Source organism: Neoarius graeffei, chromosome 20, assembly GCF_027579695.1.
Source record: "Neoarius graeffei isolate fNeoGra1 chromosome 20, fNeoGra1.pri, whole genome shotgun sequence".
NCBI lineage: Eukaryota > Metazoa > Chordata > Actinopteri > Siluriformes > Ariidae > Neoarius > Neoarius graeffei.
The window spans coordinates 67,704,875-67,776,963 of record NC_083588.1 but is presented as its reverse complement, the minus strand read 5'-3'; the positions used below and the strand labels follow the sequence as shown (position 1 = coordinate 67,776,963).

At 42.9% G+C, this 72,089-nt stretch overlaps 1 protein-coding gene across 2 annotated transcripts; it reads right to left on the bottom strand.

Moving 5' to 3' along the window:
• Nucleotides 1-41,346: 41,346 nt before the first annotated feature.
• aldh16a1 (aldehyde dehydrogenase 16 family, member A1) lies at nucleotides 41,347-69,539 on the bottom strand. 2 transcript variants are annotated; one of them, XM_060902375.1, is made up of 18 exons: nucleotides 69,118-69,539; nucleotides 63,753-63,852; nucleotides 63,450-63,576; nucleotides 63,176-63,333; nucleotides 63,011-63,088; nucleotides 62,730-62,914; nucleotides 61,884-62,042; nucleotides 61,450-61,608; nucleotides 60,981-61,137; nucleotides 60,704-60,779; nucleotides 56,399-56,504; nucleotides 53,813-53,937; nucleotides 48,753-48,920; nucleotides 48,448-48,652; nucleotides 48,183-48,368; nucleotides 42,420-42,545; nucleotides 41,743-41,945; nucleotides 41,347-41,453 (listed from the first exon to the last, which is right to left on the bottom strand). In XM_060902375.1, the coding sequence occupies exons 1-17, from the start codon at nucleotides 69,211-69,213 to the stop codon at nucleotides 41,778-41,780; spliced, it is 2,379 nt and encodes a 792-aa protein (XP_060758358.1). In that variant the 5' UTR covers nucleotides 69,214-69,539; the 3' UTR covers nucleotides 41,347-41,453; nucleotides 41,743-41,777. The 2 variants fall into 2 exon arrangements, with proteins under 2 accessions (XP_060758358.1, XP_060758360.1); XM_060902377.1 differs by lacking the exon at nucleotides 62,730-62,914 and having other exon boundaries at nucleotides 63,015-63,088.
• Nucleotides 69,540-72,089: the final 2,550 nt, after the last annotated feature.

Genomic DNA, 72,089 nt, shown 5'->3' with positions numbered 1-72,089 from the left:
TTGGCTCAAGATTTTCTATGAAGCTTTGCTAATGAGTGCACCCGGAATGCTCTGATATGTGCAGGCAGATGCGTAGTTAGGGAGTACTCAGGTGTCCTGCTTATCACCACCAAGGCCACAGAAAGGCGATTACAACACAGGAAAAACAACTTTCTCAGTACACTAGGCCACTTGAGCTCAACATACAGAAACACAAAGAATAGGAATGTTCATCCACTAAATTTCCCTCACATTTCCCCCCTTTTTATCCTACAGGATAATAATTGCTAAATAAAGACATGTACACAATTTCAGTGGTAAGAGTTCCCAGAAAGATTCGACTTAACACGTCATTGAGTGTACAGGGATAATGCTGTTTTTGTAAGACATAGACGTCTTAAGTTAATGCTAGCAAGCTATATACATATTTTTTTATTTTAAGATATTTTTGGGGGCTTTTTTCACCTTTATTGGATAGGACAGTGTAGGACAGGAAATGAGCAGGAGAGAGAGAGAGACGGGGAGGGATCGGGAAATGACCTCGGGTCGGAATCAAACCCGGGTCCCTGGATTTATGGTATAGCACCTTATCCACCTGAGCCATGACGCCCCGAAGCTATATACATAGATCAGGAAACAATAGAACAGGAAACAACCACAAATGAAAGTATTTTAAGTTAGGGCTAATTTCATGTCAACTGTGCTGATGTCATCGAACGGTGGGTTATAGTCTTCGCGTGGGTTTGGAGGCTAGTCAGGCAAGTCGTCTGGGTCTATTTTCACCATCTGGTAACCAATATTTGTCAGCTGCCTCTGAAACACAGACATACAACATTGACAGAAAACAGGGAGCAACCATAGCATCACAATCACTAAACCCAGGACCAGTATAGTGGATGGAATCAGAGTCTTCCATCCACTGAACCAACGCCATCAGCTGTCTTTGACTCCTCCATGTTCATCTGCTCGTAATTGTTCAGCAACCTTGTGCATCTTGTTCAGTGCCTCAGTAATGTTACCGAGTTAACCCTTGTCCTTCTTGACGTTTGTTGGTGCTCAGAGGGCGGGCACGCCCTATCAGCCCTCGTCCCACCTCACCGGGACTTGGAGGAAACTCGAAACCCTAAGACTTATCTTTTGGCTAAACACTGAAATACTCTTCCCTATTGAAGGTGCGTGCGTGATTGATGCGATACTCACACTGTTCCATGCAGTGATGCCTTTCTTCCTCACGAGCTTTAGTCAGTGTCTGGGTCACTTAGGCCTTCCTCTTCCTCCTGCTCAGCTGGTTCAGGAACCCTCCTGCAGTGGCTAGCATGGATCCACATCATTCTGCCTGTGACCTTCACTACCGTTGGAGTCGTGAGCAGGACCTGGAATGGGCCATTCCACCATGGCTTGTTCCACTTGATTCGTCAGAAATCCTTCACCACTATCCAATCCCCTGGTTGTAGATCCCTCAGCGGGTCTGGGAAGTGCTTCTTTTACCTGTTTGTGAATAGATTTCAAAGCAGAGGACAACGTTGCACAGTAATTCAACATTGCATCATCACACAGTGTGGTGTCCGGTGGTGTTCCTTGAGCTGGCCCGTCCCCTGTGTTGGGTACTCGTCCAAACAGAATTTCAAATGGGCTTAACCCATGTTTAGGCCTAGTTTGCATCCTCATTTGTGCGAGTACTACAGGGAGGACCTTTGTCCATCCTAGCCCTGTTTCTGCACAAGCTTTGCTTAGTTTATTTTTTAAGGGACCCATTTTCCCTCTCTACTGCTCCCACACTGGCAGGATGGTAGGCACAATGTTGTTTCAGGTCTATCCCTAGGAATGCTCCTATTTTCTTTCGGGCTGCATTAACAAAGGGTGTTCCATTGTCACTTGAGATTTTGCTAGGTATACCCCATCTAGGAATTATATTTCTCAGGAGTGCTTTGACTACCACCTCTGAGTCTTGTTTAGCTGTGGGGAATACTTTAACTACTGTAGAGGTCTGCGCGGGACAGAATTTTCAGTCCCGCTCCCACCCGCTCCCGCATTGTGCAGTCCCGCTCCCGCCCGCTCCCACAAAGAATTATGATTTTCAGTCCCGCTCCCGCCCGCGCCTGCCATATTTTGTACCGCTCCCGCCTGCAAATCCCACATGATGCAGACGTTCGCGTTATTTCTCACGAAAGTTCTTGTCATTGGCTTGGGGAATTAAACATGCTGAGCTTAGCTGAGCTCTCCACTGACCGATCCTTCATTTATTGTAAGTTTATTGTTAAGAATCTGACATTCTGCTGACACATTCCAAGTTGAGCGCTGCATGCGCTCATGATTGACAGCTCTCACTTTGATTGACAGCTCTCGCTCTGATTGACAGCTCTCGCTTTGCGCACTCGCACTCCCACTTCCGAGTCTGTGGCGTTATGATTCCAACCGCGATTTCATTCTCCTCTCATATGAAGTGCTGCGCAACCACAACCAGCTCCTCAGATTATACACTGTCTATTTCTAGCTTTAAATTGAACAATCTGTGCGATACACAATCCTTTTTAATACTAGTTAATATTTTTTAATACTTTTTTAAAATACTTTTTAATACTTGGGACTAATACTCTTGACTTTTTAACGGTAAATGTACCTCTTTTTAAAGCAGCACTTACTTCTGAAACACTGTGAGCTTCACTAGAGGAGCTCTGCTCTTCTGCCATGATCGGAGATCTCAAACACGGAAAAGCGGAAAGGAATCGGAAACGTACATGAGATTAGACCACATCCGCAAATTTAGGCATCTTAAAATGTTTTTATTAATGCCAAATAAAATATCCAGCACAAATTATATATGATAGACATAAATTAATAATTTATAAATTTTATTTTAAACACGTTTTTAGTTAGCAGGACTGCAGGTTATCACCTCTCCCACCCGCGCCCGCATTGTGCACTCCCCCTCCCGCCTGCGCCCACAATGAGCTTTCAAAATTTGTCCCGCGCCGCACTGCTTTGCGTCGGGTCCAGTGGGTCCCGCGGGACTCCCGCGGGAGTGCAGGGCTCTAACTTCAACCCATTTTGAAAACATGTCAACTATTACCAGGCAATACCTTTTCCCTTCACTAGGTGTCAGTTCAGTGAAGTCCATTTGGAGATGATCAAATGGTTTGTCTGGTATTGGGTGTGCTGCTTGAGTTAGTTTGATACCTTGACCTGCATTATGTTGTGCACATATCAAGCATTGCTTGCAAAATTTCACAGCGTGATTTGAAAACCCCTTTGTGAACCATCTCTTTGTTACTTCTGCTACCATCCCCGCTTTTGACACATGGATGAGCCCATGTGCCAATTTTGCATAGAAAGGGAACATGTGTTTGGTAGACAGGGACGGCCTGAGGGACAAACCCAGACCAAGTTTGCAAAGATACAGCCGGTCTGTTTCTAGACTTGTCTCTCATCCTGGGTGGCAGTGCTCTGAAGGTCCGCTAGCTGTAAACAGGAGGTAGAAACCTGAGGAAAAGCAAGGTTAGAGGGTGAACTGGAAGCTGAGGCTGCACACTTAGCTGCCGCGTCCGCCCTGTCATTTCCTTAAGACACAAGATCAGTATGGAGCACTTGCATGTGACGTCACAGCCAATCCAGATTGTGACAGACGCCATCTTGTCGGGCAAATGCCATATTTTCGCCTTCTACTTCATTCTGGTTCTACTTCTACCTTTTCTTCTGGAAAACCCTACTATATACAATTCTATTACAATGGCTGCGGCTACAAGCTCTCCCTACCTGTGCATGTTTTTTATGTGTATTTTTGCATGTTGTTCGTCTGTACCGGACTTCAGTATCCACTACAACCGTATGGACTTACTGGACATTGGTTTCCAGCAGAAAATGACGGTTTGTAGTGATTTCCATCGCATGCACAACATTCCGGATGAGATAGCGAGACCAGCAGGGTCTCCGTGGATTGTTATCAGAAGCAAAGCGAAGGAGGCGGCACCGGGAGCGGAAGCAAAAGCGAGGCTGTAGAGCTGGCCTGTTGACTAAGCTCAGAAAACAGCTACTCAAACCTCCACTGCTAAGCCTCTACCTCTCCAACGCCAAATCCATGCCAAACAAGATGGACGATTTGGAATTACAGCTGGAATTACCTTATTCTATTCTATAATCGGCTGGTCAGTGCTATACTCAATACTTAAGTGACTTACCCATCCAATGAGGATTGTTATTTTCTTGTTTACAAGATGCCACATCTGAGTCGCTGACAAATCCTGAATTTCTGTAAAGATAACTGTCCAGAGATTTATAAGCACGCAGTGCTTCACCACTGAACAGCGAGGGAAAGTTAATGAGGTAATTATACACGTCTGGGTATTCCGCTGGCAGTTCAATATCCACTGACACGGTCATGAAAACTGCGTCCGGTAATCGATAAGGGTCACTAATCTGTAGGTCATTTATTTTAGACATATATCTAGTTATCTGTTCATTAGAAAAATGAGCCATGTAATCCGTCGGTTGAAATTGATCCATTCTGTACACGAGTGCAGCAGTATTCAGCTGTGTTTTTTACCGACAAGATGGCGGCTGTGTACTTTCCAGTCACGTGACTGCAAGAGCTCTATTGTTAGTATAGGCAGCACACTTACACACAGCAATGGCTCTAGGGAATAGAATAGCATCCAACAACTCAGAGACCAGTTTATGATGTGCAATGGGAGATCCTGTGCTAGTGAGAAAATTTATATGTTTCCAAATGGTGCCAAAATCATGCACAACGTCAAATGCGTACCTGCTGTCCATAAAAATATTGACAGATCACCCTGCAGCCAATTTGCATGCCTCAATAAGGGCACAGAGCTCTGCGGCCTGCGCCGACAGGTTTGAGGGCAGACATGACACCTTGAGGACCTCGTGATCTGAGACTATGGCAAAACCTACTTTGTTCTTTCCCATCTCTGAGTCTCTGGAGGCTGAACCATCCACATAGAGGACCATGTCTGGATTTCCTAAAGGGTCACTCTTTAAGTCTGCCCTGGGGGAACAAAAATCGTTACTGAGAGCAACACAGTCATGTGGCTCTCCATCATCCTCTGTAAGGAGAAGAGAGGCAGGATTCAGAACAGTATAACGTTTCACAGTGATGTGAGGCATATCAAGTATGACAGTGTTATACTTCAACCATCTCTGTGCTGACAAATGTGACATCTTTTTCTCCAAAAGAAGCAGGGAGACAGCATGTGGGACCAAAAGGGTGAGGTTAGAATACCCCACAATATTTATGGAGGCAGTTATCACCTTTTCAGCTGCAGCAACTGCACGCAGGCAAACAGGAAGTCCAGCCGCCACTGGATCCAGCCTGCTGGAGAAGTAGGCTACAGGTCTCAATTTATCCCCGTGCTTCTGCAAAAGAACAGAGGTCATAAAACCCTTCTTTCCATCTACAGTTTGAACAAATGGTTTATTGGGGTCAGGCAGTCCCAGCGTGGGTGTGGTCTGCAGAGCTCTCTTTAGGTACGTCAGGTGCGCGTGGGACAACTGCAGCATTGACTGCTTGCAAATCTTGGACAAACCTCCACTCATCGGGCTGGGATGGTTTTCTTGCCTTCTTAACTGGGAAAATAGGAGTGCGCACTGGAGAGTCCTGGCAAGGGACAATTACATCTGCTTTCAGCAATGAATCAAAGACCAGTCTTATACCTGCGATTGCTTCTGATTTGAGTGGGTACTGGGTCTGTTTAGGCCTGAAATCTGATTTGGGGGTGATCACCACTGGTTCAGCATTCTTTATTAGGCCTACATCATGTTTACCCTTCGCCCAAACGGAATTTGGAACTCCCGCCAATTTGGGGTGCACCTCTGCTGGAGTTATGCCTGTGGAAACAGAGACAAACAGGCCACTATGGCCAGGGTCCCCAGGATCCCAGTCATCAGTGGCTAATATTATGCTGCGCTTAACATGCACACACATTGCATGACTTTGTTTGTAGACCCCAAGCTTTTGGCAAAACAACACACTAGGGTCCTCTGTTTGGGACCATTCATTGCCATTGGCTGCACACTTCTTGACCCATTTCCCCACGTCTTTCCAATGAGCGGCTCGTGGCTTTGCTAATGAGACATGGGGTAAAGAATTAACGATGTCAAAGAAATCATACTGGTAGCAGTCAACCTCAGAGTCCTCTGACATGAGGCCGCGTATAACATGTTTGAGAACACTGCGATGAACATTGATGCAGTTGTTCGGACGAGTAAAATGGACCTGCACAGCGCAATAATGTTTAGACCAATATGTAGTTTTCAGGGTCAATCTTTCACGTGCATGGGGGTCTGTAAACCAAGTCTTTTCAAACTCTACATCTTGCCCATGGTGAATATGTGCTGTGCAATGCAAATCTTCCTCTTTCATATAATCTGTGTCAACTGATGAGGTGTTCAAGTGTGCGAGCTGTACAAGGTGTTTTGGAGTTTGTGTGAGTTGATCTGAGCAGAGCCGCCAGACATACACATACAGGGGGCTTCCAAACCCATACTGTTTTTAGTTACTTCAATAGTTAGTCCATCTGGAGTGGACGTGAGATTTACTCCTAATTTGCACATTAAATCGCATGCTAACAAATTTACTGGACATGTATGTGAGATGAGGAATGAGTGGGACGTAACTATTCCTCCCTTGCTTTTACACGGGAGGTTGACTGAGAAAGTTTCGGTTACAGGTCGTCCTGAGATGCCCATCGTCTGAATTTAATTTGAGCTGAGCGGTGGGTCTACTGGAAGTACCCCATGTTGTATGACTGAGTGTCCTGCTCCAGAATCTACTAAAAAAAAAAAATCAAACACATGCCCACATACAGTGAGGGGCATACAAGAGAGTTTAGAGAAGGAAGTAGTTGTGTATTTTAACAAACTTAATGCAACTTCAGGTGTATCTATCTGGACTGGTGTATCGGGCGTTTCTGTGTAGTCTTGCTGTTGCATGCAGGTGCTGCTACTAATGTGTTTAATGTTATGTGAATGCTCCTGTCTATGTGTATGTGTATCATCAGGTGTGTGTGTGTTACCTCCCCTGTTCTCTGTGCGGGGCCCATTCCCGGAGTCCGCCCGTCAGTCTGCTTTGGTGTACTCCTCACGGGGCCTCTGTTTGCTACTGTGGAGACAATCTCGACCAATGTGTCCTTTCTGATTGCATTTGTAGCAGGTTGTGCCTTTTATCCAGGACGGGTCATCCCAGGTCATCCTGCCTCGGCCCCTACCTCAACCTCTTCCTCTTTGTCCAGGCTGAACAGTCTGGAGAAGTGTGAGAGTGGCGGTGTGTAGGTCTTGGTCTCTTTGTGCTGACTTTGTCTTCTCCTTCTCTTTCAGCAGCCTTTCTGCATGCACAGCGTACTGCTCGATCTTGGTGAGGCTGGCGGTTTCCCACAGGAGACAGAGCTGCTTTACTGACCTGGCCACTGCTGGATTCATACCGTTCATGAAACTATTCCACAGGTGCGCTTCCCAGACCTCAGGAGTGCCTTCCACTCCAGCCAGGGTCACGGGTCTGGTCAGGCCACTGTGTTTCTCATGCGTGGCGGTGAAACAAGTGAGAAACGCTGACACCACTTCACCATCTTCTTGCTTACACATACTGATCTTAGTCATGTCTATGTTCAAGGGAAAAGCTTCGATCAGACGAGCACAGAGAGCAGTGAGGGTATTTCTGTACTCACTATTGCCATCCGCTGGTCGGCTTCTGGCTGCTCTCTGGAAACCTTGCTCCAATCTATACCTATCTTGGTCATGAGTAGGTGGCGAAGTTCATGGGTGGTCAGTCGGAATTTTCTGCAAAATATCAACAGTTCATTACCAAATCTCTTTCCTCCTACCTCTCTCATGTTGGGAAGAGAAGCCATGCTTTCCTTGATATCAGCTGTCATCCAGGGTCTGTGGACTAGAAGCACGCTGTCAGCTCCAGCCACTTCCACCATTGGAAGATGAAGGACTTCAGACTTTAGGTCACGGCCTTGTGGACCCACTGGTGAGCATGTGGTCAGGTCCAGGAGGGTGTCTCTTCCGTCACCATATGCAAGACCGGATCTCGTGTGTGATGGAGAAGCGAGGAGAAGCACTGACGCTGGAGGCGGCTGGTAGGCTGGGAGAGATTCCAGAGGCTCTTTTTTTTTTTTGCTTTGTCTCGACTTCTCCCCCTTTCTGTGGGTGAAGTGCTTGTGGGAGTGATGCTCCGCCTTGCTGAGGAGGCAGTGTGTGTCGGGGTGGTGGGGCAGACTCCAGGTCAGGGTCCATCTGAAATTTCAAACACCGAGAAGAGGGTGAGAGCCCTGCCTGTCATTTCTCTCTTTTGTACTCTCTCAAGTGTTTCTTCTTTCCATGCAGAAAATGCCCTCCAGTCCCCTAAGAACTTAACATTATCTGCAGATTCTTCTTTTTCCTTCCGTTTCAACTCTCCTTCTAACTGTTCTATCTGCCTGGGACTAAAACTGCCCTTCTCAGGTAATCCTAAGTCCTTTACCCATATGTCAAACTGTGCCAAACAATCCTCGCCATACAAGGTTTTCATAAACTGGATGTTTGGGCTGTCATAGGAACATCCAATTCTTATTATAGCACATGCAGCCTCAGGCTTACTTGCTTTTTCTTTTCTCTCCCTAACTTACCGTTTCTGTTCCCCATTGTACACTGTTATATCAATAGGTTATGACAACAATGGCTGAGTTTTTATCAGGATCACAAGAAGAACAGGTTGGACTATGTCCAAAAATGTGACACAATAATCCTTTAGGTGTGTTCTTATTAGTAACAATTTATCTGACATTTGCCTTAAACTAAAGTAGGTATCATTTAGCACAACAACCTCAAAGACAACTCATGCATGTGTACAAAATCTATTTCTCTGTTTCAGAATTTGGAGGAGGACAGTACTCTGTTAATTCATCAATATTTTGCGTGCACACCGGTGTGTCTTGGCGATTTCGTGATCGAACCTCTTTATCCCATTCCTAGGACAGGCCAGTTGTTCACACAGAACAAAGGGAGCAAGATTAAATTCTTTCCCAGTTATGAATCGCTGAACGTGAGTCCGTTGAGACACGCACCCGTACTCCCCCCCTCCTCAAGTAGGTGAGCCATTACCCAGTCATCACTTAGGCAGATAATTCTCTTAAACAACCCAATAAACTACTCATGGTTTATTGTCTTAAAATTGTGTTTTATCCATTTCTGCAAACATACTGATGGTACCACAGCTTAGTGGTCCTCCTGGGCTCGGACAAACTTCTATCCATCTCTTATATCAGTCTTCATTGACTAGGACAAATCTCTGTCCGTCCCTTGTATCAGTCTTTAAATACTGTTTCCACTAATTTCTTTACACAAGAATGCAAAATAATCACTTACTGGTTCGGTGAGCCCTGACGGTCTGGTCTCTCGTCCGAGTTCTCAGCTCCGCACTGTAGCCTTGTGAGTGTCCTGTCATCTGAGGATCAGACACGTAGGGCACACCCAGGGATGCCAAATTGTAATGGAAACTTCTAATAAACACTTCAGAACGCTTGGCAGTTGTCTTTTCAGTTATTTATTATAGTAGATCATATAAAACAGACATATAAAATAGGAAAGGAAAGAGGAAGAAGAGAGAAGAAGACACCACTTCAATGATGCCGAGAGTACGCGCACTCTGAGTTCTGATTTAGTGGCTGTTATCTATTATACTCTAAAGGCATTCACTTACTGCTTGTGTCTGTACATGATTGGCTCAAGATTTTCTATGAAGCTTTGCTAATGAGTGCACCCGGAATGCTCGGATATGTGCAGGCAGATGTGTAGTTAGGGAGTACTCAGGCACCCTGCTTATCACCACCAAGGCCACAGAAAGGCGATTACAACATGGGAAAAACAACTTTCTCAGTACACTAGGCCACTTGAGCTCAACATACAGAAACACAGAGAATAAGAATGTTCATCCACTAAATTTCCCTCACAGACCTTGAGAGCTATGCCACAGATTCAATCATATGGGACAGGTTGAGGGGTAGAGATCAGACTAAGATGATCCCTGGTCCTCCAGGTTGGGGGTTGGGCATAGGGCTAACAACCCCATCCCATAAAAACCCAAACGTTACAGAAACAGCAACAAATATTCCTACTACTACTACTACTACTACTGGGTGCGATGGGCTTCCAGAGTCACAAGAGGCTCATATGATTGCTAGTGGTGAAAGCTATGATGAAACCACTAGCAGGGAGATGGGAGTTCTGAGCGCCAAAATGAAGACCAAGATTGTTTTTTGGAATGTAAGGACAATGTACAGTACTGGGAAGTTAGCACAAGTAACATCTGAGATGAGATGTTATAGCTTGGATATCCTCGGCATAAGTGAGAGCAGATGGACAGGGTCAGGAAAAATGAGAACCACCACAGGTGAAACAGTATTGTATTCAGGAAAGGACAGTCAATGTTGTGAGGGAGTAGCCATCATACTGAGGAAAGGCATAGAGAAGAGCCTTATTGAATGGAAACCAGTCAATAGCAGACTCATCAAGATCAGAATGAAAGGTAAACAGATTAACACGACTATCATCCAGTGTTATGGCCCAACAAACAACAATGACGAAGATGTCAAAGATTAATTTTATGAGCAGCTGCAGGCAGAATTGGAAAGCATATCAAGACATGATCTGAAAATTGTAATGGGACACTTGAATGCAAAAGTTGGGAACAACAATACCACCTTGTAGACATCAGAGCAGGTGGGTGGAGCACAGAAGTACGGCAGGCCAGAACTGAGTTCCAAAACTCTTTTTATTTGCACTTTACAGTTGCAAACGTACACTCTCCCAGCCACATACACACATATCAGTCATCTGGTTCGGGAGAGAGCTCACTTCCTCTGCTCTCTCTCTCTGCTTATATAGGGCATGGTTGCTGGGAAGACACACAAACACAGGTTAATTCACAACAGGTGTAGTGATTCTGCCACTTACCTTCCCTGACTCCGCCCTCCGGTCACAGACAGATGCTTGACCACGCCCCCACTGCCACACACCTATGAAAGAGCCATGGAAAAAGAGGGTTGTGGTGATAGGAATGAAAATGGTGAAAGGCTATTGGAACTTTGTACCACCTATGATTTTGTTGTTGGAGGGACTCTCTTTCCACACAAAGATATTCACAAGTTGACATGGTATTCACCGAATGGAAGAGACTGAAATCAGATTGACCACCTACTGATCAATGAGACCTGGAAACAATCTCTACTTGAGGTGAGGGTAAAACGAGGAGCTGATGTTGGTAGTGATCATCATCTTGTAGTAACCACAGGCGATTGCTCTAAGACAACGAGGGAGGCTCAGCCTCCTCTAAAAATGATGAACATTGTGTAGGATGAATTGCGCTAGGCTTATGTTATAGCCGACCTTATAACATTGCTATTTCAGATCCAGAATCATAGAAATATATGTGCTCAACCCAACTACAGTGCAAAATCATTCCGTTATAACTTTCCCCAGTTCACCTAATGTGTGCGTGAGTTTTCCCCCCTCGTGACAACGCGATGCAGCCCAGCCTCAGTGGACTTCAATGGCATTTGGGAGCTATGCGCTTTTCAATCTCAAAATGCAAGACGATTATTGGACAAATACTGCGAAAACGCCTGCCCACGGAGTCTCACGGACTCCCAGCCTCAGTGGACTTCAATGGCATTTGGGAGCTATGCGCTTTTCAATCTCAAAATGCAAGACGATTATTGGACAAATACTGCGAAAACACCTGCCCACGGAGTCTCACGGACTCCCAGCCTCAGTGGACTTCAATGGCATTTGGGAGCTATGCACTTTTCAATCTCAAAATGCAAGACGGTTATTGGACAAATACTGCGAAAATGCCCACCCACGGACTCCGAGCCTCACAGTGGGAGGGACATGGCAGTTTCCACAAGGACACTGGTGATTGGTGAAAGTGGCCGGATATTTTCTTTGATTGACAGCTCGTTTCAAATATAGACAGGCAGCGGTGAATTTCAGTTCAGTCCCATGCGGAGTCGCGAGTGCTGTGGTGTATTGTAAGAGATCGGCTTACATTTCGATTTCATTCATTACATACGGTTTCTACCAGCTTTTTTAGTTTGTATATATTTTCATTGTAAATAAAGTGTAAATATAGTGTTGTCAAGTTTGCTATCTTAGTTCCAGAAATTTCGTTTATTTGAGTGACCGAACTTGAACTTGAGGGGGCTAGTCAGCTAGCAAGAAAGCTGCGCACGGATGCCAAGCATTGCTGATTTAATTTTGGCGACGCCATTTGCCAGTCTTCCTTTCGAGGAAAAAATTAAAATTAAAGAGCAGGGTAGACCAACGCCTCAAATTGACTTGGTGAAAAAGGTAGGGAATAATACTCGTTCCTTTCAGCTCTCCTGGTACGAGAAAGTGAATTGGCTAACAGCAAGTGACCCACATCAACAACAGTAAATAGGCTACTTTAGTAATATGTCATGGATGGATCAAAAATATAGAATTTATTTAAAATGTTTATGCTGAGTATATTATATTGGAATATATATTTCTCTGGATATGAATTAAACACAACTACAATTTGGAAAACATTTTTAAACAAAAACACAGCCGAGAACATTTCACACTACAGACCTGGATTAAAAGTGAAGGGTTATCAAAATTGTCAATAAAACATTTCTCAGTCAAAATAAGTAAAATATAGGGAAAGTGTCATTGAATGAAATGTGTGGCACCCAGCTCTATGTTTGGCTCCCCAAGGTCAGTGCTTGTGTCTCTTCCAGAACACTCTGCTGTTACTGCTGAGGTTCCTGACAAAGAGCTGCTTTCAATAATGATCAATTTTTAAACAACATGCCACAATTTTAAAATATAAAATGTTAAAATATACCCCCCCCCCAACACCACCATCATGTATATTGGACAGTAGGCTAATGGGCCAAAAGAACCTGTTATTTCACAGTTTGTGACCCTGCCAACAATCAGCCAGATCAGAGGCAAGAGTATGGGCAAAATTTATGTGTTTTTTCTTTTTTCTTTTAAAATCTGGAAATATCGTAACCGACGAGCCTCCCCTGTTTGAAAGACTACCAGCCGCCACTGGTAGTAACAGTACTGAAAGTGAAATTGAGGAAAATGGGAGTGAAGAAGACCGTCAGGCCGTGATGTAATATAGAGAAATTATGAGATCCAAAAGTGAAGAATGCATTTGTACTACAGTTAAAGAACAGATTTCAAGCACTGGCAAGCATGGAAGATCACACACATCCTGACACAGATGAAATTAACACCAAATGGGAACAGGTAAAAACTGCCTACAAGGAGACAAGTGAAGCATGCCTAGGAACCCAGCAGAAGAAAAGAAAAGAGTGGATAACAACAGACACTTGGCAGTTAATTGAAAGAAGAAGAGCTATAAAGAAGCAGATGAATGATGCAAGATCCAATAGGCTGAAAGAATGATACAAGCTGCAATACTAGGAGGCAAACCACGAAGTCAGAAAAAAAGTTAGAGCAGACAAACAAGCATTTATGGACAATCTCGCAAGAGAGGCAGAGGATGCAGCTGGAAGAGGCGAACAAGGAAAAGTGTATAAGATCACTAGAGTACTGTGTGGCAAGCATAGAGGAACCACCAAGACACCAATCACAGACAAACAAGGATGACTTCTTACGACTGAGGCAGAGCAAGATGCCAGATGGGCAGAGCACTTCAGTGAAATTTTAAATAGACCACCACCAACAGTACAGGCTGACATACAGGAAGCAGAAGTTGATCTGGACATTGGTACCGACCCACCAACCAGATAATAGCAGCTATAAAGACTGTGACGGCCATGAGCTTTTGAGTAATGATTGTTGTTTTTTCTGTTTAGTGCGTCTCTCCAATCTGTCTTGAAGCGCAGGTGTGTGCAAGGGGCGGGCCGCTTCTAATGGACTATGGCTTCCACCGGCGCGCAGGTGGAGCCTCTCCTTCAAAACGAGCGTCACCCGCGACCGAGGGGGGCTTCTTTTTTTTCTTCTCACCTGGACTCTACAGACAGGCAGCACGTTCCACTCCACTCTTGCGTTTGCACGCACTGCTGGTGGCCTGCCGTCCCTCTTTACACTATTGACTTTAATCGCAATTCTTGTTGGAACTGAGATTTTGGGACTTTTTAAAAAAATAAATAATACGTTGGATTTTTCCTTGCAAACGTCGTGTCGTCTCCCCCATTCTTTTTGGTATTGTGGTGACTCCCCTAGGTCACAACAAAGACCTTGAAGAATAGAAAAGCCCCCGGTCAAGACAACCTTAATGCTGAGAAGTTCAAGGCCGACCCAATACTTGCAGCTGGATTTCTACAGCCACTCTTTGACATCATCTGGGAGAAAGCCAAGGTTCCTGACGACTGGACAAAAGGACAAATTGTGAAGATCCCGAAAAAAGGCTTCCTGAAGGACTGTAGTAACTGGCGTGGAATCACACTCTTATCAATCCCAAGTAAGATACTAGGGAAAATTATTATCGAACGACTAACATGTGCAGTGGACCAACAGCTTTGTAATGAGCAAGCAGGTTTTAAAAAAGGAAGAGGATGTATAGAGCAGATATTTGCACTCCGTAATATCATTGAGCAATGCACAGAATGGCAGAGGCAACTTTACATCAATTTCATTGACTTTGAGAAGGCCTTCGACAGCCTCCACAGGGACAGCTTATGGCAAATACTATGAGCATTTGGGATCCCCCAGCACTTGGTTTCTGTCATCAAGAGTCTTTATACCAACTTTACATGCCGTGTGGGGAACAGTGATTACAGTTTTGCAGTGATGACCGGTGTGAGATAAGGGTGCGTGATGTCAACACTACTCTTCAACCTTGCCATTGATTGGGTGATGCGACGAACAACAGAAGATCAAAACAGAGGTATAAAATGGACTCTCTTTTCATTTCTGGAAGACTTAGATTTTGCAGACGATCTAGCATTACTGTCCCATACTTACCAACATATGCAGGAGAAATCATCTCACCTCAGTGATTTTGCTCAACAGATTGGCCTGACGATCAGCCAAAAGAAATCAGAAGTTATGGCCTTAAACACTCAGAACCAGCTCCCAATCAAGGTAAATGGCAAAGTTTTACGAACAATGGAGTTTACCTATCTGGGAAGCATTGTTACAAGTGAGGGAGGAGCAGGTAAAGATATCAAGAACCGACTCAGTAAGGCTAGATATGCCTTCAATATGCTCAACAATGTCTGGAAGTCTCAGCAATACAGTATTAAGACCAAACTGAAACTGTATCAGAGCTGCATCCTTTCCACCCTTCTATATGCATCAGAAAGCTGGAGAATGACAGAAGATGACCTTAACAAACTATCCGTCTTCCACACAAAGAACTTACAAAGAATCCTGAGATTCTGGGGGGGCACAGCATCCATACATCCCAGTTTACCAAAACACTCTATGCCTGAGGACCCTCCAGATCTACTCCTTTACCTCATAAACACTATTAACAAAAGGCTTGACTAAACAGGTATGTTTTCAGCCGAGACTTAAACACTGAGACTGTGTCCGATTCCCAAACACTACTTGGAAGGCTGTTCCATAACTGTGGGGCTTTGTAAGAAAAGGCTCCGCCCTCTGATGTAGCCTGCACTATATGAGGTACCAACAGATAGCCTGCACCTTTTGATCTAAGTAGGCGTGGTGGGTGATAAAGGACCAGAAGTTCGCTCAGGTACTGTTGTAGGTGTAATTAAGGATTTGTGTATTTAAGATTTGGATAAGTGATCAATCTTTAATAATTACATAAATTCAGTCTCATTTGGATCGTTGAAGTGAATCATTCAATGAATCGAATCAAGGAGTCATTTAATGAATCCGTGAATCATTTAGTGAATCGTTCAATGAATCATTTGGTGAACCGTTCAATGAATCATTTAGTGAATCATTTAATGAATCATACCATTAATCCTGGATAAATTACCAAACAGCTAGATTATGGTATCTTATCAAATTATTATTGATCACTTACCATATTACAAATTGTCTACACCTTCCTTGAATTCTTTTGACTGGGCCACTTCAGAATATTGAACAGCAGATGAGTACACACACAGCTTTGATAATAAATGAATTTATTATACAAAGATAAAAATAATAATCAATATATACAAGCAGTGAGGTGTGTATACATGTGTGTTTGTGTGGTGTGTGTGTGTGTGTGTGTGTGTTAGGCCCCTAGGCCTGAGCCAAGGTGTGCGACTTCCTGGTTTACGCACTTCCTGCTTCCTGAGTTGTTCGCGCCGAGTCCTTTTTTTCCAGCAAGTGCCGGCGTTAATTACTAATCCTTTCAGCTTTCATTTTTGTACTTTTCACTTTCACTTTCCTTTTTCTGTTTTTTTCCCGTTTTTTTCTCTTTCTTTTTTCGGAAGAACGCCGAGACCGGAAGCTTTCTTTTTCTCTCCTCCTGTGTAAAGACCACAAGCGGAGGCCATCCACATCTGATCTGCTTTAATATCAACAGATCTTCATTTAAGGTACGTGAATCTTTTCATCATGGCACACCTTCAGCCTGTTCAGTGTGCTGAGTGCAGGATGTTTAGTCATTCTTCCTCCGTCACTAGCGATAGCTTTACTTGTGATAAGTGCAGATTAGTTAGCTCTCTGACGGAGAAGATTACAATGCTAGAAGCGCATGTCCAGGCTTTAGAGCAGGTTAGTGAGCGTGAGAACAGTGTAGTTTCTGTTAGGGAAAGTCTGGACGCCCTAGGTGGAGTTAGCAATCCCCCAACTCCGGCATTAGAGCCCTTACAGCGGGGCGAATGGGTGACAGCTCGGCGGCATAAGCGTAGAGCCAAAGCTACCGCTGAGGCTCGCCCACAGGAGCACCACTCCTCTCCGCGTCACGTGTCGAACAGGTTTGCTCTCCTTAGTGATGCACCCACTGAGAAACCTGAAAGAGCTCTGGTTATAGGGGACTCTATCATACGGCACGTGAAATTACCTCAGCCTTTAGGGGCACCAGCAGCTTTAGTCAGGTGTATACCGGGAGCCAGGGCGCCGGACATAGCAGGTAATCTTAGGGTCCTAGGCAAGCACAGGTTCTCAAAGATAGTTATCCATGCAGGAGCTAATGATATACGCCTTCGTCAGTCTGAGGTTACTAAGAGTAACTTTGTAGAGGTGTTTAAATTAGCGAAGGCGATGTCCGATGCTGTAGTATGCTCTGGCCCCATCCCAATGCGGCGTGGCGATGTAGCTTACAGCAGGTTATGGTCGCTGAACTGCTGGCTGTCCAGGTGGTGCTCTGAAAACAGTGTGGGCTTTATAGATAATTGGGCTAATTTTGAGGGCACTGCTGGCCTGTTAGGGCGGGACGGTATCCATCCCACTCGGGAAGGTGCTGCTCTCATTTCCTGCAGCATAGGTCATAGTCTCAGAACAGGCCTAGTTAATTTCTGACAATCCAGATCCAAGGCCAGGGAGCAGACGAACAGGCTAAACCGACTGTCTGCTAGCTGCACAGAGTCGTCACTCAGGGCCCACTACATCGAGACTGTGTCTGTTCCCCGAGCTCAACAAAAAGGTAGAAATTTTCAGAGAGTTTGTTCCAGTAACCTAATCAATATAAAATTAGATCATACTGACTGTACAGCTGCTGCCAGCACCTTTGATCTAAAGGTGGGGCTATTAAATATTAGATCTCTTACATCTAAAGCGCTAATGGTTAATGAACTCATTACTGATCAGGAGTTTAATGTACTGTGTTTAACAGAAACATGGATTAAGCCAAATGAATATATAGCATTAAATGAAGCGAGTCCTCCTGGATACAGTTATATACACCAGCCTCGTCTAACTGGCAGAGGAGGAGGCGTCGCGGTTATTTATAACGATTATCTAGGTGTAACACACAAACCTGGTTATAAATTTAATACATTTGAAGTTCTTCATACTCATATAATGTATGTAGCCTCGAAAAATAAGTCTACCCAGTTAATTTCATTGCTTATTATTTACAGGCCCCCGGGGCCATATTCTGAGTTTCTTTCTGAATTTGCAGATTTTATCTCAGATCTGGTTATTTCCTTAGACAAAGCTTTAGTTGTCGGAGATTTTAATATTCACTTCGATAACCCAGAAGACCCTTTAAAAACAGCGTTTGTGTCCATCTTAGACTCAGTCAGGATTAAGCAGAATGTCATAGGACCGACCCATAATGGTGGTCACACCCTTGATCTAATACTAACATTCAGATTAAACGTAGATAATATAGTCACACTTCCACAGTCTGAAGTTATCTCAGATCATTATCTCATCTCATTCAAGATATGTCTGAGTAATAATATATGCACCTCACCACGCTACTGTATTAAACGTACTTTCACGTCAACTACTGCACAGAGCTTTATAAATGATCTCCCAGAGTTATCAACTTTGATTGGGTCACTGTCAGCCCCTGCAGAACTTGATCAGGCAACTGAATGCTTAGAGTCAACATTCCACCATACTTTAGATAATGTAGCTCCTCTAAAAAGGAAAATGGTCAGAGACAAAAAATTAGCACCCTGGTATAATGATGACACTCGCACATTAAAATAGACGACTCGAAAACTGGAATGTAAATGGCATCAAACAAAATTGGTAGTGTTCAAATTAGCGTGGAAGGAGAGCTTCCTGAAGTATAGAAAAGCTCTTAGTGCTGCGAGATCAACATATCTCTCCTCCCTAATAGAAGATAACAAAAATAATCCTAGATTCCTATTTAATACTGTAGCAAAATTAACCAGGAATAAGTCCACTATCAACACATGCACACCTGCAGTATGGAGTAGCAACGACTTCATGAATTTTTTTTAATGACAAAATTGAGAATATCCGACAAAAAATTCAAACTACTAATTTAAGGTTAGACAATGAAAGTGACCTTGTAGTTAACAATATAACTGTATCAGATCATCAGTTAGAATGTTTTACTCCCCTAAAAGAAACTGAATTACTTTCATTAATCTCTACATCAAAAGCCTCAACCTGCGTACTAGATCCCTTACCTACACGTCTATTCAAACAGATAATGCCTGGAGTAATTGAACCGCTTCTAAAAATAATAAATTCTTCTCTTATGATTGGCTATGTACCCAAATCCTTTAAACTAGCAGTTATCAAACCCCTGATTAAAAAACCTGACCTTGATCCCTGTCAGCTGTCCAATTATCGGCCAATATCAAACCTCCCCTTTATCTCCAAGATCCTTGAAAAAGCTGTGGCACAGCAGTTATGCTCATATTTACATAGGAATAACATCCATGAAATGTATCAGTCAGGATTTAGACCTCATCATAGCACAGAGGCAGCTCTGGTTAAAGTAGTAAACGACCTACTGTTGGCGTCTGATCAGGGCTGTGTCTCACTACTTGTGTTGCTTGACCTTAGTGCAGCATTTGATACCATTGATCATTCCATTCTTCTGGATAGACTAGAAAATGTTGTGGGAGTTAAAGGAATGGCCCTCTCCTGGCTCAGGTCTTATCTAACGGATCGTTATCAGTATGTTGATATAAATGGTGATATTTCTAGACGTACCGAGGTAAAGTTTGGTGTTCCACAAGGTTCTGTCTTGGGTCCACTGCTTTTTTCTCTATATATGTTACCTCTGGGCGATATTATTCGTAAACATTGTATTAGTTTCCACTGTTATGCTGATGACACACAGTTGTATGTCTCTGCAAAACCTGATGAGAGACACCAGCTTAATAGAATTGAGGAATGTGTTGACATTAGACACTGGATGCTTATTAATTTCCTTCTGCTTAACTCTGACAAGACTGAAGTACTTGTGCTAGGACCACATACAGCTAGAAGTAAGTTTTCTGATTACACAGTGACTCTGGATGGCCTTTCTGTTTCTTCACGTGCAGCAGTAAAAGACCTCGGAGTGATTATTGACCCAAGTCTTTCATTCGAAACTCACATTGATAACATCACCCGGATAGCTTTCTTTCATCTCAGAAATATTGCAAAGATAAGAAATTTAATGTCATTGCATGATGCAGAAAAACTAGTCCATGCTTTCGTTACCTCCAGGCTGGATTATTGTAATGCCTTACTGTCTGGATGTTCCAATAAGTGCATAAACAAGCTCCAGTTAGTTCAAAATGCAGCAGCAAGAGTCCTTACTAGAACTAGAAAATATGACCACATCACGCCTGTCTTATCCACACTGCATTGGCTCCCAATCAAATTTCGTATTGATTATAAAATACTACTATTGACCTTTAAAGCACTAAATGGTCTCGCACCACAGTACCTGAGTGAACTTCTGCTCCTCTATGACCCGCCACGCCTACTTAGATCAAAAGGTGCAGGCTATCTGCTGGTACCTCGTATAGTGAAGGCTACATCAGGGGGCAGAGCCTTTTCTTACAAAGCCCCACAGTTATGGAACAGCCTTCCAAGTAATGTTCGGGAATCAGACACAGTCTCAGCATTTAAGTCTAGGCTGAAAACATATCTGTTTAGTCAAGCCATTTGTTAATGGTGTTTATGAGGTAAAGGAGTAGATCTGGAGGGTCCTCAGACATAGAGTGTTTTGGTAAACTGGGATGTATGGATGCTGTCAGTCCCCACTCGCTTGCTCACTCGAGTTTGTTGACGGTGTAGTGGCTGGCTGCTTTATGTCCCGGGGCTCCCTCATGCCTGTGTTACCTTCTGGCTCTCTCCTTTTAGTTATGCTGTCATAGTTAGTTGCCGGAGTCCCTGCTTGTACTCGGTGCAATATGTATACTGCTCCTACTTATTCAGGTGACATTGGGCATATCTAACAACCTGTGTTTTCTTTCCCTCCCCCCCACCCCAAATCTGTCCCTCTGAGTTACATGGAGTCAACAGGAAATCTTTTGGTGGAGAGGGTGGAGACCTCGACTGGCTATCGTAGCCTGCAGGGAATCGGCCGTCAGACATTCTGTCGCATGTTCCAGACCCGGTGAAATGTAACTGAATTGTCTTGGCCAGCCCTAAGGGTCCCATCTGCATCTCATCATTGCTGAGGAGTGTGCTCCCATCACCCAATCAAGCATCCAGCCAGAGCAGGTCATGATATTTTTTACCATATTAACATGCCATTGTTGTGTGTTATGCCTGATGTAAAGACTCTCGTCTCTGCGAGCCTACCACACAGATTTAATACTTGTCATTTTTAGGGCATACCTAACAACCTGTGTTTTCTTTCTCTCTCTCTCTCCCCCCCCCCCCAATCTGTCCCTCTGAGTTACCTGTTGATCCTGGGATTGAGATGCTGGCCTCTTCTGCCCCTCGGACCTGCTTGATCCATCCTGGTGCCCTGTGTCTGGTCGGAGTTTTATCGCACCGCTCCTGTGAAGGACGGCCCCATGAGGACAGTTGAGGGTTATACCTGTTAAAACTGTTAATATTATAGTCAGGCTGTCTGTTGTTGCCCAAATGAGGATGGGTTCCCTTTTGAGTCTGGTTCCTCTCGAGGTTTCTTCCTCATGTCGTCTGAGGGAGTTTTTCCTTGCCACCATCGCCACAGGCTTGCTCATTGGGGATAGATTAGGGATAAAATTAGCTCATGTTTTAAGTTGTTCAAATTCTGTAAAGCTGCTTTGCGACAATGTTTATTGTTAAAAGCGCTATACAAATAAACTTGATTTGATTTGATTTGTGTATGAGGGAGCTATAAAATTTGGAATGTTCTTATCTGATGTTTTGTTATGTTCGTGTGTGTGTGTGTGTGTGTGTGCGCGCATGTGTGTCCGTGCCAGGACGAGCCAGAGTGTCTTATCTGCAATCTTGGAGGAGGGGACCCCTCAGGATTTAGTGAGCACGCGTTTTCTCAGTAACAAAGAAATTCCACACTCATAACATTATCAAACTCACTGAAATCTTAATAAGGTCAAAATATGAGTGAGTTAAATTAAATTAGAATGTTAGGAGAGAGAGAGAGAGAGAGAGAGAGAGAGAGAGAGAGAGAGACATGCACAAACTTGTGGATTAACCAATTTTAAATCAATAATACCAAATAATAGAAAATCAACAATAATACACAGTGTGCAATATAATTTTACACTTAGTGAATTAATTACTGATTAGACTAATATTATTTTGCCCAGTGCCTTTCCTTACTGCAAACTTTTGTCTTCTGTAGAAAGCAGAGTCTCTTCCATGGAAATGACAGGCAGGCTGGAGATTGCGCTTCGGAGAGACAGAGAGAGAGAGTGAGCGGTTGCTCTGAAGTTTTCTTTGAAGGTCTTCGTAGCTCGTGAGAAGAAAGTTCTGATCAGACAGGTTAGGATGGTCCAGCCGCTCCCAACACCAATAAAACTGCCTTTTGGTTGCAGTCTAGTACGTACTAAAAGAATGACTGAGAAAACCGGTTTATAACTCACTTGAGTTAAAAGCGCACGTTTCCTGGAGTCCACCGTGATCAAGGGTGGATAGAAGGAGAACGTTCTAAAATGTGTCTCTTGCAGGAAAGAGTCATGGTTTCAGACGGTCCGATGGTGAGCATCCCTCTATGGTCTGTCCTCCACCGAGTTCAGACACCAGAGACAAAGAAAAATGGAGTTTCCAAGTCTCTTATGTGAAACCTGAGGAATGATGTACGTGATCCCGCCCAGGCGTGACGTAGTCAACGCAGAAGTGTAGTTCTTAGACACAAGATGGCGGCATGATACCTACACTGTGGTGCAAGACCTTTCAGTGCTTTATAGATCAATAGTGGCACGGTGGTGCAATGGTTGTCACCATCAGCTCACAGCAAGAAGGTTCTGGGCTCAAACCTCATGGCTGACAAGGGCCTTTCTGTGTCGAGTTTATGTGTTCTTTCCATGTCTGCGTGGGTTTCCTCCCACTTCAAAAGGCATGCAGATAAGGTAAAAAATTGCTGAACTTGTTGTATGTCACTTTGGATAAGTGTGTCTGTTTAATGTAAGAGTAATATTTTATAATCTATGTGAAATTTGATTGGGAGCCAATGCAGTGTGGATAAGATAGGGGTGATGTGGTCATATCTTCTGGTTCTAGTACCCCGATAGCAGAGGGTCGTTGAAACGACGTAGAGTTTTGGTCAGAATGGTCGGTTTCCGTCGTACGTCAGAAAATCAACGTTGAAACAGTGCCGTGAAACATCGATTTCTCCGCCGTCTGAGAGGGTCGATTTATCACCGTTGAATCAATGTGGGTAAAGGTTGATCTGTCGACCGTCAGAGAAGGTTGAATATACGACGTTGAACCATCGTCACTTTTGCCGGCCAGTTTTCAACATTGGTAGGAAACTAATTCTGGCCCGTAGCCAGGGGGGGATCGGAGGGTTCGTTCGATCCCCCCCCCCCGCGACACCGCGCCCCGGACACACACGTAGTGTTGCCACCTGTCCCGGTTTTTCCTGATTGTCCCGGATTTTCATGGTCTGTCCCGGAAAAAAAAAAAAAAATCCGGGACACTGAATGTCCCGGTTTTTTGTACATAATGGGCAAAATGTGCATTTCAACTTGCGAGCCAGCTGAGAACCAGTTTGCTTTTCCGAGCTCGCCGTGCTAAGCGGAGCCACGTCATTACGTCGCTGAATACGTCAGTTACGGCGCTACGTTTGCATAAACCTTGGTGCGAATATCAAAGCAAAAACACGGAAGAAGCAGCAACAACAACAACAATAATGATGATGATGATGATGGCTGACTTCGCGTTTGTACAGCTGCTGCTTCTCGTCGCTTAAAAATGGCGATCTTTCGCGGTCTTGTTATTGTTGTTGGTCTTAACAACTCCGCCCCCCCGCTGACGTAAGCGGTTCTTTCCTCTGGCCCAGCAGAGAGTTGGTGCTAGCCTGGAACCGGTTTTTCTGGCCCCAGAGCCAGTTCTTTGTCAGTGGAAACAGAAAACCCGGTTCCAAACTAAGCACTGGCCCCGAACCAGCCCTGGAACTGCTTTGGTGGAAAAGGGGCAATGGAGGATGCTTGGACTGATAAAAGAAACAGACGCTCTGTTGCAATGGTGAAGGCTGAGCTTCAAGTCAGGCTAAACTTTCAGTTGTCCTGTACTGAGTTCAAGACATTCATTGAAAATCAGCCAGGACTCACAGCAGCAGCAGCAAAGAAAAACACCAAATATAAATGGAAGATTAGGTAAGGATTTGGTGAATTAAATGAAATCCAAATAGTCTTATCTGCCTACTCCTGTATGTGCCCAGTTACATCAGTTACATGTCCTCCTATGTATTTGTTTAGCCAAGAGCAGCAGAGGCACAGACAAGCAAAGCACACACCACACTCTAAGCAATCAGGTAAACTGTTTGACACTACACCTTACATTGTTACATTCAGGTATTCTTAGATACAATGAAAAATTAGATTATTTATTTTTATTCCACATAAGCAAACAAACAACTTAATTATGTATTCCCCTTTTACCTGTGCCCACTACTGCCCCCAGGTGTCCACAACCAAAAACTGTTGGAAATAAACCAAAATAATGAAGACCTGCTATATTATGTAAAGCAATTAACTAAACAAATAACTAGCAAAAGCGTCATTTTTACTAATTAGAGCAATACAATTTCAGCGTAGAAGGGCAATTTTTGTCTTGATTTAGATGTGTGAAGGGCGCCGTTGCTTACAAGCAAAAAGGTCGATTGGATGGTCGAAATGTCCAGGATTTTTGTCAGACACAGGTGGCAACCCTACACACACGCCCCTCAAGATTACTCAAGATTTATTCATTTGTTCATGTCCGATGAATATACATTGATTCACATTTAAATTTACAATATCAAATCCAGACTAATCAAAAAAGAAAAGTAGACTAAGTGAGGACGAGTTAGAAAAACGGGTTCATTTCTCCTATGTTTATGTTTACACGTTTTGTTCAGACTGCTTTACACCCCAATCCAGTGGGTGGCGGTAATGCCCCCATTAGACCCCTTTCACTGACGTCACCCGAAACCGGAAGTAAACAAACCCTGCGCCACATTGGAAGACCAACAAACTCGTGATTTGGGGGAAATAACGGCAGCGCGCGGTATGTGAACCCACGAGGCACTTGGTTCATCAAAAACCTACAATGGTAAACTTTTGTGCTGTGTTAGGGTTCTAACAAAGCTGATGGGAAAGGTGAAAAGAAGTCTTTCTACAGAATACCAGCTGTGATTGAGACACAAGCAAACCAAGGAGCTTTCTGCCGGGAGACAGAGAGAGGATTTAGCTGCTTTATGCAGAGCGGATCTGAATACTTCAAGTCTATTTTGTTACTGGTAAGTCACTAGGCTAGAGTGTTGTAGAACATTTTTTTAAATGTTTACTGAATAAAAACATCCTTAATTTTATCAAATATTCTCTACTCTATATTTCATTTCTTTCTTTTGTTTTAATTTTCCTCCCTCCATCCCTCTTTGGATTTTAAATATAGTTTTTCCCCATGTCCAAATAATGAGGTAGGGTAGCATTTAGAAACCCATAGCCTACTGCTGACTTTCTTTATCAATGCTGCATCAAATTAATTTTGGTTATGTTTTTCTGTTTCCATGTACAGGTGTCTGCGCCGCAGGAGGAATAGGCCACAATTATAAATAAATCATAAAATGTTTCTAAGAACTTGTTCAAGTGTGTTCTGTTCCTTATAAATGTTAAAAGTTATGCCTCATTAGATAGCTTGACAAACATTAGGAGAGGTGCATTGTTGCATGCATTTTTATATCCTGTTGTACATTAAACAGGCCGTAGCCTACGCACATTGATATAAATTAAGTTTCACTTTCATGGTTGAAGTCTGCATGTGTGTGTTCATCTTGGCAAGAGCCCCGATGCTTTGTTAGCTAGTTTAATTTAGCCTGTTTTGCTTAATTTGTAGCCTTCCTGTTGTACATAAAACAGGAAGTAAAGTTGGATGAATCATCACCGAAAATTCAACTATAAATCGACCGAAATACGTAGTTGAATAAAGGGTGAAAGGGGGTCTATTCTCTGTCGACCACCAGCCACTTTTCAACGTCGTTTCAACGGAAACTCGTATGAGCAAAGGGGTGTTGAATCAACGTCGGTGATCGACGGTGATTCGACGGCGTATAGGTCGAAGAACATGCCGATGATTCCACGTCGAATCAACGACCCTCTGCTATCTGGGTAAGGACTCTTGCTGCTGCATTTTGAACTAACTGGAGCTTGTTTATGTATCTACTGGAACATCCAGGCAATAAGGCATTCCAATAATCCAACCTCGAGGTAACAAAAGCATGAACTAGTTTTTCTGCATCAGGTAGTGACATATTTCTTATCTTAGCAATATTTCTGAGATGAAAGATGGTAGTCTTAGTAATCTTAGTAATATTGTCTACAGGAGTTTCAAATGAAAGACTGGAGTTAATAATCAAACCAAGGTCTTTTATTGCTGCACATGAAGAAACAGAAAGTCCGTCCTGAATTATTACGCAATCTGAAAGCTTACTTCTAGTTGCATGTGATCCTTGTACAAGTACTTCTGTCTCGTCAGCATTAAGTAGAAGAAAGTAGAAGTAGAAAGAAGTCAAGAAACATCCAATGCCTTGTGTCCTTTATGCATTCCTCACTTTTATTAATATTAAGCTGGTGTCTCTCATGTAGCTTTGCAGAAACATACAACTGTGTGTCGTCAGCATAACAGTGGAAACTAATACCATGCTTATGAATAATATTAACCAGAGGTAACATATATAAAGAAAAAAGCAGTGGGATGAGACAACCTTGTGAAACACCAAACTTTACCTTAGTAAGCATAGAGAAGTCACCAGTTACATCAACAAACTGCTGACGATCAGTTAAACAATACATGAATCAGGAGAGTGCCATTTCCTTTACTCCAGCAACATTTTCTCGTCTATCCAGGAGAATGGAATGATTAGTGGTGTCAACAGCTGCACTAAAAAATCAAGCAACATGAGCAGGGAGACACAGCCCTGATCAGATGCCAACAATAGGTCATTTACTACTTTAACCAGTGCTGTCCCTGTGCTATGATGAGGTCTAAATCCTGACTGATACATTTCATGGATGTTATTTCTATGCATATATGAGCATAACTGCTGTGCCACAGCTTTTCCTAGGATCTTGGAGATAAAGGGGAGCTTTGATATTGGTTTATAATTGGACAGCTGACAGGGGTTCAGGTCAGGTTTTTAATCAGGGGTTTGATAACTACTAGTTTAACGGATTTATGTACATAGCCTTAAAAATCCACCTTTTGGTGAAGTAGCTTGATCTCATTTTCATATCATTTATTAAAATACGTTTATTCATTGAAAAACAAATCCCTCAAAAAACATGTGCCACTATTATTGGCACCCCTACATTTAACACCTTGTTCAACCCCCTTTTGCCAGTAAAACAGCACTGGATCTACTCCTATAACATTTTATAAGGTGGGAGATACAGAGCAGGGTAAAAAACACTTCTGCAAAGTTAGTCTTAGTAACTTCAGACTGACGAAGGCGTATATCATTAGCTCCTATGTGGATAACTATCTTTGAGAACCTGTGCTTGCCTAGGACCCGAAGATTACCTGCCATGTCTGGCGCCCTGGCTCTCGGTATATACCTGACTAAAGCTGCTGGTGCCCCTAAAGGCCTAGCTAATTTCACATGCCATGAGATAGAATCTCTTACAGTGGTGCTTGAAAGTTTGTGAACCCTTTAGAAATTTCTGTATTTCTGCATAAATATGACCTAAAACATCATCAGATTTTCACACAAGTCCGAAAAGTGGATAAAGAGAACCCAGTTAAACAAATGAGACAAAAATATTATACTTGGTCATTTATTTATTGAGAAAAATGATCCAATATTACATATCTGTGAGTGGCAGAAGTATGTGAACCTCTAGGATTAGCAGTTAATTTGAAGGTGAAATTAGAGTCAGGTGTTTTCAATCAATGGGATGACAATCAGGTGTGAGTGGGCACCCTGTTTTATTTAAAGAACAGGGATCTATCAAAGTCTGATCTTCACAACTCATGTTTGTGGAAGTGTATCATGGCACGAACAAAGGAGATTTTTGAGGACCTCAGAAAAAGCGTTGTTGATGCTCATCAGGCTGGAAAAGGTTACAAAACCATCTCTAAAGAGTTTGGACTCCACCAATTCACAGTCAGACAGATTGTGTACAAATGGAGGAAATTCAAGACGGTTGTTACCCTCCCCAGGAGTGGTCAACCAACAAAGATCACTCCAAGAGCAAGGCATGTAATCGTCAGTGAGGTCACAAAGGACCTCAGGATAATTTCTAAGCAATTGAAGGCCTCTCTCACATTGGCTAATGTTCATGACTCCACCATCAGGAGAACACTGAACAACAATGGTGTGCATGACAGGGTTGCAAGAAGAAAGCCACTGCTCTCTAAAAGAACATTGCTGCTCGTCTGCAGTTTGCTAAAGATCACGTGGACAAGCCAGAAGACTATTGGAAAAATGTTTTGTGGATGGATGAGACCAAAATAGAACTTTTTGGTTTAAATGAGAACCGTTATGTTTGGAGAAAGGAAAACACTGCATTCCGGCATAAGAACCTTATCCCATCTGTGAAACATGGTGATGGTAGTATCATGTTTTGGGCCTGTTTTGCTGCATCTGGGCCAGGACGGCTTGCCATCATTGATGGAACAATAAATTCTGAATTATACCAGTGAATTCTAAAGGAAAATGTCAGGACATCTGTCCATGAACTGAATCTCAAGAGAAGGTGAGTCATGCAGCAAGACAACGACCCTAAGCACACAACTTGTTCTACCAAAGAATGGTTAAAGAAGAATAAAGTTAATGTTTTGGAATGGCCAAGTCAAAGTCCTGACCTTAATCCAATTGAAATGTTGTGGAAAGACCTGAAGCGAGCAGTTTATGTGAGGAAACCCACCAACATCCCAGAGTTGAAGCTGTTCTGTACGGAGGAACGGGCTAAAATTCCTCCAAGCCGGTGTGCAGGACTGATCAACAGTTACCGCAAACGTTTAGTTGCAGTTATTGCTGCACAAGGGGGTCACACCAGATACTGAAAGCAAAGGTTCACATACTTTTGCCACTCACAGATATGTAATATTGGATTATTTCCCTCAATAAATAAATGATCAAGTATAATATTTTTGTCTCATTTGTTTAACTGGGTTCTCTTTATCTACTTTTAGGACTTGTGTCAAAATCTGATGATGTTTTAGGTCATATTTATGTAGAAATATAGAAAATTCTCAAGGGTTCACAAACTTTCAAGCACCACTGTATAACCAGAGCTCTTTCAGGTTTCTCAGCAGGTGCTTCACTGAGGAGAGCGAACCTGTTTGACACATGAAGCGGAGAGGAGTGGTGCTCCTGTGGGTGAGCCTCAGTGGTAGCTTTGGCTCTGCGATTATGCCACCGAGTCATCACCCATTCATCCCGCTGTGAGGACTCTAACGCTGGAGTTGGGGGATTGCTCGTTCTCACTAACCCTCTCTAGAGTCTGGACACAGACCTCTAAAGCTGCAATCTTCTCTGTCAGAAAACTAACTAATCTACACTTATCACAAATAAAGCTATTACTAATTATGGAGGAAGAATGACTAAAACATCCTGCACTCAGCACACTGAACAAGCTGAAGGTGTGCCATGATAAATGATTTACATCCCTTAGTCCGAGATCTGTCGATATGAAGGCAGATCTGATGTGGCCTCTGCTTGCTGTCTTTGGAGGGAAAAAGGTGTTCTTCAAGAAAAATGAAAATAGGTCAGAAGGGAAAGTGAAAAATACAAAAAAAAAGATAGTTGAAAAATAGTTTTTCACTATGACCTCACTGAGACAGCAAGGCCATCCTTATATGATAAAATCCTTTATATGCTGGCAAACACATTAAAAAAATGAATATATGAAATTCAAGGGTGGTATTTTAAATTACAGCATGTAAGATTTTGGTTAAAAACATTTATGTCATTGAGGAAGAACTTTTCCTGGTTGCTGTGTCTTTTCTGAATGTGCGTAAAAATCTCACAGGACCCCTGAATAGTTTAGACCAGCGGTTCCCAAAGTGGGGGTCGCGACCGGACTCCAGGGGGGTCGCGGAGAGACGGGACTGTTTGCATAACACAGAAAAAAAACGGGCATTGGAATGTTTTGAATGGCGTCGGAATGTTGGTAATGCATCAGCCGGCAGAGAGTCATTAAATCAGTCTATAGAACCCAATCACCCCCTTTCACTCCATAATCGCTCCCCGCCCTCCAATCTGTTGGATTGCTCTGATATTGTTGTTGTTATTAGCAAACCCTCCTCCTGTGAATACAAACTGTATAAAACAGGTCCCTATTTTGAGATTCAGAACAAAACATCGGACGGCGACTTTATGACAACATGGACAAGTTTCTACACGTGCTTCCTACAAAACGCAAGGCTGCTGCACAGGACGAGTTCCCATGCACTTCGGCAGCGAAAAAGCTCGCCTCCTACAAAGTGGCCTACCTCCTTGCGCAGAGCAAGAAGCCACACACAGAAGCGGAGGAGGTGATCCTGCCCTGTGCCATTGAAATGGTGAGGACCATGGTCGACGAGGCAACAGCAAACAAGTTACGGGCGATCCCCCTCTCAAATAATACGATTGGAAGACGCATACATGACATCGCTGGCGACATTGAGGAGCAGCTCACCGACCGAGTACGTGCAAGCACCCGGTTTGCTCTGCAGGTCGACGAAGCCACTGACAGCAACCGAGACTGTTTATTAATCACGTACATCCGTTTCGTTGATACAGAGGACATGAGAGAGGATCTGCTATTCTGCAAGGAGGTGAAAACACGAGCCACTGCTGATGAACTGTTCCGAGTGATTGACACTTATTTGCAAGAGGCAAAATTGAAGTGGGAGTGCTGTGTTGGAGTGTGTACGGACGGGGCTCAGGCTATGGCTGGGAAGTGCAGTGGGCTACAAGCGCTCATAAAGCGTGTGTCCCCCAATGTGCAGTGGACCCACTGTATGATTCACCGAGAAGCATTGGCATCGAAGCAGCTGAGTCCCGAACTGAACAAGGTGATGACGGACGTAATCGCCACTGTCAATTATATCAAAACGCGCCCTGTTAAAGCTCAACTCTTTGCTGCTCTCTGTGAAGAAATGGGCTCCAAACACACGGCAGCTCTGTTTCACAGCGAAGCGCGATGGCTGTCACGTGGGAAGGTATTGAACAGGGTGTTTGAGCTGCGAGAGGAGATACGGATTTTTCTCGAGGAGGAGAATCATGCACTGGCACTCTGTTACAACGACGAACGGTTCCTGATGACAGTTGCCTACCTCAGTGACATTTTCCAAAAACGGAACGAACTGAATCTGCAAATGCAAGGACCCAACACCCATCTCCCTCAGCTTGTCGCTAAAATGCAGTCATTTACAAGGAAATTGGAACTGTGGGGAAAGATGATTGAGGAGGGAACAACAGATTGCTTTCAGAACTTGCATTCATTTCTCCATAACACCAACAGTCACAACACAATCATGCCATGCATTCGTTCACACATTTTTGCCCTCCAACAACATTTTCAGAGGTACTTTCCTGTTATGGATTTGGCACACTATGAATGGATCACAGACCCCTTCAATACAAGGCCACCTACTCATCTCAGTGTTACTGAACAGGAACAGTTCATTGATATGACCTCAGACATAGGATACAAACAGCAGTTTAGGGCCAAGTCACTGTCTGCCTTTTGGATTGGGGTGGAAAAAGACTACCCACTGTTGGGTGGAAAGGCTGTGGCCATACTCCTCCCTTTTGCCACACCCTACCTCTGTGAGGTGGGCTTTTCTGCAGTGGCCTCCATCAAGACCAAATACAGGGCAAAGTTGAACATTGAAAACGAACTAAGGGTGGCGATCTCACAGTTATCGCCAAGATTTGAAAAACTGTACTGAAAAGCAAGCACACACAAGTCACTGAAAAAATATTCTGATGTTCTGTGTAATGTTCTGTTTTATTATGATGTGCAATGCTCTTTTGTGGATAATGCTCTTCTGTGAATAAAAAATAGCAACTTTAATATCCGTCTGATTATTATTATTATTATGGTTATTATTACTACACTACACACTGCATAATGGGTGGTGGTGGTGGGGGGGTCGATGTCAGGGGGTCCCAAAAATATTCTGAAGTCCAAAAGGGGGTCCCCAGCCAAAAAGTTTGGGAACCACTGGTTTAGACAGCACTGGTGTCCTGTTGTGTGGTTTGGGAGGAGACCCACACCTGAGGAGAAAAGCTTCTCACTATTATGATCCATCACTACACTGCACCCCCCCATGCCAAACACTGTCAAAGTACTTTCAGATGTGGCAGTGGTGTGTGTTTTCAGGTTAACCTGAAAAGGTGTGTAACTCTGCGTTCAGTCAGAAAAATCTTACATCACTCACATCCTTAATGTAAACTAGGAAAAGAATGTCACAGCAGGTTGAAGGGAAATGAATCGTTTAATGATGGAGTATAATGATTTGATTCAAACTTTACAGCTTTCTTGGTTTTTATAAGCATTCTCACAAACTCAGCAGCTTTACTTTGTGGACTGATTTCAATTAGAAAATCTATTAACATAATAAAAGCAGTGGAGAAACTTGTTAATTTCCTCTTGGAACTGTTTCTGTGCATAAATCAGATGGTGACAAACATCTGGAAAAATCTATAGCAGTAATCATGAAAAGTGAAGTCTGACCTGTTCTGAAATGTCAAACTTTACAGAAGAGACAATAATGTTAAGAATCCACCCATCACCACTTATCCTGTGCAAGGTCACGGGCGGGCTGGAGCCTATCCCAGCTGACTACAGGCGAAAGGCGGGGTACACCCTGGACAAGTCGCCAGGTCATCACAGGGCTGACACATAGAGACACACAACTATTCACACTCACACCTACGGTCAATTTAGAGCCACCAATTATCCTAACCTGCATGTCTTTGAACTGTGGGGAAAACCGGAGCACCCGGAGGAAACCCACACAGACACGGGGAGAACATGCAAACTCCACACAGAAAGGCTCCCATCGGTCGCTGGGCTCGAACCCAGAACCTTCTTGCTGCGAGGCAACAGAGCTAACCACTACACCACCGTGCCACCCTAATGTTAGGGTGTAGTGGTTAGCACTGTTAGAAATTGTAATATAATACAATCAGAATAGAAACATTAATGTTCAGAATTATGTTAAATTGATTAGTAGTGAATTTGTACTAATTATATTGAATGAATGAATTTATTTATTTATTTCGAACATGTATAAAAAATGTATGTAACTATTTGTACATACAAAAGAAAGAACACGAGAAAGTGACAAAAAAAATTAATAAATAAATTACATAAAGAGCTCAGACATTACAATACACCGCACATTGTTCGAAAAAGGAGTGGGAAGAAGTACAATACTCTTTTTAATTTCCCACCCCTATTTAACTACCCCGAAATCCAAACTTCATTAATACACCTAAAAAGAAATATATACCATATATACACTTCATGAATATCTATATAATTACAAAAATAGATATATACTACACACCATATATATACACACTTCCTAAACATCTATATTCATTCATTCATTATCTCTAGCCGCTTTATCCTTCTACAGGGTCGCAGGCAAGCTGGAGCCTATCCCAGCTGACTACGGGCGAAAGGCGGGGTACACCCTGGACAAGTCGCCAGGTCATCACAGGGCTGACACATAGACACAGACAACCATTCACACTCACATTCACACCTACGGTCAATTTAGAGTCACCAGTTAACCTAACCTGCATGTCTTTGGACTGTGGGGGAAACCGGAGCACCCGGAGGAAACCCACGCGGACACGGGGAGAACATGCAAACTCCACACAGAAAGGCCCTCGCCGGCCCCGGGGCTCGAACCCAGGACCTTCTTGCTGTGAGGCGACAGCGCTAACCACTACACCACCGTGCCGCCCCTAAACATCTATATAAATATTTAATTACAAAATAAATATATACTACATTCCATATATACACTTCACAAATATCTATATAAATATATAATTACAAAAATAAATATCTACTACATACCTATCCATGTAAATATGAATATATAAACTATCCCCATAAATAAATATATACCATATATACCATATACTAAATTAGTTCTAATATCAACTCTATTCTATTTATCCCTCATCATCCTCCATTGACATACTTCCTCTTCTATATACTTGTTTAAAATATTTTTTGTACCTTTTTTTAAACAGATTTATATTTGCACTTTGTTTTATTTCTGTCTCCAGTCTGTTCCATAAAGTCACCCCACAGCTCGATACACACACGCTTTTCATATTTGTTCGAACCTTTGGTTTTTTAAAATTTAGGTCTCCCCTTAGATCAGGGGTCACCAAACTACGGCCCGCGGGCCAGATCCGGCCCGCCACCCCCCTTTGACCGGCCCTATGAGGCAATCCCCAAAAGTGGTCATGGCCTATTTTTTTTTTTAATTGCTTTTTGGCAAATAATAACGTCTGCATCTTGTATTTTGTTGATTTTATCAATTAAAATTGATATTTAGTTATAAAATGAACTATTCATATTTTCTGAATTTTTGTCATATGCTCGCGATCAAGCAGTGACAGGCGGCGCACGCGCAGAGAACTGTCAGTGTTCAGGACAGCAAAATGGCTAGCGGTCAGCGAAAAGCTGACAGAGAGTGCAGAGTTTTTAAAGAACAGTGGACCACCGATTATTTTTTAGTTCAGTGTAAGGACCGTGCAGTTTGTCTTGTATGTAAAGAAAGTGTGTCGGTTTTCAAAGAATATAATCTGCGTCGTCACTACGAAACCTGCCACAAACAGTATGCTAGTTTGCGAGGGCAAACAAGAGAAGACAGGATTCGGAGGATGAAATGCGGACTGGCTGCACAACAGAATGTATTCCTTCCCCAAACCCAGATCAACCAGGCTGCTGTCCGAGCTCGCTATAAGGTAGCTCACCTACTAGCTACCCATGGAAAGCCGTTTACTGATGGGGACTTTGTTAAAGTACGCATGCTTGCTGTGGCCGAGGAGGCGTGTCCCGACAAGAAGGATGCGCTCAACGCGGTGAGTCTCTCCGCACCTACTATGACCAGGCGAACCGAAGATTTGGGGGACGACGTGTATGACCAGCTGAATGAGAAAGTGTCAGAATTCGAGTTTTTTGCTTTGGCCATGAGAGCAATGACGTGCAGGATGCAGCACAACTGCTGTGATCTATTGATCTATTGCTCATATTATTATAATTTCACTGTTTTTTTAAAGTATTTATTTTATAGGCCTATTTATTTGACCTTTATTAAGTGCTGCACACAATTATTATTAATATTATTAATAATATCAACAGGCCTACCTACAATTTATAATTTTCCACTCACCTTTGCCAGTGTCAATCACCTCAACTAGGCAGATGTTTCTTACCTTGACAGCTTTGATGTTATTTTTATTAGAAAATAAATAAATGGAATATCTGTGGTATTTCAAATTAAAACAAAGTGTGAAGACTCGATTACTACTTTTGCAAACCACTAGTAAAGATAAACAAATATGTTCCAGGAATCAAGTGTGGATATAGTAGTGGGGATATAGTAGTGTGGATATAGTAGTGTGGATATAGTAGTGGGGATATAGTAGTGTGGATATAGTAGTGTGGATATAGTAGTGTGGATATAGTAGTGTGGATATAGTAGTGTGGATATAGTAGTGTGGATATAGTAGTGTGGATATAGTAGTGGGGATATAGTAGTGTGGATATAGTAGTGGGGATATAGTAGTGGGGATATAGTAGTGGGGATATAGTAGTGGGGACGGCTGTGCCAGGCTAGTAATCTCTACTACACAATGAGGCCTGCTGGTGGTCATATTTGTCTGGGTCATACAATTCTATGTTATATAGCTGACCCGACCCCGGCCCCCCATTAGTCAGGAACGACAATGTGGCCCCCAGAGAAAAAAGTTTGGTGACCCCTGCCTTAGATTATATCCCCCCTCTCTCTCACTAAACATTCCTTGTATATTTTTGGCAATAGATTATTTCTCACTTTATACATTATTTGTGCTGTTCTGAATTTGACCAGATCCATAAATTTCAACGTGTGATTTTATGAATAGTGAGTTTGTGTGATCTCTGTATCCTGTTTTGTTTATTGTCCTTATTGCTCTTTTCTGTATTGTACATATCGGCTGCAGAGTGGTTTTGTAGGTGTTTCCCCAGACTTCGACACAGTAAGTCAGATACGGCAAAAATAATGAGTAATATAGAGTACGCAAAGATTTGCAATCAAGAATATGTTTTGTTTTCCACAGAATTGCCGAGCACTTTGCCAGTTTTGCTCGTATGTATCCTACATGAGGTTTCCAGCAGACTTTATGATCCAAAATCACACCAAGAAATTTAATTTCCTGTACCATTTCTATCTTAGTATTGTCTATTATCAATTCTACATTACAATCTATTTTGTGTCTCCCAAACAACATGATCTTTGTTTTGCTTAGATTTAATGATAATTTATTTTTGTCAAACCATAGTTTTAGTTTATTTATTTCAGTTGTGATTGTCTCTAAAGTCCGCTGCAAATTCTCACCGGAACAAAAAATATTGGTGTCATCTGCAAACAAAACAAATTTCAGTACTCGCGAAATTCTACATATGTCATTAATATATAATATGAATAATTTCGGACCTAATATTGACCCCTGTGGTACCCCGCATGTAATGTTCATGAAATCAGATTTATGGTCACCTACAGTGGTGCTTGAAAGTTTGTGAATCCTTTAGAATTTTCTATATTTCTGCATAAATATGACCTAAAACATCATCAGATTTTCACACAAGTCCTAAAAGTAGATAAAGAGAACCCAGTTAAACAAATGAGACAAAAATATTATACTTGGTCATTTATTTATTGAGGAAAATGATCCAATATTACATATCTGTGAGTGGCAAAAGTATGTGAACCTTTGCTTTCAGTATCTGGTGTGACCCCCTTGTGCAGCAATAACTGCAACTAAATGTTTCCAGTAACTGTTGATCAGTCCTGCACACCGGCTTGGAGGAATTTTAGCCCGTTCCTCTGTACAGAACAGCTTCAACTCTGGGATGTTGGTGGGTTTCCTCACGTGAACTGCTCGCTTCAGGTCCTTCCACAACATTTCCATTGGATTAAGGTCAGGACTTTGACTTGGCCATTCCAAAACATTAACTTTATTCTTCTTTAACCATTCTTTGGTAGAATGACTTGTGTGCTTAGGGTCGTTGTCTTGCTGCATGACCCACCTTCTCTTGAGATTCAGTTCATGGACAGATGTCCTGACATTTTCCTTTAGAATTCTCTGGTATAATTCAGAATTCATTGTTCCATCAGTGATGGCAAGCCGTCCTGGCCCAGATGCAGCAAAACAGGCCCAAACCATGATACTACCACCACCATGTTTCACAGATGGGATAAGGTTCTTATGCTGGAATGGAATGTTTTTCTTTCTCCAAACGTAACGCTTCTCATTTAAACCATAAAGTTCTATTTTGGTCTCATCCGTCCACAAAACATTTTTCCAATAGCCTTCTGGCTTGTCCACGTGATCTTTAGCAAACTGCAGACGAGCAGCAATGTTCTTTTTGGAGAGCAGTGGCTTTCTCCTTGCAACCCTGCCATGCACACCATTGTTGTTCAGTGTTTTCCTGATGGTGGACTCATGAACATTAACATTATCCAATGTGAGCGAGGCCTTCAGTCACTTAGAAGTTACCCTGGGGTCCTTTGTGACCTCACCGACTATTATACACCTTGCTCTTGGAGTGATCTTTGTTGGTCGGCCACTCCTGGGGAGGGTAACAATGGTCTTGAATTTTCTCCATTTGTACACAATCTGTCTGACTGTGGATTGGTGGAGTCCAAACTCTTTAGAGATGGTTTTGTAACCTTTTCCAGCCTGATGAGCATCAACAACGCTTTTTCTGAGATCCTCAGAAATCTCCTTTATTCGTGCCATGATACACTTCCACAAACATGTGTTGTGAAGATCAGACTTTGATAGATCCCTGTTCTTTAAATAAAACAGGGTGCCCACTCACACCTGACTGTCATCCCATTGACTGAAAACACCTGACTCTAATTTCACCTTCAAATTAACTGCTAATCCTAGAGGTTCACATACTTTTGCCACTCACAGATGTGTAATATTGGATCATTTTCCTCAATAAATAAATGACCAAATATAATATTTTTGTCTCATTTGTTTAACTGGGTTCTCTTTATCTACTTTTAGGACTTGTGTGAAAATCTGATGATGTTTTAGGTCATACTAATGCAAAAATATAGAAAATTCTAAAGGGTTCACAAACTTTCAAGCACCACTGTATCTGCACAAACTGTTGCCTGTTTCTTAGATAGCTCGACAGCCAACTCCACCCAACTCCCCTAACACCGCACTTTTCTAGTTTACTTAATAATATACTGTGATCAATGGTATCGAATGCTTTTTTTAGGTCCACAAATACTCCAATTGCTATTTTTTTATTGTCTATACATTTTGTGATTTCCTCTATTAGTTCCATTAGTGCCATCGATGTTGATCTGTCCATTCTGAATCCATATTGACTGTCTGTAAGGAGGTTGTGTTTTTCAATGAATTTGTCCAGTCTATCTGAAAAAAGTTTTTCGAGTATTTTGGAGAATTGGGGGAGTAAAGCAACAGGCCTGTAGTTTGTGAAATGGTGTCTATCTCCGGTTTTAAACAATGGTATCACTTTTGCAATTTTCATTTTGTCTGGAAATGTACCTATCCTAACCTAATATTAAATGCAGAGTTAAAGTTTTTTCTTTGGTCTCAGACCTACACGTATGCTGCCAAAAATATTACTTATGATTTAATTTCTGTTTAAGTACTGATGTGTGACTGAACGAATAGGCAAGGCAAGGCAAGTTTATTTCTATAGCGCATTTCATACACAGGGCGGCACGGTGGTGTAGTGGTTAGCGCTGTCGCCTCACAGCAAGAAGGTCCGGGTTCGAGCCCCGGGGCCGGCGAGGGCCTTTCTGTGTGGAGTTTGCATGTTCTCCCCGTGTCCGCGTGGGTTTCCTCCGGGTGCTCCGGTTTCCCCCACAGTCCAAAGACATGCAGGTTAGGTTAACTGGTGACTCTAAATTGAGCGTAGGTGTGAATGTGAGTGTGAATGGTTGTCTGTGTCTATGTGTCAGCCCTGTGATGACCTGGCGACTTGTCCAGGGTGAACCCCGCCTTTCGCCCGTAGTCAGCTGGGATAGGCTCCAGCTCGCCTGCGACCCTGTAGAACAGGATAAAGCGGCTACAGATAATGAGATGAGATTTCATACACAGTGGCAGTTCAATGCGCTTTACAGAGGTAAAGGCAAAACAGTAAACAATAAAAAATAAAATTACATAAAACAAAGGGGGAAGAAGAGAAAAAATATGAGAATTAAGCAGTAGTAGAAATAAAGTAATAAAATTAAGTAAAAGTTCAGTAAAAAACAACAGAATAAAATGGAATAAAAATTAAGTAAAATTTAAAACATGCAAAGACTGTAAAAGTTAAGTAAAGTTTAAAACATGTAAAGATGATATTTATCAGTTAGCAGAAAGCATCTGAGAACAGCTTGGTCTTTAGTCTAGATTTGAAGCTGCCAACAGCAGGAGCATTTTTAATGTCCTCTGGCAGTTGGTTCCATAGCTGCACTGCATAGTAGCTAAAAGCTGCTTCACCACACTTTGTTTTAACAACAGGTTTTACCAGTAAATTTTTCTGCTGCGATCTGGTAGATCTGATTGGGTTAGGCCGCTGCAACATATCAGAGAGGGAATTGGGCCCTGGACCATTTAGAGATTTGTACACCAGCAGCAATGCTTTAAAGTCAATTCTGTAGCTTACTGGAAGCCAGTGAAGGGACCTTAGAATTGGAGTAATGTGCTCTGTTCTTTTTGTTCGTGTGAGAACCCTTGCCGCTGCATTTTGAACCAGCTGAAGTCGTTTGATGGTCTTTTTTGGCAGGCCTGTGAAAAGGCCATTGCAGTAATCAACCCTACTAGAGATGAAGGCATGTATCAGTTTTTCCAGATCATTTTTTGACATAAGTCCTCTTAGTTTGGAAATGTTTTTTAGGTGATAAAATGCCGTTTTAGTGATTGCTTTCATGTGACTGTCAAAGTTTAGCTCACGGTCAATGAAAACACCAAGATTTTTAACCATTTCTTTAGTTTTAATCCCCTTTGTGTCAAGAATAGTGGTAATACTGAGTCTTTCATCTTTTTCCCCCCAAACAGAATTACATCTGTTTTATCTGTGTTCAGCTGAAGAAAATTTTGTGACATCCAGTTGTTGATTTGATCGATACACTGGTAGAGACATTCAAGGGGGGCATAATCATTAGGTGATAGAGCAAAATAAATTTGGGTGTCATCTGCATAGCAGTGATACAAAATTGAGTTGTTCTTGATAATTTGTCCAAGTGGGAGCATATAAAGGTTGAATAGTAATGGTCCAAGGATCGACCCCTGGGGGACACCACAGGTCAAGGACATTGATGTTGAGGTACAATTTCCCATGGTAACAAAGAAGCTTCTAAGTATGATTTTAACCAATTGATAACTTTACCAGTCAATCCAACCCAGTGTTCAAGTCGATATAGCAGTATGTTGTGATCAACAGTATCAAAAGCTGCACTGAGGTCCAGTAACACCAGGACCGATGTTTTACCTGCATCAGTATTAAGACGTATGTCATTTATAACTTTAATCAGCGCTGTTTCAGTGCTGTGATTGGCATGAAATCCTGACTGAAAGTTATCAAAGCAGCTGTTTGATATCAAGAAGGCAGTTAATTGATTGAAGACAATTTTTTCAAGGATTTTCCCGATGAATGGTAGATTTGATATTGGCCTGTAGTTGTTCAATACTGAAGCATCCAGATTATTCTTTTTAAGTAGGGGCTTTACAACGGCTTTTTTCAGGGACACAGGAACAATGCCAGTCTCCAGGGATGTATTTATGATCTGAAGCACATCTGTAATTATGAGGTGAAGAACAGACTTAAAAAAGTTGGTGGGCAGAATGTCCAATTCAGATGTTGAGGAACTGAGATTTTGTACAGTTTTTTCAAGAGTCTCGTAATCAATCAAACAAAATTCTGACATTGTGTTGAAATTGTCTGTCTGTGTCACTGGCGATGGCAGCTTTTCAGTTATTTGCAACTGAGATATATTATGAGAAATATTCTGCCGTATTTTATCAGTTTTACCTTTGAAGAAGGATGCAAACTCATTGCATTTATTAACTGAGAGAAGTTCAGGTGCTAATTGTGGTGGGGGATTAATTAGCTTCTCTACTGTTGAAAATAGCACACGGGCATTGTTCATATTCCTGTTAATGATGTTGGAGAAGAAAGACTGTCTTGCTTTACCAATTTCATAATTATATTTGAAATTATGAATAAATAAAATTACAGCTGCACAGTTTTACTGAAGAATGTCTGAAGTCCAAATCACATGTTGATGAAGTTCCCCTGTGATAAATGAGAGGTTTTATTTATTTACAGCCGCTAAGTTTTAATAAAACGTGACAGAGTTTTGTAACAAAGTTTACTGGAAAAATAATTTTCACTTCATTTTATCCTCAAGAAGCAGAAATCATCGCTGTTTGTCTGTGTGATTGAAATAAAAATCTCAGGACTTGACCTTCCAAAATCTCAGTGAGAAATTTCAGGCTTAATAAAACATTTTATTTACTAGAATATATTTCTAACACTTATTTATTAAATTCTAAAGATTCATTAACAGTAAACACACACACACCTCTCGTTTCTCTCCGACTATACACGTGTGTGTGTCTATGCAGTGGGGATCCACACACTCTTCCACACCACACACTCTCTCCACATCTCCTCCTGCATTGAAGAACTCGGCTTGGTCCAGAATTTTCTTCTATTTTCATCCTCCTCCTCACAGTGCAGCCAGAGACGCTTCAGAGGACTGCAGTGCTGCAGAAACTGACATCCCTGTGTGTGTGTGTATATATACACACACACACACACACATTACATGCATGATGAAGATGAAGTGCTCTGACATTAACACTAATGTTTTGCAGAAGAAAAAACAACAAAAAAAAAACACTGAATTAGGAGTGTCTAAACTTTTGACTGGTACGGTCAGTGTGACTTGGACTTGAGTCATAAACTCAAGTGGCCATCTCTGATTTAGAACACATCATCATTTTATAATAAACACCACACACCTCTTTCCATCAGTCCACATGGACATGTCCCAAACAACACACACACACGCGCCGTATTCACTATTAATCCCTACGGCCTGATAAAGTGCCGGAGCAGATTTTATTCTAATAAAGGCACTCTGCTGTTGATAGTTTATGTACAAGTTTTATGCAGGTCTATGAAGATTTTATGAAACTTATGAATTTCAGGACGTCACTGGACACAAAGCTGACCAATAAACAGCACGAGACTGACCTTGGCACTGCCCCAGTACCATACAGCCTGGACCTCATTGTGATTGGCTAAAGCCTGGGTCAGCTGATCCTTTCCACCACTGATGACACTGACCACACCCACAGGAACGTCAGACGCCTGGAGAACCTGTGAAGACAAACATCAAAAGAAAAAACCTCTTTACATCTAATGAAAGTCAAACAGCAACTTTTACATCTTATTCATTAAATACATATATTTAAAAATATACCACTAATAAACACAAGTTCAAAAATACAATTCAGAATCATCACCCGAGTGCCGTTCTACTGAAAATCAGCACGTCCATGATTCAGCGGTCGGCACGAAGCCGCAGGCTTTTATACAAGTTTCATAAACTAGACATTAATACGAAATAACTGACACTTCAGACACAATATTACAGAATAAAATATTTTAAAAGTTTATTTTTGCTCCACTAATGGAAACAGATCCCAAAGAAGCCACACCCACCGAATGCTGCTTGTGTGACTTGGACTGATTTATATGTTCCCATTCCAGGTGCAGCCACTGAAACTGTCTTACCTTCTTTATTTACATCTTCACCTCACAAGTGTTCAGATTTCACATCAAACATTATACTGAGGAAAACTGTCCCGCTGATGTACCTGTCCTGGAGGAAGTTTAAATGTCATGAACTGCTGCTACAAGTGGAATTTTATGGAGTAAACCAACGGCAGCTCTTCCACTCGGGATGCAGAGGCTCCGCCCCTTTCAAATACCTCAAGAGAAAGTCTATTTAAATATGCTAACCATAAAGTGAAATAACTACGAAATCAAAATTGTTTACTCGTACAATGTGCCTGGTCGTCTGTCAAAGTCTGTCGGCATTCATTAAAATTTCTGTGTTAATTGATATTTTTCCAGGTTTGTCTGTGCAACTCCTGAACCGTTCAGCAGTCAGGTGATCTGAAGATGCTCTCCAAGTTGTTGGTCTCAGAATTTAGACAGCACGCAGTGATTTGCACGATGGGACGCAGCGATCTGCACCTCAGACACCTGGAAAGGTTTAATTTTTTTTTTTGCGCTAATGTGATTGGACGATTCTCGACTCTGTATTTCAGGTTCTCGCTCGCCATGGTCGTTACAGGTCACTTCTGCTCCTTTTCTTTCAGGATGGCACACTTATTTCTGTGGAACCATGTAAAAATCACAGAAAATATAGTTTTTATTTTATTTTGGTGAAGGATTTTCTTTCGCTAATTGATTCATTTGATTTTACTCAGGCTGTTAGTGGTGTAACACATGACTGAGACATCACTTGGACTTGATTTTATTTCGTAGTATTGATGTCAGTCAGCACTTGTCTGATCATTTCCCTGTATACTTTAACGCTGCCTTTTTTCCAAAGCAAACTGCAGCTGCTCCTTCTTGTTGCTCTCGGTTTACTCGCAGTGATACTAATTTTGTCTCTGCTTTTAATTTAGCAGGTGGTTCATTATTTGGATGTCCTGAGGATTTAATCACTGACTTTAACTCATTGTGTGAATCTTGTCTTAACTCTGTTGCTCCTCTAAAAATCTTCTGGTCTAAACCCAGTTCTTATTTTTGGTGAGATGAGCTTACTCGTACTCGCTGTCAGACAGAGAAACGCTGGAAGGAAGATCAGTTACAGATAACTATTGAAATTAATGCAGCTAAACAGGCAAAGTTTGATTTTACGTCCAATTTGTTGCTTGATCTACCTACAGCCTCTGACCCTGTTCATCACAGCATCCTTTTGTCCCGACTAGAGAAGGTAGTGGGTTTAAAGGGCTGTGTGTTGGACTGGTTCAAGTCTCATCTTCGTGACAGGACTTTCTTTGTTGGTAACGATCTTGTGATGTCCTCAAGAGCCATATTAATTGTGGGGGTCCCACAGGGGTCTATTCTGGGTACTCTTCTTTTTTCACTCTATCTCCTTCCATTCAGTTGAATTTTCAAGAAGAATAACATATCGTTCCATTGCTATGCTGCCAACTAGAGCCCTGCACTCCCGCGGGAGTCCCACGGGACTCGCGGGACCCGCCGCAAAGCAGTGCGGCGCGGGACAAATTTTGAAAGCTCATTGCGGGCGCGGGCGGGACCGGAAGTGCACATATGCGCGCGCGGGCGGGAGCAGGAGTGCACATATGCGGCGCGGGCGGGAGCCGTGATAAGCTGCAGTCCCGCTAACTAAAAACGTGTTTGAAATAAAATTTATAAATTATTAATTTATGTCTATCATATATAATTTGTGCTGGATATTTTATTTGGCATTAATAAAAACATTTTAAGATGCCTAAATTTGCAGAGAGAGTCAGATTGCCAGATTGAGTGAGGAATGGCATCTTAAATTTGCCATTGATCACTTGCCTTGCCTAACAGGAAATCCTACTCCACTCTAATGACTCGCAGTTCACACCCAGCCTCCAATGACCCACACTAACATGATGCCTCAATGACACCTTAGATGAGCTGGTCATCAGAATTATGATTCTGATCCAGGAGAGGATAAATATCTCTCGTTCGTTTCTCGATTCTTTTCCTCTTCCGTGTTTGAGATCTCCAATCATGGCAGAAGAGCAGAGCTCCTTTACTGAATCTCACAGTGCTTCAAAAGTTATTATTATTATTATTATTATTAGTGCTGTAAAAAATGTCGCGTTATTATCGCGTTAACTTGACTCAATTTTAACGGCAATAATTTTTTTTATCGCGAGATTAACGCTCTGTGACATGATGTAGGTTTTTCATAAGCTTTTGAAACTAGTAGAGATGGGATTTATGGCTCTTTGATGGGATCCGCATCTTTGTGATCCGTTCTTTGAAAAGAGCCGTTCAGAAGACTGGCTCATTTGGCTCTTTTTAAATATTTATTCAGTTTTAAGAAGACAGCGTCTGTAAACTCAATGCTATCCCAGAAATCCTTCCTGTAATATGCAAATTTGGCCGCCTCTGATTGGACAGCGCGACGCATCAACAGGCAGAAAAAGTGTAAAAGTACAAAATGTGTTAAGTGAGATGAAACAGTAAAGATCAGATTCAATGCAATATTTATCAACGAACAACTTAAAGTTAATATAATAGTGTACTTTATATTATAATCAAGCATGTCAAGCCTACCGTCACTGTGTAACCTGTCTCTCTGATAGAGCTGTAGACCAACTCAAGCAGTAAATCACTTCACTGAGTGAAGTGGAAGAAGAGTGAAGTTCACTCCTCTTGCTAGCTCTGCTTTGCAATAATAATAAAAAAAAAAAAAAAAAAAACACCCTTGGTACAAAGCAAGCCCATTCACTTTTTTATGCTGATCAGAGAATTACAATGGTTTCTCATGTGATAAAAATGTGCGATTCGCGATTAAATATTTTAATCGCTTGACAGCACTAATTATTATTATTAGAGACACTACATGCTGAATTCAGAAACAAGGTAAATAATAATAAGCGTGAACGTGAGCTGTAGATATTTATGCTCAAATCCACTCAAAGTAGGGGGCGGGGCACCATCACGCTGTGTCAAGACAAGAACTTTCCTGAGAAATAATGCAAACGTCTGCATCATGCGGGATTTGCGGGCGGGAGCGGGACAAAATATGGCAGGCGCGGGCGGGAGCGGGACTGAAAATCATAATTCTTTGCGGGCGCGGGCGGGAGCGTGACTGCACAATGCGGGCGCGGGCGGGAGCGGGACTGAAAAATCCGACCCGCGCAGACCTCTACTGCCAACATCCAGATTTATTTTCCTGTCGGCAAGAAATCCGTCGATGCATTATTAACTTGTCTTACTGACTTTAAAACAATGAATGGCTGAAATTTTTTTTAGACTTTAATTCAGACAAAACGGATTATTTTTATTGGTCCTGGTTCATTTCACGGCTTTAGTGCATTACCTGGCTCATTAATCCATCACTGTAAACTGTCAGCAAATGACCCAGGAGTGGTTATTGATGGAAATTTGAAATAATCAAGTAAGCCAGGTTGTAAAAAGATGTTTTTATGAACTCAGGGTTTTGGCAAAAGTTGAGCCCCTTATGAGAGCGACACATGCCTTCATTTTCTCAATACTTGATTATTGTAACTCTTTATACGTGAGGATCGGATCCACTCTTATCTTGGTTATAGCTTGTTCAGAATGCAGCATGCAGATGTGTGGCAGGTGTTCACAAATACGAGTCTTTTACTCCAGGACTCGCATCATTACACTGGCTGCCAGTTAAATTCAGAGATGATTAAGATTTTACTTTAGGTTTTTAAATCCCTTTATGATCAAGCACCAAGTTACGTGTCAGAACTGCTCATCCTGACACTCCTGCACGTAACCTGCGTTCTGCTGAGGAGCCACTCTGAGTTGTGCTGCGCACCAGGAGATGGAAACAGTGCAGGATCGGGCTTTTAGTGTCGTCGCTCCTCGGCTCTGGAATAATCTCCCTCTGAATGTCAGAACAACGCCTCCTCTTCCTGTGTTTAAAACCAGATTAAAATCTTATTTTTTCTCCTTTTCTTTTAACTGTTTTTCATTACTTTTCTGTAATTTTGTATCTTTTCTTGTGCCTTGTGCCACTGCTTGTTTTTTTTTTATACGCACTGCACTGTCTTAGGTGATCTAATTGTATTTTATTTAAATGCTATTTTCACTCTCCTGTTATGTGTGCTTTATTCAGCACTTTGGTACAGCACTGACTCATCATTTAAACCTGCTATACAAATACATTTGATTGATTAATTGATTGATTTTATCTAATGTGATCAGACAGTTCTTTATGCTGCTTTTTTTTCAGGTTTAACTGACGTTTACAGTCGCATTAAGAGACTCCGACTCGGTGATGGAGACAGAGTGAGTTGACGAGCTGGACTAAGATGTTACTAACTGCATTTAATTTCGCTGATTGCTGTTTCAATCAAAGTGTCAGCAGTCTGCATTAAAACATGAACAAAGCTAAATACAAAACATTTATCTTCACACTGCTGAACAGACAGTTCAAGGCTCCAGGACTGGGCAAAGAAAACTCATCTATTTATCCTGTTTCTTATTTATATACTGTATAATTTATTATCGCTCAACAAGTTGCATTTTTATCAGGATGCATGACTAAACGCCACCATCTAGCGGGTTAATTTAGTCACCTTGGCGGCACGGTGGTGTAGTGGTCATCACTGTCGCCTCACAGCAAGAAGGTCTGGGTTCGAGCCCCGGGGCCGGCGAGGGCCTTTCTGTGTGGAGTTTGCATGTTCTCCCCGTGTCCGCGTGGGTTTCCTCCGGGTGCTCCGGTTTCCCCCACAGTCCAAAGACATGCAGTTAGGTTAACATGGGGCAGCCTTGAGCTGAAATGCCCTGAGCAAGGCACCTAACCCCCAACTGTTCCCCAGGCACTGTTAGCATGGCTGCCCACTGCTCTGGGTGTGTGTGCGCTCATTGCTCACTTGTGTGTGATCTCACATCTCACTGCTTCAGACAGGTTAAAAGCTTAAGTCTGTGCTTGAGTGTACGTGTAATAAATAAAGGCTGCTTCTATGACCAGAAAAGCCAGATGGGCACACAGTGACAGGTACCAGGGCTGTTCCAGTAAATATCACCACACCTGGAATGGTGCTTGACCAAACTAATTAATGGATCGCAACTAACTGTTGTATAAAAGTAAAATATCAATCAAAAGAGCTATAAAAATTCCAGTATTCTGTTTCTGTATTGTGAAAAATTTTTAAATTTCAGTTTTATTCTAAAAAGGGTGTGAAACAGAGAATAATCTGTTCACACCTAAATAAAGCTGGAATGTAAAATCACCGGAATGAAATCGAGAGCTGGAAGAGGAAACTTCTCGCTTGGCACCATGATGACAGCGTTGCCCATGGAAACAGTTGCCCCCAGAACAGACACCATGGAGAGAAGTGGCTTACTGTCAGGCAGGACCACACCCACAACTCCTAACGCCTCCGGGGTCGAGAGGGCGGAGCCAGTTTGAGGGAGGAGCTGTGGACAAATTTACACATAAATACAGGACAGAATCAGAGCTGAAGCTGAATGAGAAGGACAGAAACATATTTCTTACTGGCACATGTCCATTTTGCTTATCACACCGCGCAGCCCAATCAGAAAGCCTGGAGACACTAAGCTCCACCTCCTGAGCTGCCTCCTCCATAGAGACACCAGTCTGGTTGTGGATTGATGCAGCCATGTCCTGCCTTCTTTTGTCTAGACTGCCAGCGAGGGAGTGGAGGGCAAGAGCTCGAGCTGCCGGACTTTTCTTCATCCATCTGCCATCAACACAACACGAGTCACGCAACGCTCACTTTCATCTCCTATGGAACTGCTCTGTGTTTAGTGTTAAAGGCTTAAGTGTTCCCGAAATTGTACCCTGGCTGGACCTTCAGCGCAGCGTCCACTGCGTTACGGACATCTTTCCTGCCACCATCAGGACAGTGAGCCAAAACAGCGCCCCCTGGAGCCTGCACGACCCGACTGCAGCCTGAATCAGCTTTACACACCTTCCCCCCTACCAGGTGAGTACAGGAGCGAGAGACACTGAGAGCAACAGAGAGAGAGAGGCATGGGGAGAGAGACGGGAGAGAGAGAGAGAGAGAGAGAGAGAGAGAGAGAGAGAGAGAGAGAGAAACAAGGGAGGGAGAGACAGGGGAGAGAGAGAGAGACAGACAGGAGAGAGTTTTGACTTTCAAGCCACCTTTAATTACACCATTGTTCCATGTGTGTTTTCTTTTACAATAAATAAAACAATAAATAATGGAGAAAATAAAAAGGTACATGAAAAGTCATTACTAGAAAATCATCAAATTCAATACATAAAAACACCTTTTCTGTTAAAACATTCACACACACACACACACAATTGTCCATTAAAAGTTGAGTTAGTGCACCATCCTCTTCAAGTGAACATAAAACCTGTCTAAACCCCCACAGATCTATAAAAAAAAAAAGTGTCCAGGTTATTGGTTAGTCTGTAAAAAGCACGCTCTACCTTAAGACGAGATGCAACCAAACCTTTCAGGCTCTGAACCGCATCAGTCCATCCCAGGCCCAGCATCTGATTCTTTCTGGTCTTCCAGAGTGCCAGTTTTGCGGTTCCATTTAAAAAATTAATTAAAACCCAAGTCTGTCTTTTCCTGACTGTGTATCTCGGCCCAAAGACAAACAAAGGGACGGAAAATTTCTCCCCTAGGTGTTCCACCCACTCTTGCAATGTCTTGAATAGGCCCACTAGCCGAGGACAAAGAGACACCAAGTGTTCTAGGGTTTCTTGTTGGTGACAGAAGGGACAGTCCTCCCCAGTGCTGGGATGCAGGTGAGCCCTGTGTCTGTTTGTGGCTATCGCTCCGTGTCTGATCCTCCACTGGAGGTCAGCCATCCATTTCTCGATGGGCGTCTTGTACAGAATCCTCCAGCAGCCTTTAGGGGTGCATTCTGGAGCAAAAACCCGAGTCCACCTCAACCCCCTGACTTCGACCAAAGAGCAGAAGTTCAGTACTTTTACGCAACTGTAGTAGAGCTGCTTCTTCCCACAGGAGCTGAAGTTGAAAAACGATTTCTGTGTTCAGAGTGTCCTGGTCTTCTAAGCTCAGTTGAGGAAGCCCTTGCAGTAGCTCTGCAGCACAGTCCATGTCACAGCTGCCCGCGCTGAATAGATCCGCATAAAACTCCACTGTGAGCTTCCTTATCTCAGCTGGGTCTGTAGTGATGTTTCTATCAGAACAACGAAGACAGACCATTTGTTTCCTCTGAACAGCAGATTTCTCCAGGTTAAAAAAGAAAGAAGTTGGTGCATCCATGTCTTGGAATCTAGTAAAACATGCTGGGACCAGTGCTCCTTTAGCTCTGTCCTGCAGAAGGGAGTTCAGTTCCTGCCTTTTAAAAATTAGCCCATCATTTTTTGGTTGATCAGCTTGTGAGGTAAAGGCATTTTTTTCCAAATCTCTTATTTCCTCTTCCAGTTTCTGGTCAGTTCTCTGGATCTTGGCTGTGGAATTAAAAGAATACTGCTGGCAAAACACTCTAATTTGGGCCTTTCCTACCTCCCACTACTTCAAGAGTGAAGGAAAAAAGTTTCTTTCCTGGATCTCCAATAGATCCAAAATAATTTAAAATTTTTACAAAAATTAAGATCATGCAATAACTTAACATTAAAATGCCAAAAGGACTTTGGTTTTTCCGCAGGAGATTAAAAAAAGCTCCATTAAAACTAAGTGATGGTCTGTAAAAACAACAGGGGAGATCTGGCAGTCAGTAACTCTTGAAGTAAAAGGTGCAGAAATATAAAATCTGTCCAACCTTGCTGCACAGACTCTACCGTCAGATATTTTCACCCATGTGTATTGTCGGACTGAAGAGTGCTTCATCCTCCACACATCGACCAGATCGGTTCTCTTTAAAAAGTGAGATAAAATGGACGAGGAGTGAATGTGTGCTTCCTCTCCTGTCTGTGCAGCAGTTCCAGTCTCCCCCCATTAAAACACACTCCCCTGATCATTACAACTTAACTTCTCTTTTAATAAACTAAACAACTCTTCACGTTCAGAGCCTTGGTTTGGTGCATAAACATTGATAAAACTCAGAGTAAAATCCTGTATTTTAACTTTTACCATAAGAACTCTACCTTTCACCAACTCTGTACTGGACACGATGTTTATATCTAAAACAGGAGAGAATAAAATCGCAACTCCTGCACTAAAATTTGTCCCATGACTAAGAACATATTGTCCATTCCACCATAAATCCCAGGCGATTTTATTTCAACTCATTACTATGTGTTTCCTGTAATAAAATAATATCCATTTTTTTCAGATAATAAAACTCTTTTCTGTTCATCTCTTCCCCATTTATATTTAAAGACGCGACTCTTAACCCCTGCATATTGAAGGATAAAAGACAGAAACGTGAAAGAGACAGATAAAAAGAACCAGTAGAGATAAAACACCCAGTGCTGTGTGGTCATTAAAAACTTATTTTCTAATTTTCATTTTCTTAATCATTCTACTTTTGGACTCCTTTAACCCTTTCCTCAGACCAGTAACGTGCTTTTTTAACCGATAACGGGTTTTTCCATCTAGTAAATCCATTCCAACAACTCTTTGAAGTGTGGTAACTGATCTAATAAATTTTTCAACATTGGGAAAATAATCTTTAACATTTGCTTTTTTTCCCCAAAGGTTTCATCCATAAAACTATTGATTTCCTCGAGTGAATGGAGGTCCTCGCGTTGGGAAATACTGTCTGTTATAGACACAGAGTCAGAGTCCATGTCAGTCACACTGTCACCATAACAGCGGTCCGGCTTCGTCACCTCTTCTGTCTCACTGTCGGGTCTGACAGCCTCCTGTGAGACCGGAGACTCCGCATTCTGCTCAGACCCCCCTACACCGACCTCTCCTGGCTCTACCCTGCTCTGTTCAGCCTCCATCAACTCAATCTGAGTGGGTGGAGCAGATTCTGATGGCGTTGGCCAACCACTGTTCATCTCCCCACTGTCAGTCATATTAGTCGCTCTACTGCCCCCCTCCACACCGTCAGTCACAACATCCACACCGCTGTTCACTTCCGTACCATCAATCACCCCGCTGACCCCCTCCCCACTGTCAGTCACACCAGCCTCCCCACTGTCCCCTTCCACACGGTCAGTCTCCGCAGTCACCCCACTTTCAGTCCCGTTCCTTCCCGTCCTCGCTGACAGTCCCAGTGGCAGCAGCCGGCTCTGCTCCCCGCTGTCTGTGAGGACACGCGACCCGCTTGTGTCCCACATCCCCACACTCAAAGCATTTCATGCTCCCCGAACTCGCATAAACCATGTAAAACCCTTCCTCGTGTTTAACACGGAAGGAAACTTCCAGTGTTTGAGTCGGGGAGTCCAGAAACATAAACACTTGTCTCCGTAGAGACTGAATGTGTTTTAACTCATCACTCCTACAGCCCAAATTTACTGTCCGGAATCCATTCAAGAATTTCCCGAAGCGCTTCAGTTCTCTCTCTCCAGCACTTCGTTGGGAATAAACGGAGGGACTCCGGACACGGTGACCCGGACAGAGGGCACGGCCAGTGGGGAAACTTGTATAAAAACTCACCACCACCGCTTTATTCATGTGGGAGGCACACACGATGTTACCATAACCCACCTGTGTTCCGACCACAAGCAACACCTGCTCTACCGGAACCGTAAGGTTGTGGCACCACCCTTACTCCATGCTTGAAGGACAGGGGCGGCGTCCCGGAGGATGCCATTCCCGCCAAAAAGCCAACAAACAAACAAACACACACAAAACACTAAAACACCACTACTAACAACTACAAAACACTCAGAAATTAAATAACACAAGAAAAAACAAGAGAAAAGTTTAGATCGGAAAAATCGCAAGCTCTCAGCTAACGCTCACCACACCAGCAAACTCCCAGCATGCAGTGCAGAGAGACAGACACACACACAGGGGAGAGAGAGAGAGAGAGAGACACACACAAGGGGGAGAGAGACGGGGAGAGAGAGAGAGAGAGAGAGAGAGAGAGACGGGGAGAGAGAGAGAGAGAGAGACAGACAAGGGAGAGAGAGAGAGAGAGAGAGAGAGAGAGAGACACAAGGGAGAGAGAGAGAGAGAGAGACGGGGAGAGAGAGAGAGAGAGAGACGGGGAGAGAGAGAGAGACAGACAAGGGAGAGAGAGAGAGAGAGAGAGAGAGACACACAAGGGAGAGAGAGAGAGAGAGACAAGGGAGAGAGAGAGGCAAGGGGGGGGGAGAGAGAGAGAGAGAGAGACGGGGAGAGAGACACAAGGGGGAGAGAGAGAGAGAGACGGGGGGAGAGAGAGAGAGAGAGAGAGAAAGAGACAAGGGAGAGAGAGGCAAGGGGGGGAGAGAGAGAGAAGGGAGAGAGAGAGAGACAGGGGAGAAAGAGACAGGAGAGAGAGAGAGAGAGAGAGAGAGAGAGAGAGACAGGGGAGAAAGAGACAGGAGAGAGAGAGAGAGAGAGAGAGACAGGGGAGAAAGAGACAGGAGAGAGAGAGAGAGAGAGAGAGAGAGAGTGTTAGAAGAGCACCAATTCATTAAGTGATTTTTAAAGCCACAGTCTGTAAATTTAAGGTCCACAGAGTCTCTAACCAAAACGCAGTGGATTCGCTCAGACGGGTTCAGTGTCACGTTTAGCCTTTAAATTTGATCTGGAGTTCAAAAGTTAATGTCGCTAACAAGGACCGAAATTTTACAGCCTCCAGTTTCACATCATACAAACAACCCGTCTGATTCACCACCTCTGGGCTTCAGGTCCGTTCCTTTATTCTTTATACAGAAATTTTTTTGTTTCGTTTTTGATGAAAGTTTAAAAAAAAAAAACCAAAACACTTAAAGCTCACATGCGTGATTGCTGATCATATTCCAGTATCAGTGTTTTTACAGTATTTATAAGTGTTCGTGTTCAAACACACACCTGGACGGATCAGAACCTTCCGGCACCAGGAACCCGGATGCTGCAGTACCAAACTTGGTGTAGTCCAGAGAGACAGGTTCAGAGCGGGGCAGAGCCACAGACGCACTCAGGAACTGATACAGACCCTACAGTACAAGGCCCAGGACAGTCACAGGGTTATCTCTCTACTGCCCATGAAAATGAACCAGTATTTTTTTTTTTTAATCATCATAATTTTACATAGAAATCACTGAAAAATGATTCACTTACTCTCTAATTCTTATAAGAATATTTAAAAAATTATAATTTACATCAGGGGTCACCAAACTACGGCCCGCGGGCCGGATCCGGCCCGCCACCCCCCTTTGACCGGCCCTATGAGGCAATCCCCAAAAGTGGTCATGGCCTATTTTTTTTTTATTGCTTTTTGGCAAATAATAACATGTCTGCATCTTGTATTTTGTTGATTTTATCAATTAAAATTGATATTTAGTTATAAAATGAACTATTCATATTTTCTGAATTTTTGTCATATGCTCGCGATCAAGCAGTGACAGGCGGCGCACGCGCAGAGAACTGTCAGTGTTCAGGACAGCAAAATGGCTAGCGGTCAGCGAAAAGCTGACAGAGAGTGCAGAGTTTTTAAAGAACAGTGGACCACCGATTATTTTTTCGTTCAGTGTAAGGACCGTGCAGTTTGTCTTGTATGTAAAGAAAGTGTGTCGGTTTTCAAAGAATATAATCTGCGTCGTCACTACGAAACCTGCCACAAAGAGTATGCTAGTTTGTGAGGGCAAACAAGAGAAGACAGGATTCGGAGGATGAAATGCGGACTGGCTGCACAACAGAATGTATTCCTTCCCCAAACCCAGATCAACCAGGCTGCTGTCCGAGCTCGCTATAAGGTAGCTCACCTACTAGCTACCCATGGAAAGCCGTTTGCTGATGGGGACTTTGTTAAAGTACGCATGCTTGCTGTAGCCGAGGAGGTGTGTCCCGACAAGAAGGATGCGCTCAACGCGGTGAGTCTCTCCGCACCTACTATGACCAGGCGAACCGAAGATTTGGGGGACGACGTGTATGACCAGCTGAATGAGAAAGTGTCAGAATTCGAGTTTTTTGCTTTGGCCATGAGAGCAATGACGTGCAGGATGCAGCACAACTGCTGTGATCTATTGATCTATTGCTCATATTATTATAATTTCACTGTTTTTTAAATGTATTTATTTTATAGGCCTATTTATTTGACCTTTATTAAGTGCTGCACACAATTATTATTAATATTATTAATAATATCAACAGGCCTACCTACAATTTATAATTTTCCACTCACCTTTGCCAGTGTCAATCACCTCAACTAGGCAGATGTTTCTTACCTTGACAGCTTTGATATTTTTATTAGAAAATAAATAAATGGAATATCTGTGGTATTTCAAATTAAAACAAAGTGTGAAGACTCGATTACTACTTTTGCAAACCACTAGTAAAGATAAACAAATATGTTCCAGGAATCAAGTGTGGATATAGTAGTGGGGATATAGTAGTGTGGATATAGTAGTGGGGATATAGTAGTGTGGGGATATAGTAGTGGGGATATAGTAGTGGGGATATAGTAGTGTGGGGATATAGTAGTGTGGATATAGTAGTGGGGATATAGTAGTGGGGATATAGTAGTGGGGATATAGTAGTGTGGGATATAGTAGTGTGGATATAGTAGTGTGGATATAGTAGTGTGGATATAGTAGTGTGGATATAGTAGTGGGGATATAGTAGTGTGGATATAGTAGTGTGGATATAGTAGTGGGGATATAGTAGTGGGGATATAGTAGTGGGGATATAGTAGTGGGGATATAGTAGTGGGGATATAGTAGTGTGGATATAGTAGTGTGGATATAGTAGTGTGGATATAGTAGTGTGGATATAGTAGTGTGGATATAGTAGTGTGGATATAGTAGTGTGGATATAGTAGTGTGGATATAGTAGTGTGGATATAGTAGTGGGGATATAGTAGTGGGGATATAGTAGTGGGGACGGCTGTGCCAGGCTAGTAATCTCTACTACACAATGAGGCCTGCTGGTGGTCATATTTGTCTGGGTCATACAATTCTATGTTATATAGCTGACCCGACCCCGGCCCCCCATCACAGTCAGGAACGACAATGTGGCCCCCATTGAAAAAAAAGTTTGGTGACCTCTGATTTACATACACACATGGCAAAATTAATGCCACCTTAAATAATAATCAAAATAAATGCAAACTGTTAGTGAAATCTTTTGTTGTTGAGTCTCCAGAAACTGTTAAAGAAACTGTATAATTATCATCAATCACCTGCACAAACAGTTTAAAAAAAACCAAACACATGAACACAGTTCGAGTCAAAATAAAAAGCTTTTAAAAGCCTGAAACAGTTGAACATTTATTAATTGGATCCCATGCCGCACTGCGGATGGACTGTGTGGAACTTTTATTCTTTCAAAAATAATAATGACCTCAGACAGACCTCCAAATCAACACTGAAACACTTAAAGAAGTGTTTACTATTTACAGTGTTCACTATTTTATTCCTCCATGTCTTAAACAAAAAAAACCCCAAAAAACTTCTTTACCTCTCGACCTCCATCAGTGCAGGTTCCACTTTCTCTCCGTCCAGACTGCGGGAGCGAAGGATCTGTCACAGAGTGAGTGTTTACACACACCAACCCTACACACAGACTACACACACACACACACACACACACACACACACACACACACACAGAGCCAGTAAGACTTATGGTTAAAATAATGATGGAAATAAAAACACAGCAGAATGTAAACAGCTCTGTTATTAATGAATTTTTATGTGACAATGAGGGTGCAGTCAAAAGGGGCGGAGCCACAATGACTAGTACATTAGTCTTGAATATCACTAAAAGTCTATCAACCTGCACAAACAACACTACAAACAACCTCATCATACATGTGACAGCCATCCCACATAAACCTATAAAGCAAATATAACAGAGTTTTACATGGATCTCAGGAGGGAGAGAAAATCAACAAGGACTGAAACACACACACCAGTCACTTTATTAGGAACACCTGTACATCCATGCGGTTCTGTAATCAGCCGATCCCTCGACAGCAGCACGATGCATCAAATCATACAGATACAAATCAGGAGCTTCAGTTAATGTTCAGACATCAGAATGAGAAAAATTGATCTCACAGTGTGACTTTCTCTCACTGTGGTATGGGTGTTGGTTTGAGCCAGATGGACTGGTTTGAGTATTTCAGAAGCTGCTGATCTCCTGGGGTTTTCACACACAACAGTCTCTAGAGTTTACACAGAATGGTGCAGAAAACAAAAAACACTGAGTGAGCGAGCGACAGTTCTGTGGGTGGAAACAAGCGCCTTGTTGATAAGAGAGGGTCAGAGGGAAATGGACAGATTGGCTCGAGATTTTTTGCCAGGAAGGATATAGTAACTCATATAATCACTCTTTACAACCGTGGTGAGCAGAAAAGCATCTCAGCGCACAAAGCATTGAACCTTGAGGTGGATGAGCTACAACCTGAAGACCACATCAGGTTCTTCTCCTATCGTGAGCACACACGCACACTGGACAGACAAAAATTGGAAAAAGACCAGGAGATTTTTTTTCTAATCTTCAGCAGTTGTGAAGAGTGATTGAGTTATTGATCTCATCAACAAGGCGTTTGTTTCCACCCACAGAACTGTCGCTCACTCAGTGTTTTTTGTTTTCTGCACCATTCTGTGTAAACTCTAGAGACTGTTGTGTGTGAAAACCCCAGGAGATCAGCAGCTTCTGAAATACTCAAACCAGTCCATCTGGATCAAACCAACACCCAGACCACAGTGAGAGAAAGTCACACTGTGAGATCACAGTGTTTCCCGTTCTGATGTTTGAACATTGTGAACATTAACTGAAGCTCTTGATTTGTATCTGTGGGATTTGATGCACTGTGCTGCTGTCGAGGGATCGGCTGATCAGGGAGCAGTGGCGGGTCCTGAAAATTTTCTCAGGAGGGGCAAATTATCCAATAATGTCATAAGGTGACTCATTCAACAGGTACATTATAGGTAGCCAGACATTATTGACTCATTTTGTTTTCTCTCTGCATATCACAGTTCCATGCCACTTCTGTCCACTAGATGGCAGCACATTACAGAAATCTTTTCCCTGTAGCTACCCAAGCTATAGACCTCTTGCAGTCACGTGACCGGAATGTAAACAGCCGCCATCTTGTCGGTCAACAACACAGCTGAATAGTGCTGCACTCGTGTACAAAATGGATCAATTTCAACCGACGGACTACACGGCTCATTTTTCTAATGAACAGATAACTAGATATATGTCTAAAATAAACGACCTACAGATTAGTGACCCTTATCGATTACCGGACGGAGTTTTCACGACCGTGTCAGTGGATGTTGAACTGCCAGTGGAATACCCAGACGTGTATAATTACCTCATTAACTTTCCCTCGCTGTTCAGTGGTGAAGCACTGCATGCTTATAAATCTCTGGACAGTTATCTTTACAGAAATTCAGGATTTGTCAGCGACTCAGATGTGGCATCTTGTAAACAAGAAAATAATCCTCATTGGACGGGTAAGTCACTTAAGTATTGAGTATAGCACTGACCAGCCGATTATAGAATAGAATAAGGTAATTCCAGCTGTAATTCCAAATCGTCCGTCTTGTTTACCATGGATCTGGCGTTGGAGAGGTAGAGGCTTAGCAGTGGAGGTTTGAGTGGCTGTTTTCTGAGCTTAATCAACAGGCCGGCTCTGCAGCCTCGCTTTTGCTTCCGCTCCCGGCACCGCCTCCTTCGCTTTGCTTCCAATAACAATCCACGGAGACCCCGCTGGTCTCGCTATCTCGTCCGGAATGTTGTGCATGCGATGGAAATCACTACAAACCATCATTTTCTGCTGGAAACCAATGTCCAGTAAGTCCATACGGTTGTAGTGGATATTGAAGTCCGGTACAGACGAACAACACGCAAAAATACACACAAAAAACATAAAAAACGTGCACAGGTAGGGAGAGCTTGTAGCCGCAGCCGTTGTAGTAGAATTGTATATAGTAGGGTTTTCCAGAAGGAAAGGTAGAAGCAGAAGTAGAAGGCGGAAATATGGCGTTTGACCGACAAGATGGCGTCTGTCACAATCTGGATCGGCTGTGACGTCACATGCAAGTGCTCCATAGTAGGGTTTTCCAGAAGAAAAGGTAGAAGCAGAAGCAGAACCAGAAGTAGAAGTGGAACCAGAAGTAGAAGGCGGAAATTGGCGTTTGACCGACAAGATGGCGTCTGTTTACAATCTGGATCGGCTGTGACGTCACATGCAAGTGCTCCATAGGCTGTGGTGTAAAGTTGCAAACAACATTCACAATCGAAGAATAGTTTGGATCCACAATGACCAATTCCAATTACGCCCTATTCACTATTCACATAATTTCAATATTGTATGATGCGAATGATATCTTTATAAAAGATATGTCCAACAACTAAATAAGAAAGAAAACCATATTTAAAAAAAAAAACAAAACATTTATTTGCCAATCTTGAAAGTACTGTTCTACAGAATGTTACGTAAATAGATTTTGTACTTCAAACTCCATGACCAGCAAGAATTACAGATTGTGCAACTTAAGGACAAACAGGAAAGTGCACTTACTGTAACAAAACAGTGTAAATAGTTGGCTAACATAACAACAGCAGTTGAATAAATAGATGAGTGGATCTTTAGATCTTGCAATTACTGGTATTTACCAAGGATATTACCAAAGTGCTAACTCTCAGAGCAAAGTGTGGCAAATATAAAAATGCACATTAAAAACATCAAAAGTGAACGGATTCTGTGACTGTGTGTGTGTGTGTCACGAAGTCAACCAAACCCAGAAAAACACCACGGTGACTGGAGCCCTCAGTTTCGTCTTTGCCTCGTAGAGCTAACTCGAACACTCCACAAAATTTCACACATTGGATGAGCCGGTTTAATATGTGCCTGTTCTTGCTCACCTCATCGTTGTGGCGGCGAACTGCTAGCCTGTAGCCCTCATCCAGCTGTGTAGCGATGTTCACTCTCCCAAAAGCCGAAAATTTCACGCAGCTGCCCATGTCAATCTTTGATGACTCATGGTTTTTTTATTTTCTCCGACAAATGATGCATGTCTGAAACTCCAGTGACCGTCCAAGCAGTGTTGTCCGTGGAGCCCCTCCAGGGTGGAAAAGTAAGCGGGGGAGCAGAAAACCGCTGAGGCGTCCTCGCAGCCAGCTCGCCAGGATTTGCGCTGGGACCATGTTGAAGGAAAACCTCGAGTATATGATTCCCCCCCTTGTCGAAATTTGTTTTATGTTTAGATTTGGTCGAGGGGGGTCCAGCTTGTTTTGTTGCCAATGTAGCTCGATTTGATTGCTGACTAAATGGAACTTCTTTTAAGGACCGCACTGAATTGCTTTCCGCATCCATCTCACCTCAGAAACTGAGCGGATCGAACGCAACTTTGCCGCGCTTCGCAGTGACGTAAGCACGTTAGGGCACGCCCCCCCAGAACCCATAGAGATTGCATTGAAGTGTCAGTCAGGAGAAAAAAAAATATTAACATGGGACTCTATCAGTGAACTCTTGGGCGATTTTCAACATGACTGAAATCGCCCCAAAAGGGGCGGTACTCTAGAAGCAAGACCACCCTGATTGGACAGTGATACCCAGCGACAGATTAAAACGGCCTAGAGCAGCGCTGGTGAAAGTTTGTTTAAAAAAAGGAAAAAAATTTTTTTTTTTTTTCGTTTTGGCAGTGCGTCGCCCAATCGCCCTTATGCACCACCCGCCCTTGTCAGGGAGCAGCGTGGATGTACAGGTGTTCCTAATAAATTGGACAGTGAGTACACACAGAGTACCTCTTTGCAGTCTCCAAAGCCAGTGTCAGATCTTCGGTCCAGATGGAAGCGGCTTGACCATGAGGTCTCCAGTTTCCTTTAAACAGAGTTTCTGTTTTATTCCACTGAGACATGATAAAAACAGAATCCAGCTGAAAACGATTCGCTGTTTGGTATTTCAAAGGCGTAAACACCATGGGTATAAGAAAGGTGCTGTATAATTTAAACATTATTATTGGTCACTGTGTCACACACTGCTACAGTACAGGGAGAGGTAATGAACAAGAGGTGGTCCTACCCAAAGCCACGCCCTCTGCATTGCTCCTGAAGGACAGCAGGGGTAGCACGGGGCCAGGTGGAGGAGACACCACCGAGGAGCAGGAGGGAGCCACGTTACACACCACTGTGGGGGGATACACACACCCGGAGGAGGGCGGGGGACACGACTGGATCAACTACAACACACACATCTTTGCATTAGAAGTGCCATAATAACCAGTTAGCAAGTGATGAGCAGTAACCATTTTCACAGAGGAATAAAAGCGAAGTGCTGAAGGTTGAAAGACACTTCCTGTAATCGCCAGCACAGCCTCACCTTCTACTGCAGTCAACACATTACCAATCAAAAGTGTGTTACAGGTTTGTGTTAGCAAAAATGTGACATTTAAACATCACTCAGACAGACCACAGTGAACTCAGCAGGATCATTGCTCTGTGTGTGTGGGATGAGGAACAGGACAAGCCTTCACAGTGTCCCAGTAACTCACCATCGCCCCCTGCTGTTTCGCATCCCGCACTGCAGCATCCACTTGCCCCCTCACACACACATCACCCAGACCAACACACTTCATTCCAGTCATCCTGAACTTCAGCTTCTCCACCACCGTATCGTACACCGCCTCCTGCACACACACCACCCACCTCCACTGAGAGGCAGCCAGGCAGACAGACAGACAGAGAGAGACAGAACCAGTTATGGTGTAGTGTTTAATCCAGAGACTGAGACTAAGTTCAGTGAAAAAGTTAGGGTCAGTGTTCAGCTCTGTTTCTACGGTTACAATGATGCCACTTGAGGATTGTGGGAAGTGCAGTTCTTCACAAGGACTACAACAATTAATTATTAAAAACAGACAGACAGACAGACAGACAGACAAAGAGACAGTTTGTAAAGCAGAATAATTTCTTGGTGCAGTTACTTTACCTCAGTTGAGTTTTTGAAAGCAGCGTCCATCAGTGCGTCCACAGCGCTGTCCACGTCTGCAGTCTCAAAGATGATGAATGGACACACAGAGCAGACAGACAGGGAGAGAGAGACAGGAACGCCCCACCCAGCCATCTCTTTCACCAACAGCTCTCCATCCTGAAACACAGGTTTTATCCATTCAGTATGCTGAGTATACCAAGTACACTTCTTACAGTCAGTATATGAATGACACAGACCTGAGCAGGAGTCAGTACTGGAGCCAACCATGAAGAGGAACAACATGTACAACTGGAGTGTGTGTGTGTGTGTGTGTGTGTGTGTGTGTGAAATTTCATTATGTCTCTTTCTCAGCAATCCCTGCTCCTGTCTTTCAGCGTGTGTGTGTTTGGTAACAGTGTGTGACGTCACTGACGTGTTGTAAACTGTAAGAGCACGAAACTACTCAGGATGTGCAGCAGTGAACTGAGGGTCCAGAGAAACATCCACTTGTGTCCCAGTGTTTAGTGTCCAGTCCGTGGACACAAAGCAGAACAACTTCACACGCTCACAAATCACAATACCTCACAAACTCAAGCTCTTTAACACTGTCCTTCTTACGCCGTCCCTCTGACACCGTCCCACTGTCCCTCTCGTGTCATCCCTCTGTCCCCCTCATGCCGTCCCTCTGTCCCTCTGACACTGTCCCTCTAACGCCGTCCCACTGTCCCTCTCACGCCGTCCCTCTCACTCAGATGGTGGACATTAACTCACAGCTGTGTCCTTCAATGTTAAAATGCAGAGCTTCTATGCAAAATTTATGAAGGTTGTCAGGTCTGATGACATGCTCTCGCTACCCCCCCACACCTGTTTGTTCCCACTGTAGGTGACGTAGCTGATCTGGCTGTTCTGAGCCACTCTGACTCTCACTGAACCGCTGCCTGTCACCACATTCAGCACACCAGCAGGAAGTCCCGCCTCCATTAACAGCTGGGCCAATAGGAGGGTGGGAGGAGCCATTTTTACTCCAGGAACCACAATGACAGCATTACCTATGAAACAATTCCAGGTCAGAGTGAATTTCTGTTGCTGTAAAGTGCGAATGAACAGCAGTATGTGTTTTGAAGGGATGTGCAGGCTGAACTCACCTACAGCAAGAGCTGGAAGGATCTTCAGCCACATGGAGTAGAAAAAAACATCATCTGACACCACCACTGCAACCACACCTAAAAAACACACACACACTTTTCCTTTTCAGTCATATTTCTGCAAATATACAAAATACATGTCCTTGCACACACCCATACACACACCTCGTGGGTTCCACTCGGGCAGGAGTGTATGTCGGAGCTGAGCCCAGTCAGCATAATACTGTGCCAGTCGGACGAGCGCTGGGGCGGAGCCAGGAGTCTGACACAGATCACACACTTCACACACACACTGGCTATACTTCTGCAGTGCACTCGCTAACCTGCAACAACATCCACTGTGTGAGCAGTTCAGTGTGCGTGTGTATTAAACCGCCCTGTACAGTTGTGTGTTTAACGTGTGAGTTATGAATAAAGTGTCTGAACTTTGTGTCTGTACCTGAGCAGAAACTTGGCTCTGTGATTGTCACTCAGCTCCTTCCACACTTTAAACCCTGCAGTGGATGAAGAGGCGCAACTCAAAATGTCCTCATCTTCAGCACATACAATGCTGCACAACTTCTGACCTGACAGCAAAAGGGTGAAATAAAACACAGTGAGGAGACAGAGCTCGGCGAGAGAGAGCTGAGAGAGGAGAGAGAGAGAGAGATAGAAAGAAAGAGAGAGACACACAGAGGGCTCAGAGAAAGAGATGGAGAAATAGAGAGAGCTGCAGAGAGAGAGAGAGAGAAAACACACTCACCTTTTGAATCAGAAACTGTGAGCGTCTGTCTCTTATCCGGGCGCATAAACTTTCCATCAATAAACGGTCCGAGTGAATGAGTGTGCTGCTCCAACCACGACTACACACACACACACACACACACACTAATAACTTTTTCATTCCACTACATGAGCCATTTTTCTGATCAGTGGTGCTGCTGAACCTGTGCACGTCATTAAAGTGCAGATCTTTAACGTCATGATTAAATTCATCACCCTCACGAGGTCTTCCTGAGTGAAATCTGCAGTCAAACTGTTCGTCCATCAAAACAGACTGGGTTAATAATGAAGCGCACTAATCTGAGAGTGTGATTACACAGGTTCTTAACCCTTGTCCTGTGGGTTTTATTCACTCGCTCTCTCTCAGCTCTGTGAAGGAATGAGGAGTTTAATTCTGTCTGTTTGAGGAGATAAACACTGAAATGTTCGGAGCTGTGCTCCTCCAGGACCAGTACTGAAGAACATGGTTTTACTGGAATTTCTCAAAACACAAAATGAGAAAATCACAAAACTCCACAGCAGAAAGTGACGAATAAAGATCCTGTAGAAATAACAGATTTATTATTTTAAATGATTGAGTGTGGAACACAGCAATGGAAGGTGACGCTGAGTTTCAGAAAGACAAAAAAATACATTTTATTTATTCATTTTTCTCTCATTTTCCTTTTTCTGTTTTGTTGTTTTACTTCAGGGACTGGGTCCAGCCCGTGGACCTGAGGTCCCTTGAGGGGCTGTAGTTAAATGGAAAGCACTCTCCTCAGGATATGAGCTGATCCTAGTAAGACAATCTTCTGGATTTCTTGAATGTCATTTCTTCCGGGAATTTTGGTGATGTATATATCTATACCCTTTTTCACAAGCCCTAGGGCCCCTATTACAACTGGCAAGGTCTCAGGGCCTCTGCATGCTCTTGCGACAAGGCTTTCGCAGATAGCTTTTCGCAGACAGTTGTAATTTATCGTTGAGCGGGGAGTAATAGGCGTGCGCGATGTTATTCACCGCCACAACGCAAGGGGGCGCGAAGTCACGAAATCGCTAGGAGTAGTTGGTGGGTGTGGTTAGTGGAGTGTTTATCCTCCGGTTACTTATAATGACTAGAACTGGAGTCGTATAGATGTACGTACTTCCTCACTTCCTCGATCAACCGCTCTTCGTGCTGCTCCATCTTCGCTCGTGTTTTTTAAAAATGGCGGTAGTGAAAACAAACCAAACTGGGAAAGTAGGGAAGCGAAAGTGCGTGTACAGCAGATGTAGAGTGGACCAATCAGAGCCCTCTTGTCTGCGACGCTGTCTGCGAGGCTTCTGCGGTGGTCACAATTTTTGGGAGGTGCGTGCAGAGCGTCTGCAAAGGTGGGGGGGCTACGCAGACGCCATCTGCGACGCCATCTGTGAGGACTGCGTTGTCAGCATAAATTGGCCTTCAGTTTCCATCCCCCACATCAGATTTATCTCTATCTCCAAGTCTTTATATTTTGACAGCTTTTCAGTGACTTTTGTGGAGGTGTTTCGATCTGATGGTAGTGCCATATCAATTATTAAACATTTCTTCTCCTGCTTGTCTTCGACGATAGCATCAGGTCTATTTGCTTTGATTTATTATTATTATTAATAACAATAATAATTTACAGCCCTCTGAAACTCTGCTGTATTTGTTTTTCTGCTCTAAAGGAATGAACTTTACACATTTAACCTGATTTAAACAGAAACACACGGAGTCCTAAAACCGAAGCTCAACTCCATGGTGTCCAAAACCATAGATATACATAGAAGACTAGATGCCTCACCGCATATTCCAGCACGTCCGCACATGGCGGCCATCTTACCACAGACAAGCTTTTCCACAGAATTTGCGGTAAACTGAGGTAAGACCATTGAGGTGCTTAAATGTTTATACTCTTATCTCGCTGAAATTTTGACGTATATACAAATGGTTTGATTTCTTAAAACATTATTAATGTGGTTGTAATTCTGGGTGCTTGAACATGCTAAAATCGTACCTTTTCTCTTCAAAAACGATTTACTGCAGCTTTTAGTCAAAGTTGTGTTTCATGCTAGGCTAGCTCGTAGCACCAAGTAATTTTACATGGAAGGTCTTGAGATAATATTTTCAATAACTGAAGTTGCACTTGCACATGGTTTTCATTTTTGGGTTGGTTAATTTAAAACACTGGTTGTGTCCCTATTTTTTAAGCTTAAACTCCACCACATTGCCAAGATGACAACCCTTTCCTTCCAGAACAACAGCATGAGACAGAAGCACAACAACGCAGGACTGTTTAAAGGGCATTAGCCAAATATACAGTATAAAAATTTTCAAGGGGTATGAAGACTTACGCAAGCACAGCCCAGCACTCACATTATGATTTACAGGAAATCAAAGTACTGACTTTGATGACAAGATGATGTGTGTGTGTGTGTGTGTGTGTGTGTGTGTGTGTGTGTGTCTGTCTGTGTGTTTTAATTGTAGATGTTTATATCAGTATGTTTAGTTTTATTTTAACTGCACATTGGAGCCTAGTCAAATGAAATTTCAATCTTCTGTGCTAACATATATTGACTTTGACATGATAATCAGCTTTGAATGTTCTTTTTGTAAATGTAAAGATATATTTTTATCCTTGGAAGTATAACCACATGTGATTAATTAAATGCTTTTTTTTGTCACAAACTACCGTGAGTCGCTGTTTTATACTATTACTGACTCGGGCAGTGCATTTGTTATTATGCTATGATGTGAGTTTGCATTTGTTATTATGCTATGATGTGAGTGCATTAGGTTTTTGAGGTGGATGAAGTATTTCTGAAGTTTCAGAAGTGAGTAAGCTGTTGAAATTTGAGGAAGTTACGGTCATCTGAAAAGTACATATCGCTACCAGCACAGTGGAATGGGTGAGCCAGCTGTCTGAGGGAAGATGGCCGCCATGTGCGGACGTTCGACTTCACTGACGGGCAACGGGGACGAGGCATCGAGTCTTCTATGTAATGCCGCTTTTCCACTACAAACGCGGCTGAGCCGTGCGGTGCTGAGTCGAGCTGAGCGGGGCTGTTGGAGTTGCATTTCGACTACAACCGCGCTGAACCGTGCTGGCTGGAAGTGGGTGGACACATTGGGTGGAGTTAGCGAAAGTGGGTGGACGTCACGTGATGTCGTTAAGCAGCGCAAACAGTGACATCAGTGACAGTGGCGGAACAAGTCAGAGCCGGGCCGGGGGCGGGGCAAATGACCGGGCCCTTTATTAAAGCTTATCATAACATCATTTTAGGCTACAAATTGTCCGCAACTGCGGTGTTTACCAATTTCAACACTACCGGGTGCAACTATGTTATTTAGTACATCAAGTCCTTCAAACGAACATGTAACTCAGAAACAAAAAACATTAGGATACTGTACATGGCTCATAATAAAACATCAATAGCCTATACTGCGCACATTATTTGAAGGGCATACGAATGAGCGCTCAGAGGTTGCAACGGTGACAGGAAGAGTCAGAAATAAAAGGAGGGCGGTGCAAACCTCACTGAATGCACTGTGTTTACCAATTTCAACACTACGGGGTGCAACTACGTTATTTTGTACATTAAGTCCTTCAAACGAACATGTAACTCAGAAACAAAAAAACATTAGGCGACATACTGTACATGGCTCATAATAAAACATCAATAGCCTACTGCGCGCATTATTTGAAGGGCATACGACGAGCCTTGCGCTCCGCGAACTCGTCCACGATGCTCTGTATGTCACTGATTCAGTGATCTTTTAAGCGGTAGTCTCACGACCCGAATAGTAAACAATAAACATGGAGGACATGGAGTCGTTAATGTTGCTGGTCTTGGTGCTGTGGCTTGTTGTCACCGACAACGCGAACAGATACTGGCAAGAGCGTATAGATGAGGCGAGGCGCATAAGGCTTCAGAAATTCTCGTAATTCATAATTATTCTCCTTCCGGGTTTGCGGTGTTTACAGATCCCAGCGCGCTCGCGGGGCGTGTGTGGGCATGTGAGGACACGCCTCCTCACCAATCAGTGCACAGGGGAGTGTCTGCTCACGCCCCCAACCTCACTCGGCACGGCTTGGCTCGCTTCAGCCCCACTCCAAAACGGTGCGAGTTTTAGGGGCTAAGCAGGGCTGAAGCGAGCTGAGTCGTGCTGGTTTTTGGTAGTCGAAACGCGAGCCGTGTCGGGCTGAAGTGAGCTGAAGCGAGCTGAAAAAGGGTAGTGGAAAAGGGCCATAAATCTATGTCCGAAACAGCCAGGTTTCACACTTCAGACTGAATTATTTATTTGTGGACGTGAATGACACCGGTTCACGACTCAGAGTCGCTCTGTCACACGATTCCTCACTAACTTCATTCACTGATCATCCGACACTCAGATGGGAACAATGAAGACTGATTTAACACAACTCACTAATAAACACGAGCACGGTGTGTGTGTGTGTGTGTGTGTTTACCCCTGCAGCACTAATTGTGTGTGTGTGTGTGTGTGTGTGTGTTTACCCCTGCAGCACTAATTGTGTGTGTGTGTGTGTGTGTTTACCCCTGCAGCACTAATTGTGTGTGTGTGTGTGTTTACCCCTGCAGCACTAATTGTGTGTGTGTGTGTGTGTTTACCCCTGCAGCACTAATTGTGTGTGTGTGTGTTTACCCTTGCAGCACTAATTGTGTGTGTGTGTGTGTGTGTGTGTTTACCCCTGCAGCACTAATTGTGTGTGTGTGTGTGTTTACCCCTGCAGCACTAATTGTGTGTGTGTGTGTGTGTGTGTTTACCCCTGCAGCACTAATTGTGTGTGTGTGTGTGTGTGTGTTTACCCCTGCAGCACTAATTGTGTGTGTGTGTGTGTGTGTGTTTACCCCTGCAGCACTAATTGTGTGTGTGTGTGTGTGTGTGTTTACCCCTGCAGCACTAATTGTGTGTGTGTGTGTGTGTGTGTGTTTACCCTTGCAGCACTAATTGTGTGTGTGTGTGTGTGTGTGTGTGTTTACCCCTGCAGCACTAATTGTGTGTGTGTGTGTTTACCCCTGCAGCACTAATTGTGTGTGTGTGTGTGTGTGTGTGTGTTTACCCTTGCAGCACTAATTGTGTGTGTGTGTGTGTGTGTGTGTGTTTACCCCTGCAGCACTAATTGTGTGTGTGTGTGTTTACCCTTGCAGCACTAATTGTGTGTGTGTGTGTGTGTGTGTTTACCCCTGCAGCACTAATTGTGTGTGTGTGTGTGTGTGTGTTTACCCCTGCAGCACTAATTGTGTGTGTGTGTGTTTACCCTTGCAGCACTAATTGTGTGTGTGTGTGTGTGTGTGTGTTTACCCCTGCAGCACTAATTGTGTGTGTGTGTGTGTGTGTTTACCCTTGCAGCACTAGCAGCTGGACTCTGAGCTGAAGGTCCGAACTCCATGGACTGAAAGATGTTGTACACAGTGTGTGAGCTGCTTCTGTCTGCCATAACAACACCTAATCCCTCTGTCAGTTCACTGTCTGCTCTGTAGAACCAGAACCAGACAGAAATAGTGAACAGAACTCGGAACCTCTGAACCCAGCTCACAGTTAATGTAGCTCTCTGGCTAACTTAGCAAAGCTAACACAGCTAATGAAGTAGCAAGATCTCGTGCACAGTTTAAACCGGAAATAAAAACGGAACCGTCTTAAGATCCGAAATTAGCTTTGATAACCAGAATTAATGACACACGCAAACTGAATTAATTATAAACTTTTGCGAAAATAACACGTGCGTCCTGCTGCGCTGTCACTCTCAAGCTCCTCCCACCATGATAACGTGCTTCACGTTCCACCAATAGAATGCCGACGCGGAGATTGCGTCAGAGCCGGAAGTGGGTTCCCCTTCCGCTTATTATCACTGCTATATTTTTCTTTATAACTTTCTCATTAACTTTTTTTCTGTTTTTTTTTGTGTGTGTGTGTGTGTGTGTGTGTGTGTGTGTGTGTGTGTTTTATATAGATTGGTGTTTGTCCAGTTTTGTTTGCCAGTGTTAAAGGAATGATAAAGAACTCTTATTTTGCTGAAATGTTAGTCCCTTCTCCTGCAGTTCTTTAGAAGAAGAACAACAACAACTTTATCACATGTACACTTGTAAAATTCCTCTCTGCTTTTAACCCATCTGAAGCAGTGAACACACACATGCACACACACATACCCAGAGCAGTGGGCAGCAGTGGGGTACAGCACCCGGGGAGCAGTTGGGGGTTAGGGGTCTCGCTCAAGGGCACTTCAGCCCAACCTCAGTCCAAGGCCGCCCCATGTTAGCCTAACCTGCATGTCTTTGGACTGTGGGGGAAACCGGAGTGCCAGGAGGAAACCCACACAGACACGGGGAGAACATGCAAACTCCACACAGAAAGGCCCTCACCGGCCACTGGGCTCGATCTCAGAACCTTCTTGCTGTGAGGCGACAGCGCTAACCACTACACCACCGTGCAACATTTTGTAAATGTATTTCAGTATTGTGAGAATCTCAGAGTTTTTCCCATCATGTGTGTTCTTCTCCAAACTGAAATGGAGTTTTGTGAATGGTGTTCACTGTCTCAGGGACTGAGACCCTCCGGTCCAACCGCAGTCTCAGGCGTCACAATCTCAACACTGACTCACTGTGTTTTTATAAAAGGCCATGATTAAAAAGCTTTCCAGTAATGCACAGATCAGTAAACTTGACCAATATTTCATGAAGATCTGGGCATTTGAAGCAGTCAGATTTTACTTTTTTTTAATGAAAAATCAAAAATGGAGAAATCTGCTTGTAAAATTTACAACATAAACTCCTTCGCAACACATGTTTAAATAAAAAAGGTATTAAAATGAAATTTGAGGCACATATTTATTATATAATAATACATGTATTAATGTAATAATGTAATAATAATGACAGAGTGACAGAACATAGAAATTATATAAAATATAATAAATATATATTTTCAGATAGAAAGAGAGAGAGAGACACAGACAGAGAGAGACAGAGAGATGAGGTGAACACTAATCAGGATTAGGGAATGAGGGCCGTGTGCATAAATCTCCTGTTCAGTGAGGCACAGACTGAAAATCAGTTCCAGAGAGGACGAGTGACAGAACATCATCATCTTCATCACTGGGTGAGTTCTCTGTGATATTTTTAATAATGTATAAATCTGCCTTTAATGTTAATGTAAGTTAATAAATGTGTTTGCTGTGTGAGACTTTATTACTGAGATTATTTTTCTCCTTAACACTCATGTGAAATCATTACTGAGACGTTAATATTCTTTATGGTCTGGTTTTATTGATTAATTGATAATAATGCAGAGATTATTTTCTCAGTATGATCAGTGGAGTATGAGTTTATTAGTGAGAAACCTGCAGCAGTGAGACTCCACCCTGATTATTATTTACACCTTGGGATTAGTCCTGTCACTCATCCCCACCTCTGATTCTGATTCGGTGATTGATTAATGATCAGAAACAGTCATGTGATCACTCAGACTGGGGATTATGGGAACTGTAGGAAGGATTTTAGAGCTAGGCTATGACAAGAAAAATAATAAAAATTAAAGCAATAAATGAATAAATATTTGAAATAAGTCCAGTTAACAAAAGAATATTAATAAACTGAACAGAATAAAAATGCTAAATATTGTGAAAGTGTTTTGTGGAATTCTGTAAAGTCAGGTGGCAGATACAGAAGCAGCTGGAGGTCCACAGAAGATTTGTAATGAAAGCTTTCAGACATGAAGCAGAACACAGACAGAGAGCAGGGTAAAGCCAGGCCACGTACAGGTAACATAAAGTGGACAAAAAGCAACAACCAGGAAACCAGAAACAAGATCCAAACCAGAGACCTGACGAACTGTAAGACTTGTTAATGACTGGTATAAAACTTTACGCTGCGTGATGGGGGGGATGAGAGTCTTTACTTCAGGTCCTCACTTCAGCTCTTCAGGATCTGGATGTGTGTGAACCAAGCTGGAGTCCATGGCGGCCATTTTTATGGGCTGTGTGACATTATAGCAGTTAGAGTTCAGCAATGACAAGACACGGAGATACCATCTCTTAGTCTTTTCGTATGAATGTATTTCTGTGTTTCTCCTTTTATAAATTCAATTTTTTTTCAAATTTGCTCATTAATAGATGATAGATAGATAGATAGATAGATAGATAGATAGATAGATAGATAGATAGATAGATAGATAGATAGATAGATAGATAGATAGATAGATAGATAGATCACTTTATTCGTCCCAGAGGGAAAGTCACACATTTCAGCAGTACAGAGATTTAGAACATAAAATGAGTTCAACATTATAACTGAAATAAATAAATAAATCCGATTGCAG

Bases quoted from the DNA above. Each gene is read 5' to 3' on its own strand.
- aldh16a1 (XM_060902375.1), bottom strand. From the start codon at position 69,213: ATGGCAGACAGAAGCAGCTCACACACTGTGTACAACATCTTTCAGTCC. The intron at 61,138-61,449 runs GTGAGTTACTGG...TGTGTGTTGTAG, and splicing joins CGAAACAGCAGGGGGCGATG to TTGATCCAGTCGTGTCCCCC. The intron at 53,938-56,398 runs GTAAAGAAGTTT...CTTGTACTGTAG, and splicing joins GCACTGATGGAGGTCGAGAG to GGTCTGTATCAGTTCCTGAG.